Genomic DNA, 72,089 nt, shown 5'->3' on the forward strand with positions numbered 1-72,089 from the left:
CTACTAAAAATCAAATCAAAGCTATGAATTCTACAATTCTACCTTAACAGTTTTTATAATAATGCATACAATAAATTTTAAATTCTCAAAAAAACCACATGGTACATTATAAATACAGTTTTGCAACAACTAGTATATGTCTGAGTCAAGGAGAAAAGGTCAGATAGGTTGATGTTAGGGAAATGAACCCCAAGATAAGTATTTAAATGTTTTTGTCATACAATTGTTTCTTACATATTTATAAGATGATTTCTATGATGCTTTGTATGTCCCTCCCCCATGGTATAACCCCTGCTCTCATTGTATTTGATGTCGGTATAATTTGTGGAAGGGAAGGGAAAAAACAAATTGTTTAAATAGGGATACAGGTGGACCTATTGCAACAATGACATATACAAGTCGTTATGTCAAAAAACGAACTTTACAACTTTGGTGAGAGAGAGGGATCGTGTGGGGGGAGGTGGGTGGAATATGGAAAGGGATGGGAAGGGGAAACAAAGAAGAGGCAACAATGCTTGGTAAGAAATGTACTCGTTATCTTACCCATGTAATTGTAACTACTCTGTATGGTATTCTCACAATAAAAAAAGAAATAATAAAAAATACGTTAGAAACAATAGCAAGACAGAAAAATATATATTTGTGCCCCTATAAGTCCTCAAAAGTGAACTACAGTTACTAGTAAACGATGTGACCACGAGGTGGCAGTAAATTTCAGCTGATGCCCAATAGGCAGGGGGTTATTTCAGTGGATTCTAAAGGAGTAGGTTAAGGGTAAAAATAAAGTCTTCTTATTGGCTGTGTAGACAATTCAAGAAAGCACTATAATTGAAAGAGAGAAAAGGAAACAATTTGATGACAGAAGTGGTTGTCCTTACTATAGATTATAAGTCTTCAAGTGATTGTAATTGGGAAGAAATATGAAGAGATTGATTCATGGTATATGCTTGCTCTTGTGGCTGCAGCTGAACTGTAAGTTGATTTGGGAAACCAGAGTACATTAATACTTGATGTTTAGACATCCAGGAGATCACTTTATCTAGGCTGTCTGTACTTACTGTAGAAAAAGGCAGTCCTGAAGAGTACTGAGCTGACAACTGTCTCCTTTCTGTTTGTTTTTTTTTCTCCACATAGGGGTGAGTGAAGGAGAGAAGCTGGAGCAGGGTCCGTCTATCCTGAGCATGCAGGAGGGAGACAGCTGTGTCATCAACTGTACTTATTCAGACAGTGCTTCAGACTACTTTCTTTGGTACAAGCAAGAACCAGGACAGGGTCTTCAGCTCATTATAAACATTCTTTCAAATAGGGACAAAATTGAAAATGACAAATTCCTTGTGTTTTTGAAAAAGAAGAACAAACACTTCTCCCTGCACATCAAAGATGCACAGCCTGGGGACTCGGCAGTCTACTTCTGTGCAGCAAGAACACATTGCTCCTCAGGCACCTGCAGCCTGTCTTCAAACTTGCCACCAAGACTGGAGCTCCAGCCCATACTTTGCCACAGACCTTCTTGCACAGCATTTGCCAATTGTTTGCAAGTAGCAGCTAACACACAAACATTTAGGTCTAAGGAGACCCTGACAGGTGAAAACAAAAATAGAGTGATTGTTACTGAAGAGATTATTTTCCTATTTTATTTATTAGTAGAATACATACTATGAGGTAAAAAATGCATAGGGCTATATTTTGGGATGGGACACAGGGCTTCCTTCCTCTTCTTCTCAAGATATGCCAAATCCAGGTGTGTCGTCAGCTTCAGCAATCTTAAACCTGCACTTAATGACTTCTTAGAAAAGTAATAAATAATGGTTCTTATTTTTGGTCAGTTGTGGGACTTGAGCTTTGTGCTCAAGGCTAGTGCTCTACCACTTTGAGATGCAGCTTCACTTCAAATTTTCTAGTGGTTAACTGGAGATAAGTGGTCTCACAGACATTCCTGCTCAGGCTACATTCAAATCATGATCATCATATCTCTGCCTCCTAAGTAGCTAGGATTACAGACATAAGACATCAGTTCTGGGTATGATTTTGTGTGTGTGTGTGTGTGTGTGTGTGTGTGTGTGTGTGTGTGCGCGCGCGCGCACATGCCGAGTCATTTAGCAGGTCATAGGAACCTGACCGGACCTGCCAGGCTCAACTCCACCCAGGAGAAAGTCACCTGGCCCAGGCAGAGAAAACCCTGCCCCCAGAGAAGTGGCTTTCTTCACTGGGTAAACAGAGCCAGAGGCTGCCCCTCCCTACCTCAGCCTAGACAATCAATTGAAATTCAGTAAACATAAACCCTGAGAATGGCTCTAGGCTGGGCTCTGTGAGTGTCTCTGGAGAGAGCCCCTCAGGAAATAGCTACTGTTTGCTGAAAGGCCTCAACCCCACCCAGAACCTAGCCTCATAACAGCATTTCCAAACTAAAGGAAACAGTCATCTCCCTCTTTTGTGATACTCAAAGCAGATCTCCTGCCCATTGAACTAGCTTGGGTGGAGAATCTGGGTAAAGCAGAGCATTTTTCTGCCTGCTCAAAGAAACTAACTTAAGAAACTAATCAAGCCACAGGAAAACCAAACACCACAAGCAGACCAGAGAGTCCACCAGGAGACTGGTTACGAACACAAGGGGATACAGGATCTTCCCATCCCATCCTCCCCCCCAAAAAAATCAAAGAACTCTTTTTTGTACCTTTATTTTATTTTTAATTTTTTTTAAATGTTTTCTATTAATCTTTTTTTTCCTCTAATAATTTGTTTTTTAGGTGTATATGTGTGTGTGTACGTGCTTTTTTAAATCTGTATTGACCTTTTGGTCCTTTTTCTTTCCTTCTTTCTTCATTCTTTTTATTTTTTCTTACTTTTATGCGTGAATTATTGCTGATCCTCAGATATATACCTGTCCTCAATTATTAGACCTTATCCCCCATTGTCTACAAATTTAATCAAGACATTTACTACACAATTCACAACCTCTTAGGCTTAAATTCTTTAATAGCAGCATTATCTCTTTATACCTATATAATTTTTAAAGAATTTTTATTTCTTAGTTTTTCATGTCTCTTCTATCCCTCCCCTCCTCTAATCCTATCCTTTCTTTCTCTCAATATCATCTTTAAACATAGATAATTTTTAAGTTTCACTTTTTAAATTTAAATTTTTGTTTTTCCATTTTTTCTTGTTTTTTTTTTAATCTCTCTCCTACCATTCTATCCAATCCATTTCCCTCTCTGAGATTAGGACTTAGTTAAATTCACACTCCTTTTACTCTACACATCCCACTAATCCTATTTTTCCCACATTTCTCCCTAAACCTAATAATTTCTGCTTTGCCAAATTCTTTCTTGCTGTTCTTAGCCCATTAATCCATAGTTGTTTGATAGTGAGTAGATTGTATCTGTTGAACTAGATTGTATGTGCAGCCTTTTGACTTTGCAACTACAGGACTTTGGTTGATGCTTGCCTTAAAATAGTGTTCTAGCACAAAATAGGTTTTCCTTTCATACCAAATGGGCAAAACAAGCCAGAAAAACATAAGAAAAATGGCAAGTCCTGGTATCTCAACTCCCACTCCTGATAATCAGGTGACAGAACAGTTAATAAATAATCCAGAGGGGGGTTCCCAAAAAGCTCTACAAACACTATTGGTAAACATAGTGAATGAAAATATTGAAAACCTGCAAAGGACTCAGTGTGAGCATGAAAGGGAGAGACAGGAGGCAAACCAAAGATCAATACAGGAATCTCGTAAGTGTGAGAAAGCTGCTCAAAGATTGATACGGGAATTGCGTGAGCAGGTTGAGAACAGTCAAAGAGAACTACAGGAATTGCGTGAATGTGAGGAAGCTAATCAAGGAGTAATACAGGATTGCGAGAGCAAATGAGAATAGACAAAGATCACTAAAGGCATTCATGGAATCCATAAACGGACAGCTGAAAGAAGTCAGGGAGACGTTTGTTAGGAAATGGAAAGACTTGGAAAAAATTATATTAAGTGAAGTAAGCCAAGCCCAAAGAAACATAGGTCCCATGGTTTCCCTCATTTTCAATAGTTAGTATATGTATGAGTCAAGCAGAAAAGGTCAGATAAGGTGATGTTAGGAAAATGAACCCTAAGATATGTATTTAAATGTTTTTTTTCTTTCTTGCATTTGTTTCTAACGCATTTATATGATTATTTCTTTGTTGCTTTGTATGTCCCTCCCCCACACTATAACCAGTGCTTTCACTGTATTTGAAGTCGGTATAATTTGTGGAGGGGATGGTGAAAAACAAGTTGTTTAAATAAAGATACAGGTGGGCCTGTTGCAACAATGAGAAGTACAAGTTGTCATGTTAAAAACAAACTTTACAGCTTTGGTGGGGGGGTGGGGGGAGGATTGGGTGGGGGGAGGCTTGGAAGGGATGGGAAGGGGAAACAAAGGAGGAGGCTACAATGCTTGATAAGAAATGTTCTCATTATCTTGCCCATGTAATTGTAACCCCTCTGTACAGTTTTTTCACAATAAAAAAAAAATAAATAAATAAAAAAGTCAGGGAGACCACAAAGGGAATGCTGAATGGAGCCTGACAGAAGGCAAGGGAGTCCAAGGAAACCATAACAATCAAATAAGTGAATTGAGAATAAACACTGAACACCCAATTAAGGAAGTAAAGAAGTTCATACAAGATCTAAAACAAAGTTCCAACAAAGAATTAGAAGCCATCAAAGCCAACCAATTAGTAGGAAAAGAAATAAAAAACAAAGTAGAAAGTCTTGACAGTAGGTTAGACTATGCAGAAGATCGAATCTCGGGGATTGAAGACAGCCTAGATATTATAGAGAAAGAACATACAACTATCCAAGACAAATCCAAGAAATATGACAGATCTATTCAACATTTGGAAGACACCATCAGAAGGCCTAATCAGAAGATAATGGGTGTAGAGGAGCAGGTAGAGACGGAAGTTAATGTCTAGGAAATTTGTTTAACAGATTCCTAGCAGAGAACTTCCCAAACATACAAAAAGATAGGCCTATTCAGATACAAAAAGCTTTTAGAACCCAAAATAGACCAGACCAGAATAGGACATCCCACTGTCACATTATAATCTGCACAGGAACAATTCAAACTAAGGAAAGGATCCTTAACGCTGTCAAGGAGAAAAGATCAATCACCTATAAAGGAAAACCAATTAGAATCACCTCAGATTTCTCAGCAGAGACAATCAAAGCAAGAAGAGCCTGGAATGATGTATGCCATGCCCTAAAGACAAACAACTATCAACCAAGAATACTGTACCCAGCTAAACTATCCTTCATAACCAATATATCTCCACCAAACCAGCCCTACAAAAGATACTTAAAGATGTCCTACACATAGAAAACCAACAAGAGCACAATAAAGGCCAAGAAACCACACCCAAACTGAGAATCCAAGAACCAAAGGAAGAACCCAGTTGCCACAGCCCCAGGAAAATGGATAACATGGCAGGAACTCCCAAACACCTCTCAGTCATAACTCTCAACATAAACAAACTTAACTCTCCAATTAAGTGACATAGACTGTCTAGTTGGATTAAAAAGCACTATCTTATATCTACTGCCTTTAGGAGTCACACCTTGCCCATAAAAACAAACATATTTTGAAAGTCAAAGGCTGGAACAAAATCTACGAAGCAAATGGCCCCCATAAACAGGTGGGAGTTGCAATCCTAATATCAGATAAAATAGAATTCATATTAAAATTCGTGATAAGAGATAAAGAAGGTTGCTACATACTAATTAGGGGATCTCTCCTTCAGGAGTATATTACAATTCTGAATATCTGTTTGCCAAACAAGGGAGCACCCAAATTTATCCAAGAAACACTACTTTCCCTCAAATCTCACATAGATAAAAAAATCATTAATTGATGGGGGCTTTAACATACCACTATCCCAACTACATAGATCAACTCAGCAAAAACTCAACAGAAAAACCACAGATCTGAACAACTACATAGAACAATTAGATTTAAGAGACATCTACCAAATATTTTACCCAGCAGCATCAGAATACACATTTTTCTCAGCAGCACAAGGAGCATTTTCCAAAATAGACCACATTTTAGGTCACAAAGCAAACGTCCAAATTCAGAAACATTGAAGTTATACCTTGCATTCTCTCTGACCACAAGGGAATAAAATTAGAACTCAACACCAAAAGCTATCAAAGAAAGTCCTGTAACACATGGAAGTTGAACAACATACTGTTGAATCACCAGTGGGTCATGGAAGAGATTAGAAACAAAATTCAAATATTCAACAAAAATGAACACACAAATTACCAGTTCTTCTGGGACACAGCAAAGGCATTACTCAGAGGAAAGTTTATAGCTCTAAGTTCCTACATCAACAAATTAGAGAGATCTGAAACCAACAATTTAATGAGACATCTGAACCTCTTTGAAAAAGAGCATCAATATAAATGCCGAGACAGTAGATGGAAAGAAATAATTAAAAGTAAATCAGAATTAAACGATTTAGAATCCAAAAAAAAAAAAAAACATAGAAAAAAATCAACAAAACAAAGAGTTGGGTCTTCAAATAAATTAACAAAATAGAGAGACCCTTAACAAATATTATCAGAAAAAGAAGAGAACACACCCAAATAAATAAACTCAGAGATGAGAATGGAAACATCACCACAGAAACAACCAAGATTCAGAACATTGTAAGGGAATACTTCTCAAACATTTATGCTAATCAGTTTGAGAACTTGGCAGAAATGGACCTTTTCTTAGCAAGTATTGACATGCCAAAACTAAACCAAGATGAGTTAAACCATCTTAACAGGCTCATATCAAGCATTGAAATAGAAACAGCAATAAGAGACCACCCGTCTAAGAAAAGCCCAGGACCAGATGGTTTTACAGCAGATTTCTACAAGGCCTTCAAAGTACAGCTCACACCAATATTCCTCCAACTCAACAATGATATTGAAAGAGAAAGTTTACTACCAAACTCATTCTATGAAGCCATCATAACCCTCACCCCAAAACCAGGCAGGGACTTATCAAGGAAAGAGAACTATAGACCCATTTCTTTGATGAACATCAATGAAAAACTTCTCAACAAAATTTTGGCCAATCGACTTCAACAATTCATCCAAAAAATCATACACCACGATCAAACAGGATTCATTTCAGGGATGAAAAGCTGGTTCAATATACGCAAATCTATTAATATTATTCATCACATCAACAGGAGCAAGGATAAGAATCACGTGGTTATCTCAATAGATGCAGAAAAAGCACTTGAAAAGATCCAACACCCCTTTAGGATGAAGGTTCTGGAAAAATTAGGAATCCATGGAACATTCCTCAATACAATAAAGACTGTATATAACAACCCAACAGCCAGCATTATACTTTATGGTGAAAAACTAAAGCCGTTTCTTCTTAACTCAGGAATGAGAGAAGGATTTCCACTCTCTCCACTGCTCTTCAATCTAGTATTAGAATGCCTAGCTACAGCAATAAGACAAGATGCAAACATAAAAGAGATCCAAATAGGGAAAAATGAACTAAAACTCTCCCTCTTTGATGATGACATGATCTTGTATTTAAAGAATCCTACGGACTCCACTCCCAAATTACTCAAGCTGATTCAAAACTTTGGCAAATTATAAAATTAGCCCTCCAAAATCAATGGCTTTTCTGTATGCCAACAATGAGAAAAGCCTAGCTGAAATCAGGAAAGCAACTCCATTCATAATAGCCCCACAAAAAATAAAATACCTACAAGTTGTCATGTCGAAAATGAACTTTACAACTTTGGTGCGGGGGGGGGGGGGGTGGGGATTGTGTGAGGGGGTGGGGGGAAGGCTGGGAAGGAATGTGAAGTGTAAACAAAGGAGGAGGCTGCAATGCTTGATAAGAAATGTACTCATTATCTTGCCCATGTAATTGTAATCACTCTGTACAGTATGTTCACAAAAAAATAAAATAAAATAAATAAAATAAAATACCTAGGAATTAAGTAACCAAAAAAGTGAAGGACTCCTATGATGAAACCTTTAAAAACCTGAAGAAGGAAATAAAAACAGAACTTAGAAAGTGGCAAAACCTCCCATGCTCCTGGATTGGAAGCATCAACATCGTGAAAATGGCAATACTTCCCAAGGCTATCTACACATTCAGTGTGATACCTGTCAATATTCCTACCTCATTCTTCAAGGAAATAGAAGAGGCAATCCAAAAATTCATATGGAACAATAAAAGACCCAAAATAGCAAAAATGATCTGTAACAGAAAGATCATTCCTGGAGGAATATCAATACCAAATTTCAAACTCTACTACAAAGCCATAGTAATAAAAGCAGCTTGGTACTGGCACAATAACAGACCTCAGGACCAATGGAATAGAATTGAAAACCCAGAAATGAATCTACAGACCTATAGCCATCTAATCTTAGATAAGAGAGCTAAAAAAAAAAAAAAAATAGGATGGAAGGAAGAAAGCCTCTTCAGTAAATGGTGCTGGCAAAATTGTTTAATCACCTGTAGAAAACTAAAGCTACATCAACGCCAAATGGACCAACGACCTCGGAGTCAAAGCAAACACTCTGAAAACATTGCAGGACGGAATAGGAGAAATCCTAGGTCTCCTTGGCACAGGCCGAAATTTTCTTAATAGAGACCCAGAAACACAACAAATCAAAGAAAGATTGGACAAATGGGATTGCATCAAGTTGCAGAACTTCTGCATGGCAAAGGAGATAGCTAGCAAGATCAATATAAAGCCAACGGATTGGGGGAAGATCTTCACTAGCCATACAACACACAAGGGTCTCATATCTAAAATATACCTGGAACTCAAAAAATTAAATCCCCCTACAACAAATCCTCAAAGAAACTACTGCCCAATAAATAAGTGGGCTAAAGAGTTACAGAGAAACCTATCTGAAGGGGAAAGGATGGCCAATATACACATGAAGAAATGCTCAACCTCTCTAGCCATAAAAGAAATGCAAATCAAAATAACATTGAGATACCACCTCTCCCCAGTTAGAATGGCTATAATCAAGAACTCTAATAACAACAGATGCTGGAGGGGAAGTGGACAGAAGGGAACCTTACTGCACTGTTGGTGGGAGTGTAAACTTGTTCAACCACTTTGGAAAGTAGTATGGAGGTTCCTCAAAAGACTCCACGTAGAGCTCCCTTATGACCCAGCAATCCCGCTTTTGGGCATTTAACCAAATGATCACAAGCAGGACCAAACTAAATATACCAGCACATCTATGTTTCTTGCAGTATTATTTACCATAGCTAAGATATGGAACCAACCCAGATGCGCCTCAGTAGTTGAATGGATCAAGAAAATTGTGGTATATATACACAATGGAATTCTATGCCTCCATCAGAAAGAATGACATTGCCCCATTTGTTAGGAAATGGAAAGACTTGGAAAAAATTATATAAAGTTAAGTAAGCCAGGCCGAAAGAAATATAGGTCCCATGGTTTCCCTTATTTGCAATAACTAGTATATGTCTGTGACAAACAGAAACTGTCAGACAAGTTGATGTTAGGCGAAATGAACCCCAAGATAAGGATTCAAATGTTTTCTTTTTCTCTCTTGTGATTGTTTCTAACATATTTATGAGATGATTTCTTTGATGCTTTGCATGTATCTCCCCAGGGTATAAGCTCTGCTTTCACTGTATTTGATGTTGATATAATTTGTGGAGGGGAAGGGAAAAACAAACTGTTTAAATAGGGTTACAGGTGGACCCATTAAAACAATGAGATGTACAAGTCGTTATGTCGAAAAACGAACTTTACATCTTTGGGGGGGGTGGGGATAGCGGGAGGGGTGGTGGAGAGGGGAAGGGATGGGAAGAGGAAACAAAGGAGGAGGCAACAATGCTTGTTAAGAAGTGTACTCACTATTTTTCCCATGTAATTGTAATTCCTCTGTATGGTATTTTCACAATTAAAAAAAGGTTTACAATATAAAATAAATAAATAATAGTAGCACACATTCACACTATGGGTTTCTGCTGCCCATGTAAAGAGTAGTCTTGAACTCAAAGCACAGTGTTTGGCTCATACCTGTCAGGATTTCCTTGGAGGACAAATGCAAAGGACATGAGCCAGAATTCCACCAGGGCAGAGAAATGGCTACATAAAGTCGCTTATCTCAAATGATTTTACTAGAGTGGTTCCACAGCGTGTTTGAACACTCATGAGAAAGAATCTTCAAATGTGGGGTAAGTGAATTGACATTACTCAGTTTGGGGAGAAAAAGAGAGAAAGAAATGAATAGAGCCTGAGACCTTTGTGTCACTGTCAAACATGCAGTAGCAATTCTAGAAGAGGGGAGGAAGCAAGGTGAGGTAAAATAGAAGAAATAAAGAAACAGTGACCAAACTTGGTACAACATATGAATATACACGTCCATAAATCTCAATATGTACCAAGAAAACAAAGCCAAACAAATCTAGATTGTGTCATATTGTAAACTGTTGAAGATAGGAACAAAGTAAAATCTTGGAAGCAGTGAGAGAGAAACCACATGGAAGGGATTCTTTTTTCTTCTTCTTTCTTTTTTTTGTCAATCCTGGGACTTGAATTCTGGGCCTGGGCACTGTCTCTGGGCACTGTCTCCTTTTGCTCAAGGCTAGAGCTCTATCACTTGAGCCACAGCACCACTTCTGGTATTCTGATGGTGTATTGGAGATAAGAGTCTCATGGACTTTCCTGCCATGGCTGGCTTCACACCATGATCCTCAGATCTTATCATCCTGAGCAATACATGAGGATTACAGGTCTTACCCACCAGCTACAAAGGATTCTTTATTACCAACCATCATTCAATCATCAAAAATCATGGAAATCAGAATAGTGGAATGATTTTCTAAACTGCTAAAAAGAAAAGCAAAAAAACAAAAAACAAAACCATCACTGCCACCAAAAATAAAAATGTATTAAAAAAACACTCAGCCAGTGATTCTATACATTGGAACTAATTTTTTCACAAATAAAAGAGAAATTGAGACATTTGAAGACTTAAACAAGGCTTAGGATATTAATCATTGGAGATCTTCCCTACAAGAAATTCTATGAGGTTATAGGTGACATCAAATGAAGCTGAACACTAAGTTGGAGTCATAAAAAGTAGGAAAAACAGATCATTGTCACATAGATAATTAAAAATCTGGTATTTTACATTTATGACTTTATTTGTTTTATTATATCATTTAAAATGCCAACATATGAGGTATAGAAGTGAACAGAAAAGGAAAAAATGTATTTTCCACATGTACACAAACATATTCTTATTTAAGTAAAACAATTTACATAGTCCAATGGATTGAATTGAATTGTACCATATAGAGTAGCATTTACTTTGAAATAAATTGCCTTTGAATAGAACTTGCTCTTCAGTACTCTGTTATTTATCAGATACATCTATGAATTTATTACTGTGGATAATGTAGACCACTTGATACTTAACATCATTGGGATACAGCTGTGGTTTCCATAGCCATTCATCAAAAGGAGTTGCTTCTACTTTGACATCATCAGGCAGAAAGGTTCTGCAGGACAATTTGATGATAAATGACTTCAGTCATTTTGAGCACTTATATGCCTCTTGGGTTTGTCAAAACAGTAGATATATTAATTCATTCATTATTTTGTGTGTTTCCTACAAAGACAGTGCTTCAGCCTATGTTCTGTATTTAAGACTTTATGCTTCATCTTCAAACTTTTGTCAAGGCTCTTAATATGCTCTTTTTTTTCTGTTCTTTGGTTTTTGAAGCTACCAGGAAATAACTGTAATTTAATCAAGTACAACCAATCTTTAGAGAAAATGATTTCAATATTTTCTTTCTCCCCAATCTACTTCCTTTGCAGCATTCAGTGAGGAAAGAAAAGTTCTGAGGTTCTGATCAGCCCATCTTTGGAAGGGAGAAAAAAATAGAGAGAGTAAGATTTATAACTTTCTAAGGTTGACATCAACTCCTAGATTTTTATGGCTTTATTCAAGAAAGATGAAAGGATTAGAAAATTTAAACAAAATAATGGATATGTCTCCTTTTATTTAAAGTTTAGATATGGGGCCAATTATTTCTATTTAATCAATATAAGTGTGCTCATTTCCAAATGCTCTGTTGGAACTCTTATGTGCTGCCAGTAGGCATGACAATTAATACAGCTTCTATCAAAATCACTATAGCATTTCCTGAAAATATATACTGAAATAACTACAAAGCTTTCTGAATGGAGCTTCTTGAATATATATATATAGATATATATATCAGAAGATACTGCTTTAACACTCTCAGGTATATACCTAAAGGAATCAAAGTCAATATACAGTAGAGACACTAGCACAACTCATGCATAATGTGACACTGTTCACAATGGCTAAGCTGTGGAATCAGTTCAGCAAAGAACTAATAGATGAAGAAAATGTAGTATTTGAAGACAAAAATGAAACATATTCATGAAAGGATCATGTGTGGATCTAGAGATCATCATATTGAATGAAATAATCCAGATTCAGAAAGACAAATGTTTTCTCTAATATGTGTAAACTAGAGAAACGTAAGGCATTCTAAATAGAAGCTGAACTATTAGGAAGAAGGAGGTAAAGGGGAAGGAGGAAGGAATGTTGGAGTGATAATAACCAAAGTACATTATATCATGTATGAAAATCACAATAAACCCATTATTTTGCAAAACTAATATACACTGTAAAATGAAAATAAATATTTCCCAGGCTGTGAACAAGAAACATTCCATTAAGTAGATGTTGAACCAATCTGTGTTATAAAGTTTTCTTTTAAATTTCAGGAAATTTCATTGAAAATTAAAGATGAGGAATGACTTGAAGGTGCCTAGATTGATATGAAGAAGATCTCTACTATGTGAAATGCTGCTTGGTCCTGAAAACAACACCCAGATTTCCACAGTAAAAATATAATATTTTTAGTGCATGAAACAGGGTTTTGAGAATCACTGCTTTACTCCAAAAAAAAGTAATATAAAATGCACACATGAACATCACGTCCCCATATTTACTCTGAGCAAATTGCCAAAATCTCTAACTAGATATCTATTTTTACGTTTTAACATTTCATGTAAGAAGGGTTTGCATTTTGAGTATTTGTTTGAATATTTGATTTGCATTTTAAGTATTTGATCAGTAGCGACCACAAGAGGGCAGTGTGCATTCAGGGACCAAAAAGAAACCTTTCAAGTTCTCTTAAGTGAGAAAGGAAGGGAGGAGTTGGTTGGTGCAGGAGGCTTGGGGAAAAGATCCTCTTTTTCTACTTGAAGGACAGTTCCTGTTATGTTTTCTAAAGCACAATACTGAGATTTACTTTCTTGTGCAGTTTGTAATCTTCGCCCTCAGTGGGAAAGGATGAGATCGTTGAGTGTCTTATTAGTGATCCTGTGGCATCGCTTGAGCTGTGAGTTGGCATTTCTATGGGAACATGAACTTCAGTGATGGGAGTTGTTGTCTGTGTGTCTGTGTCAGGTATGTGAGGAAAAACCAGAAAGTTCTTAGTTTTTAGGCAAGGGAGGGTGGAAGGCCCATGGAAAAAAGTAATTTACATTCCATAAGAGAAAGCATCCACTTTGTATTGTATTGTTCCTTTATATGACATTTGTCTTTCTGCACAGGGGTAAACAGCCAACAGAAGGAGGTGGAGCAGCATCCTGAGTCCCTCAGTGTTCCAGAGGGAGCCACTGCCTCTCTCAACTGCACTTATAAGAATAGTGCTTATCAGTACTTCATGTGGTACAGACAGTATTCTGGGAAAGGCCCTAAGCTTCTGGCATCTACATATTCCAACGGTGATAAAGATGAAGGAAAATTCACAGTGCACCTCAACAAAGCCAGCCTCTATCTTTCCCTGCACATCAGAAACTCCCAGCTCAGTGACCCAGCAACCTATCTCTGTGCAATGAGTACACAATGCTCCCCCAACACCTGCAGCCTGCATCCAAACCTACAGGGGCCCCAGTAAGGCCTGAGCTGCAGTAGAACCCAGCGCACAGCAAATATGCTGGGATCTGGATGCGATGGGTGTGAAGAGCAATAGCAGGGAGGGTTTGAGTGAATATTTTTCCTCTAAGAGAATTTTAAAATATTAATTTTTAACTTATTGATATGGTTGAAATATTTTCCAGTTTTCTCTTAACATTCCAATTTAAAATTTTTCATTAAGGAATACCCAAAAGGTTCCATATAATGTCTAAATTTTTTTGAGAAATTTAAATATAATACCCAAACAACTGTCACATAAATAATGCTGCAAACATAAACATTGTCCCAGAAAGTGTCCTTCCTCTATCTTATTATTGAAGTATATTAATGTAGTCAGATCAATATTGATTAATATTAATGTTATTGTCTAATCTAGTTTTATATCACAGCTATCACATGCAGAATATCCCACTATATTATTCTGACATGTTAAATTAAATGATACAAAACATCTAGTCTTCTAATCTTGGCTCTTACCTTTATCAGAAGTAATTTGATGGAACAGAAGATGAACACAATACATAAATCCAATGAATAATTCAGTATAGGTTTGCTTTACTTTTTCCTTTCTTGCCAGGTTTCACATTCTTAGATTTTTCCGTCAAGGCTGGTGCTCTACCATTTGAGCCACACTTTTTTTTAAGAGTACAGGGGTTACAGTTACATGAATAAAGTAATGAGTATATTTCCTATCAAGCATTTTTGCCTCCTCCTTTGTTTTAACCCTACCATCCACTTATTCCCACCTCCCTAACTACTCGTGTCCCCTCCCCCTAACTGAAAAGGTAAAGTTCATTTTCAACAGAGTGTCTTGTTCATCTCATTGCTACAATGGGACATTGTGTATCCCTATTTAATCATTTTGTTTTTTCCCTCCCCAAATTAGAAAAGTATATATACAAGATGCAGGGTACCGGAATCAAATACAGTGAAAACAGGGGTTATACCATGGGGGAGGAACATACCAAAGAAACAAAAAAATCACATAGTACATTATAAGTATGTTAAAAATTATAGCAAGAAAGAAAAAAAACTATTGTGTCCCTGTCTCGGTGTTTATTTAGCTTAACATCATTTTATATGGTCCTATGTATATAGCTTTTGACCTTTTCTGTTTGTCCTAGACATACTACTTATTAGAAATAAGGGAAACCAAGGGAACTATGTTTCTTTGTGCTTGGCTTAATTCATTTATAGTTTTTTCCAAGTCTTTCCATTTCCTAATAAATGGGCAGTGTCATTATTTCTGATGGAAGCATACAATTCCACTGTATGTATGTATGTGTGTGTGTGTGTGTGTGTGTGTGTGTGTGTGTGTGTGTAATTTTCTTTATCCATTCATCTACTGAGGGGCATCTGGTTGGGTTGGTTCCAGATCTTAGCTATGGTAAATAATGCTGCAATAAACATAGTGGTTCTGGTAGTTTTAGTATACCCTTGTTTGTGATTGTTTGGGTAAATGCCCAAAAGTGGGATTGCTGGGTCATAAGGGAGCCCTGTGGAGTCTTTTGTGGAACCTCCACACTGCTTTCCAGAGTGGTTGAACAAGTTTACATTCCCACCAACAATTCAGTAGACTTCCTTTTTGGTCACTTCCCCTCCAGCATCTGTTGTTATTAAATTTTTTGATTTTAGCCATTCTGATTGGGGTGAGGTAGAATCTCAATGTTGTTTTGATTTGCATTTCTTTTACGGCTAGAGAAGTAGAGCATTTCTTCATGTGTGTATTGGCCATTCTTAATTCCTCTTCAGAGAAGTTTCTCTTTAAGTCTTTAGCCCACTTATTTTTTGGCAGTTGTTTCTTGGAAGATTTGTTGTTGGGGGATTTAGTTTTCTGAGTTCTAAGTATATTTTAGATATGAGACCCTTGTCCATTGTATGGTTAGTGAAGATCTTCTCCCAGTCCATGGGCTTTCTATTGATCTTGCTAGCTATGTCTTTTGCCATGCAGAATCTCTGCGGTTTCATCCAATCCCATTTGTCCAACCTTTTTTTGATTTGTTGTATTTCTGGGTCTCTATTAAGAAAATTTCGGCCTGTGCCAAGGAACCCTAGAGTTTCTCTTATTCCTTCCTATAATATTTTCAGGGTGTCTGCTTTGACTTTGAAGTCTTTGGTCCATTTGGACTTGATTCTGGTGCAGAGTGATATATGAGGATTTAGCTTTAGTTTTCTACAGGTGTTTAACCAATTTTGCCAGCACCATTTACTGAAGAGGCTGTCTTCCTTCCATTCTATTTGTTTAGCTCCCTTATTGAAGATTAGGTGGCTATATGTCTGTGTGTTCATTTCTGGGTCTTCAGTTCTATTTCATTGGTCCTCAGCTCTCCTCTTGTGCCAGTACCAAGCTGTTTGCATTACTATTTGAGCTATACTTTCAATTTTGGATTTATTGATAGTTATGAAAGCAAGAGTATCTTGGATTTGTCATCCCAAGATGGCTTCAAATCCTGATGTTCTGTTATCAGCCTTCTGAGTAGCTAGGATTGCAGGTGTGAGCTACCAGAACCTGGTTTGAGTATAGTTCTTAATAATATATGAAAAATCTAAAATTCATTAAGTTTTAACCTTTTTAAAAGTAAATTATTCCAGTGATTTCCTCATAAAATCCTTACAATTAATCTAAGATAAGATATCAGCCAAAATACAGGAGGAGGTAGGGAAAATTTCTTTGGGATTTCACTTTAAGTCACACTAATTCATGCATGACATGAGGTCACACCACATTTTTAGTCTTTCAAAACACAATAGCAAAGTAGTGAGAAAGTAGATCTTTGCTACAAAAATTCACAGAATCAAGCTTTACTTTCCTATTATCATATTCAAGACCAGGAAATAGTATAATTTCATCTGACAAGTTTACAAAATTCTATATGTACAATGCCTATGTGCATCAGATCATACAAAATAATATTTATCAAAATTAACCTAGGAAATGGAAATAAAGGGTTTTTTCTTTTTTGCTATTTTTGTTTTTCATTTTATCTTGTGTACTCATTCATTCATGTCTTTAGGAGGGGAACGAGGGCACAGAAATGGAAGGACAAATGGTGAACAAATGAAGAAAAACTGCATTTGTTAGTTTCAACTATATGTTGAAAATAAACTATATAATTTGTGGGTGGGGATGCAAAGAGAAAGTGGGAGAGCAAGAGAGGGGATATTTTCCAAAAAGAAATGTACTCTTTACCTGAGTTATGTAACTGTAAGCCCTCTTTACATCACCTTTATAATAACAATAAATTTCACATGTACAATTATATATTATACATCCATATTGTAGTGGGTATGTAATTCCAAATTGTTTGTGATTTGACTCACATGATAGGATAACAAAACCTGCTCCTTAAAAATAGCATCAAAAGGACTTCAGACAGAAAGGCTGTCCTTCTTTATTCATCATTTCCTACTTCATTGTGGAGATTTCAGAATAATCCCAGCTATGGGTTTATCTGGTACAAAAGGAAGGAGATGGAAATGAAGTTGCCAACCTATACCTGTTCTATTCTCTAAAAACCAGTCTCACTAAACATATTTTCATGTTCATGATGGTCAAGTTACAGGTTTACAGTAATCTCCTAATTTCATTTAATTGTGCTTAGAATTCTATAAAGTAGCCAGTGATATTCTTCCTTAGTAAAATCTTTCTTGTAAATAAATTGTTGTTTTGTAATTTGCATGTTCTGATTTTGTGACTAAAAAAGTTGGCTTTCTGATACTATTCATTGTCTCCAATGTATATCTGAATGATCTTTTCCCTTTCTTCCCTTCCCTCCTGAGGTGTCTGATCACATAGGCATCCCTGGAGGGAAGAGGGGGTGGGTGGGTGGCTAGATGTTCTGTCTGTGGTCAGCAACTGCAAAATCAGCAGAATACTGCAGTCAGTGGTTCTGAGAGATCCCAGCCAAAAACTTGAAGCCAATCTTTGTTCCCTGGAAGCTTTATACTCTTTAAGGACAGAGGGACTCAACCTATTTGTTATTTTTGTCTCAACTTGGTGGAGGCAAGAGAAGACATGTTCCTAAGAGAATTAGTTTCCTTTCTAGAGGTCAAGTGATCTCTTCAGCACAAGCACTCCATGAGTTGTATTTTCCTGTGTTTCATTCTAGGCTCCCAGCTTCTTCACACCAAACATATGTCTAACTCCAAAGCAGAGTAACAGAGTTAAGTCTGGCTAGTAGCCAAAGGTGCCCTTTGGCAAATGAAGATCAGAGACTTTTCCAATCTTCACTCTTTATGGAATGAATGTTTCTTTGTTTATGGCCCATTGCTTTTTATCTTGTAACCAAAATTCTGAGGAGCATATTCTGTATGAGAAGGTCAAAACCAGTGATGGCAAGTGGAAATTTTATGGACATGATATTGCTTTAAGACTCCATTAACTCTCCAATTAAGTGGCATAGATTGTCAACTTGGATCAAAAAGCAAGACCCTTCTATCTGCTGCCTTCAAGAAACACACCTTGCCTATAAAAACAAACATATTCTGAAAGTGAAAGGCTGCAATAAAATCTACCAAGCACATAGCACCCATAAACAGGCGGGACATGCAATCTTAATAGATAAAATAGTCTTCAAATTAGAATTTATGAGAAGAGATAAAGAATGTTAAGGCATTTCTCCCTGAGGAGGATGCAGCAATTCTAAATATCTATTCACCAAATAATGATGAGTAGTCTACAAACACTACTTTCCATAAAAATCTCACATACATTCAAAGACATTAATTTTGGGAGATTTTAACATACCACTATCCCCACTGAATAGGTCAACCCAGCAAAAACTCAACAGAGAAAACTCAGATCTAAACAACCACAGAGATCAGCAAGACTTAACAGACATCTACCGAATATTTCACCCAGCAGCATCAGAATACACATTCTTCTCAGCAGCACATGGAACATTCTCCAAAATAGACGGCATTTTAGGTCACAAAGCAAATTTGTCTAAATTCAGAAACATTGAAATTATGCCCTGCATTCTCTCAGTCTACAAAGGAATAAAATTAGAATTCAACACCAAAAGCCACCAAAGAAAAACCTATAACACATGGAGGCTAAACAACACACTCTTGAACCACCAGTGGGTCATAGAAGAGATTAGAAAGAAAACTCAAATGTTCATGATATTTAACAAAAATGAACACACAAATTACCAGCTCCTCTGGGACACAGCAAAGGCAGTACTCAGAGGCAAGTTTATAGCTCTGAGTTCCTGTATCAACAAATTGGAGAGATCTGAAACCAACCATTTAACAAGGCACCTGAAGCTCCTTGAAATAAAAGCAACAAGCCAAACCCCAATCCAGTAGAAGGAAACAATTAAATTTAAATCAGAATTAAATGAATTAGAATACAAAAAAAGTAGAAAAAATCAACAGAGTTGGTTCCTCAAAAAAATTAACAAAATTGACAGACCTTTAGCAAATGTTATCAAAAAAAGAAGAGAATACACCCAAATAAACTCAGAGATGAGAATGGAACTATCATCACAGAAAAAAAACAAGGTTCAGACATGATAAAGGAATACTTCTCAAAGTTTTATGCTAATAAGTTTGACAATCTGGAAGAAATAGTCGAATTTTAGCAAATAATGACATGCTCAAACTAACCGAAGATTGTTTAAACCAACTTAACAGACCCATATCAAGCATCAAAATAGAAACATCAATGAGACCTCCCACCCAAAAAAAAAAGCCTGGATGGATTTACAGCTGAATTCTGCAAGGCCTTCAAAGCAGAACTCACACCAATACTCCTCCAAATCCTCAATGAAATTGAAAGTAAAGTTCACTACCAAACTCTTTCTATGAAGCCATTATAACCCTCATCCCAAAACCAGGCAGGGACTCATAAAAGAAAGAGAACTACAGACGCATTTCATTGATGCACATCCATGCAAAACTTCTCAACAAAATTTCAACAACTCATCAAAAAAACAGAAACCATAACCCACGATCAAACAGGACTCATTTCAGGGATGCAAAGCTGGTTCAATATACACAAATCAATTAATATAACTCATCACATCAACAAGAGCAAGGGTAAGAACCACACGATTATCTCAATATATACAGAAAAAACATTTCGACAAGATCCAACACCTCTTTATGAAGAAAGCTCTGGAAAAACCAGGAATCCATAGCACATTCCTCAATATAATAAAGGATGTATATGACAAACCTACAGCCAGCATTATACTTAATGGCAAAAAGCTAAAGCCATTTCCTCTAAACTCAGGAGTGAGACAAGGAAGTCCACTCTCTCCACTTCTCTTCAATTGAGTATTAGAATGCCTACCTACAGCATTATGACAAAATGCAAACATAAAGGGGATCCAAATAGGGAAAGATGAAGTAAAACTCTCCCTCTTGGCAGATGACATGATCTTGTAGTTAAAGCAACCTGTGGACACCACTCCCAAATTACAAGAGCTCATCTAAAACTTTGGCAAAGTAGCACTGTATAAAATTAGCCCTCAAAAATCAATGACTTTTCTGCATGCCAACAATGAGAAGAGTGTGGCTGAAATCAAGAAAGCAATTCCTTTTGTCAGAGACCCACAAAAATAAAAGACCTAGGAGTTAACTAAAAAAGTGAAGGACCCCTGTGATGAAAACTTTAAAAACTTGAAAGGGGAAATTAAAGCAGAACTAAGGAAGTAGAAAAGCCTCCCAGGTTCCTGTATTGGGAGGATTAACACCTTGAAAATGGCAATACTGCCAAAGGCTATCTACAAATTCAATGCAATACCTGTCAATATCTCAACCCCATTCTTCAGGCAAATAGAAGAAGCAATCCAAAAATTTATATGGAACAATAAAAGACCCTGAATAGCAAAAAGAGTCCTTAGCAGAAAGAACAGTACTGGAGGAATATCAATACCAAATTTCAAACTCTACTACAAAGCCAAAGTAATCAAAACAGCATGGTACTGGCACAAGAACAGACCTGAGGAACAATGGAATAGAACTGAAGATCCAGAAATGAACCCACAGATCTATAGCCACATAATCTTCGATAAGGGAGCTAAACAAATAGAATGGAAACAAGACAGCCTCTTCAGTAAATGGTGCTGGCAAAATTGGTTAAACACCTGTAGTTGGGGACAGAAGGGATGGTAGGGGAAACACAAAGGAAGAGGTAACAATGCTTGATAGGAAATGTACTCATTACCTTACTCGTGTAGCTATAAACCCTCTGTACTCTATTTTTACAATAATATATATAAAGACTTCATTAATAAACGTGCACAAAAGCTTAAATTTCTATAAAGTATGGTCTATTAACCTTTTCCTGTATTCTTTCTATCATGCATAGAAATCTACTCTAATACTATACGTTAATAAATTGGGTCTCTCAATTTTTTTCCATCTAAAATATAACTATTATATCCGCTAAAAATTTACTTTGTAATGGTTATTAAGAATATACCCAGCCAGGCGCTTAGCATGCCTATAATCCTAGCTACTCAGGAGGCTGGAATCTGAGGATTGCAGTTCAAAGCCAGCCCAGGCAAATTCATGTGACTCTTATCTCCAGTTAACCACCAGAAAACTGGAAGTGGCACTGTAGCTCAAGAAGTAGAATGCTAGCTTCGAGCTGAAGATCTCAGGGACAGCACACAGGCCCAGAGTTTAAGACCCACGACCAAAAAAGAAAGATATATCCAAATTTATTGATTAATTTTCTAGTGATTTTTCATTCAAGATAGCACATTTTAGCAAATGTTCCATATTTGATACATTTTTAGCTAATTTTGCACACACAGGCTTTGGTGCTCTTAGACTTTTGTTCTAGTCCATTAAAGTCTATTTATAGACTTCCCTAATGACAATTTTTTTTCCTGTAGCATACATTCCTCTTTCTGTCCCGATGCTGATTGACCTGCAACCCGACCTTCTCTGCAGTGTCAATTTTGGCCTCTAGAGAGGGTTGCTGCGTAACTTGAACTAAGCTAGAAGCCAAGCAGCCAGCAAACCTTTCCAGGAAGAGCATCTTGCTGTACAGATGGAAGGAAGAGTTAAACTCAGAGATGACTCTGCTCTGTCAGATTCTCTGTAGCTGAACAGGTTCCAGAAAATTCTTCATCACCTCACATCTGGGACATGAAGCCTAACCTCATGGCAGCACTCCTGATCATGATGGCATTGAGTGAGTAGTCGCTTCTCATTCAAGCCTTTCTGTGGGTTTTGACATGGAATCATTTTGTCTTCTGCAGTTTCTCTGATCTAGAACTGATGTTTCAGGAGGAATTACAGCCTAGGCAGTGGCTCAGCCTGAGGACCACATCTCTGTCTTCGAAGGAGCCCCTGTGCAGGTGAAGTGCAACTATTCCTATTCTGGGAGTCCTGAGCTCTTCTGGTACATCCAACATCCAGGACAAGGCCTCCAGCTGCTCCTGAAACACATCTCTGGAGGCAGTGCCAAAGGTTTCACGGCCACTCTAAATAAGAGTGAGAAGTCCTTCCACCTGCAGAAGGCCATGACTCAGGAGGATGACTCAGCCATGTACTACTGTGCCCTGAGCCCACAGTACCTGCTCTGGCAAAGGAAGCAGAGCACAAACCCTCAGACTTACACAAACTACTTCCTGTCAGCTGTCTGTGGCCACTGTGGGGCTTGCATTTCCAGGGAGCCAAACTGAATTACCTCTTAAAATGAATGTCATCAGTGGTCCTTTAGCTTCAGATTGAGCTCAACTATTTGTCCACAAAGATTCTCATTAGCATTTCTTGTTAAATTAATTTTTTAAATAATTATAGTTTTAGAAGTACCCAGAAAAGCACTTTTGCAATAATAACTATATAGCAGAGCAGAATAATCATTATTTTCTAGGTGACCAGGCAGAGTTAAGAAGGGCCAACCACCTTTCTACCTGCTTTGTCCCTCCAGCCACCCACCTGTGTTCCTTACATCCCAGCAGTTTCTCCCAAGCTCCGTAGACTCCACTGTGAATGTTGACCTCTGCAACAAAGTCCTTTGCTCTCAGGCACTTCACAGATTCCTCCTGCAGTCAAGGGCCATCCTGAGGAATAAATGAAGTGATTTGAAGAAGGCAACTTTACAATGAACATTGATCATTACAACAGGGAATCAGCTACTGTCTTTACTACTTTTGTGTCACTATGATCAAAATACCTAAGAAAACAATTTAAAGAGGGGATAATTTATTTTTTGCACACAGTGTTATAGGTTTCAGTCCATCATGCGAGGGAGAGTTTCACAGAGCAGAGTTGCTTACATCATAGTAGCTAGGAAAGAAGGTGAGAGAGGAGAAGGGGGAGGGGAAAGAGAGAAAAGCAAAGAAAAAGCCTGAGCTACAGGATTGTGCCTTGTGCCACCTATTTTGGGACACCTTGTATTTCCCCATTCGTCACATCTCAAGTTGTGCTTTACTAATCTCTTGGCAAAGCAAAGCTGCTTATAAGTCCAAGTAACCACTTGTGTGGCTGTCAATGCACATGTCTGCCATGTCTCCAGGTGTGCCAAGTTCACCAAGAATTGCAGGGACCCAGCACTATACAGGAAAACCTTATCCTCCTGAAAGTGTCCTTCCAGCCTTGCCTACTGATAAAACTTCGTAGCATGCCAGGAGGCCAAGGAGAAATGTGTACAGGGTGGATTTGCAGCTGAGAGTCACTAAACTGATAACTGGTACGCCACATCCCTTGGGCACCAATCTTATTATGCACCTCTGTACACAAATAGCCATGACGTTTTCTTTCCTTCTTTTTTTTCAGATATCAGCAGCAGAAAATTTATTGTCCAAAGCAGTTTGAGGAACTTCAGGCACTAGCCATGGCTTTCCCCAGTAAAAACCAGAGTTCTCTTCAAATTCACTCTACCATAGCAGAAGTGAATTCTGTCACAGCTACTTTAACCTCTTGATTAATAATCTCAAAAATCGCCAAGGGTGTAATTGGCCTTCAACTGTTATACAAGAAAAAATAACAACCCAATATTAAAATAGGACAAGTTCAGAGGTACCCTTCCAACAGACAGGGATGATCAGAAGGACCATTTTTCTTCTACCTACAATGACCAGAATTGAATATAATTTTCTAATAACCATTGAGGGAGCCTAGGAGGGATTAATTGTGCTATAGGATGGGGATATAAAGTCCTCAGGTAGTTGATCAAGCCCCCTTGGGCTAGTCAGGAAAGATTGAAGGTCTCCAGGTTGTCTGGCAACAGAGGCCATACTTCATGTAGCGTGGGGAAAGGTAGAAAGATGGTTAGACACTTTTCAAGGCATTCCACTACCTTGGAAAAATGTGATGACTGAGTGTCTGGAGTTGAAGAGCTGGTCTACAATTAGGAATGAGAAGTACCCTCGTTTTTTCCATATGTGGGGAATTTAAGCTGGTGTGACCCCTCATATGTGATTTTGGTTATATTCATTTGTTTTAAAATGGCCCTAGAAAATTAATCCTTTTTTATTCTTCTTTTATCATCAAAGCAAATAGTAGTTGGCTCTAGAAACACTGCTTTGAACTGTAACTTCCAGCAGCTGGTCATCCCAAATCTTGAAAATCAGCTTCAGAGCCAGACTCTTCAAAACTCAGCCATTCCCTAGCCATCCTATTAGTACCAGAAACACAAGGGCAAAATTTCTATCCCCACCCAAAGAGAAGAAGGGCAGCTCTTAACCCTCACCTGCCAAACACTACTCTATGTGCAGAGCTTTGCACTTTCTGTCCTATTCTGTCTGCATATTATTTGCATCCAATTGCCTGAACTGTTGGAGATTCTGAGACAAACCCAGTTCTTTTCTACTTAATCCAATTAGAGTCCATGTCTCTTGCCCATCCATAGAAACTCTGAGTTACTCATAATTTTAGCATTAGGCAAAAAAAAAAAAAACTTTTTTATTTTCACAGAAGGAGATCACAGATTGTCACTGTTCACACAGTGAGACCTGGGAACACGGTGTCTGGTAGGCAGAAAGTAGACCACACCCTGCGGGTAGAGATAAAGTTTATTGGAAATATCACATGCTTATATACAGCATATAGGCATAGAAAGTCAATCTTCAGTCAGAGGGGCAGAAAGTTCATCATAAACAGTTTTACAGTAATGCAGACAATGAAAGTTAAACTTTGGTCAGTGAGCAGGAAGAGTTAAGCCTCAACAAATGTGAAGCAGTTCTATGGGATCAACGGTTATAAAGAGTAAGCAAAGTGCAGGTGGGTTTCTTTAGGCACACAAAGGGAATATGGAGGCATTGTTTATGAGATTACTCAGAGGAGCATGAAGAGCACATTCTGCATGCCTTCACCTGAGGCTTAGGCTTTTTTCTTTTTGCTTATGTGGTGCTGAGGAATCAAACCCAGGGCCTCATGCATGCAAGGCAAGCACTCTACCACTGAGCCACCTTCCCAGCCCCTGGATGTCTGGAGTTTTGCCCAGACTTGGAAGGAGTTTTCTCCTTCCCCAGGGGTTGTGCATGCCAACATATGCACCCTCACAGGACCTAAGTCCTCAGATGGAGTCGTGCAAGCCAATGCCTTTGACAACAGATATTTTCTTAAAGATTAGAGTTATTATACAGATCCTAACAGTATTTCTCAAAGCTGTTCTGTCTCCAGCACTGTTCCTTCATTGATCTCTAGCCTGACTTAAACTGTATACATTCTTACTCTGATCTGGAATCAGAGTTCATAATGGCAGGAAATGCAAACTTCTGCATCAGCTCTGCATTCTTCCTCTTTTCAGATCACATTCTCCTAGCGGAGTGCTGCGGCCATTACCACAGGGCAGGGCCTCCATCTCCTCAGAAGCTCTTGGGTTTCAAGCATCAGAGAGAGAGGGGGGGAGGGGAGAGAGAGAGAGAGAGAGTGTGAGAGAGAGAGAGAGAGTTGAATATAAAATAACACCAAATAAAGAAGCTTGACTCTGACTGGATGGCAAAAAAACTCTAGTACTCTGTGAAGCAGAAGAACTAGATACCTTCTCAGGAACAAGAGGAACCCACACTTGTGCTTGAGGAGCCAGACTCCATTTTAGGGTCCACAGCTGCATCTCCTGTGATCCTCAAAAGCAAGAAGGATGAAAAAATTACTTGAAGTGTTCTTGATAACTCTGTGGCTTCATGTGGCCAGTAAGTTGTGACTGCTAGTATGGGAACAGGGACATTGAATTTCAGAGGCCACATGGCTTAGAGTTGAATCTTCTTGTTGAATTTAGAATGTACTCTGGGAACAATTAACTGACTCCCTGGTCTCTGGCTTGTGTTTCTTTCTAGGGGTGAACAACCAACAAGAAGAGAAAACTCAGACCTTGAGTATCCAACAGGGTGAAAATGCCACCGTGAACTGCAGTTACAAATCTGACATAATCACCCTGCAGTTGTACAGACAGGATTCTGGCAGAGGACCCACCATGCTAATTTTAATAAGGTCAAATGAGAGAGAAAGAAGCAGTGGACAGCTAAGAATCACCCTGGACACCTCTGCCAGAAGCAGTTCCCTGTCCATCTTGACTTCCCAGACTGAAGACACTGCTGCTTACTTCTGTGCCACAGATGCACAGTGTTCAGTGTGCACCTGCAGCCTGACTCTAACCTCAACAGAGCTGCTACCTAGAGGTCCCAGCACTGGGAGAGCTGTGTTATGTCTATGGGGGATCGTCTATGAGATCAGGAAAGTGGAATCCTCTCCCACTGATGATTTCTTGGAAATACCTGACACTTTTTCAAGGGCTAGAATTTGGAGTGGTAAAATGAAATGTCAGGCTCAGATCTGGCCCTCCTGCCAGCTGATCTCGAGCTCATCTTCAATGCAGTGGCTTTCTAAGTCCTCACTTGTTGTGAAGGGCAAGGATCCCTAAGTACCAACTATTCTCTGTTTATGCTCTAGCTAATTAGGAAAGTGAAGTCCTGGGTACTTGGTGAGCATGAGCAAGGACTGCTCAAGACTGGGAGATGCCCTCTAACTATGTAGAGCCTCAGGGCCAAGGCAGGTCTGCGAGATGCTGAGGTCACTCTTACCTACCTGCAGTTCTGGGAAGTGAGATAGATCTCAGGACACACACAGCCATGTCTTCCACTTTACAATGAAGAGTGACAATGTTTGAGAGGCAGAGAGCTGAATCTTGGAATAATAGAGCCCAAGATCTGACTCTGATCCTGAATGTATGTTTTTAAAAGCCTCATATTTTTCATTAGGAAAATGGAAAAGTATAAGCAATTCATAATTTTCTCCTCTATGTATAAATGTTATCTTCTTAATTACTAGATCTTACTTAAAATTAACATATTGAATTGAAATCCCTTTATACTGACAGTAAAAAAATCCCTTTATAATGAAAGTTAAAAAATAAAGATAATAAAATAATTTTAAAATAAATTCATAAAAGTAAACTTCAGAAAAAATTAAATGCTCTGTTTTGAAAGCAGGTTCTTCAAAGTTCAAACTATCCATTTTTATCCTTTCATCTTGGTCCTATATGATGCATGTACACTGATTATAGTTTTGTTCACAATTTTGACACCACTGAAAGTATGTGTGGAGAAAGTTGGGGCCTTTGAATTTGTGCTCATGTTGGTGAGGAGTGAGCAGGCGGGTAAGGGTAGTGAGGTTCGGGGCAGAGTTCTGAACAATAGCCAAGCCCTGCCCCACCAGTCTTTCCTGTGTCAGAGGTGCCCAGAGCCCCAGGGAAGGTCTGGGATATTCAACTCCATGCTGACTTACTCCTCTATTTCAGCTCATTTGCTAGCATATAATTTCAATACCTGTTTTTTATTGTCATGATTTTCTGTCATCCTAATGTATTTTGATGATTAACTCTGACAGGCAAATGGTTAGCAAGCCCTTTCTCCTATTCTGTAGCTTTCCTCTTCATTAAAATTTTTCTACAGAAGCTGTTTTATATTTTCTTGTAAAATTAGTGTACAGATGGTTACAATTACATGAGTAAGGTAATGAGTACATTGCTACCTCCTCCTTTGTATTTCCCCTACCATCCCTTCCCTCCCCACCTCCTCAACTCCCCCCCCTCAAAGTTGTAAAGTTTGCTTTCAACATACTGTCTTGTACATCTCATTGTTACAATTAGTCAACCTGTATCCTTGTTTCAGCATTTTGTTATTTCCCTTCCCCTCCCCAAATTAGAAAAATGTATATATAAGATGCAGGACACCCACGTCAAATACAGAGAAAACGGGTTATAACGGGGGAAAGAACATACAAATTAAACCAGAAAAATCACATAGTACATTTTAGATGCATTAAAAACAATAGCAAGAAAGAAAAAACAAGTTGTGTCCCTATCTTGGTGTTCATTTCACTTAACATCATATTATATGGTCATATGTACATAGCCTCTGACCTTTTCTGCTTGTCCTAGACATATACTAGATATTGTAAATAAGGGCTTTCTTTGAGCTTTTCTTAATTCACTTAATATTTCCAAGTCTTTCCATTTCCCAACTAATGGGGTGATGTCATTCTTTCTGAAGAAAGCATAGAATTCCATTACAATACACACACACACACACACACACACACACACACACACACACACACACACATCACATCACATCACATCACATTTTTCTTTATCCATTCATCTACTAAGGGGCATCTGGGTTGGTTACATATCTTAGCTATGGTAAATAATGCTGCAATAAACACAGTTGTGCTGGTAGCTTTAGTATACCCTTGTTTGTGATTGTTTGGGTAAATGTCCTAAAGTGGGATTGCTGGGTCACAGCAAAGTGGTTGAATAAGTCTACACTACCACCAACAATTCAGTAGGGTTCCTTTTTTGGTCATTTCCCCTCCAGCATCTGTTGTTATTAGATTTCTTTTTTTATTGTGAAAATACTGTACAGAGGGGTTACAATTACATGGGCAAGAAAATGAGTACATTTCTTTTTTTTTCTCTCTTTTTTTTTTCTTTTTCTTTTCTTTTCTTTTCTTTTTTTTGTGAACATACTGTACAGAGGGGTTACAATTACATGGGCAGGATAATGCATACATTTCTTATCAAGCATTGCAGCCTCCTCCTTTGTTTACCCTTCACATCCCTTCCCAGCCTTCCCACCAAGCCCCCACCCAATCATTTCGTATCAAGCATTGTAGCCTCCTCCTTTGTTTCCCCTTCCCATACCTTCCCATCCTCCCCCTCCCCACCAAAGTTGTAAAGTTTCTTTTCGACATAACGACTTGTACATCTCATTGTTGCAATGGGTCCACCTGTATCCCAAGTTAAACGATTTGTTTTTTCCCTTCCCCTCCACAAATTATACTGACATCAAATATAGTGAAAGCAGGAGTTATATGTGGGGGAGGGACATACAAAGCAACAAAGAAATAATCTTATAAATGTATTAGAAACAATCACATGAAAGAAAAAACATTTGAATACATATCTTAGGGCTCATTTCCCTAACATGAACTTACCTGACCTTTTCTGCTTGACTCAGACATATTCTAGTTATGGCAAATAACGAAAACCATGGGACCTATGTTTCTTTGGGCTTGGCTTACTTCACTTAATATAATTTTTTCCAAGTCTTTCCATTTCCTAACAAATGGGCAATGTCATTCTTTCTGATGGAGGCATAGAATTCCATTGTGTATATATACCACATTTTCTTGAGGGGCATCTGGGTTGGTTCCATATCTTAGCTATGGTAAATAATGCTCCAATAAAAATAGTCGTGCTGGTAGCTTTAGTGTGGTCTTGTTTGTGAACATTTGGGTAAATGCCCAAAAGTGGGATTGCTGGGTCATAAGGGAGCTCTATGTGGAGTCTTTTGAGGAACCTCCATACTGCTTTCCAAAGTGGTTGAACAAGTTTACACTCCCACCAACAATGCAGTAAGTTTCCCTTCTGTCCACATCCCCTCCAGCATCTGTTGTTAGTAGAGTTCTTGGGTATAGCCATTCTAACTGGGGTGAGGTGGTATCTCAATGTTGTTTTGATTAGCATTTCTTTTATGGCTAGGGAGGTTGAGCATTTCTTCCTGTGTATATTGGCCATTCTTACTTCCTCTTCAGAGAAGTTTCTCTACGTTTTTAGCCCCTTTATTTATCAGGCATTTGTTTCTTTGAGGATTTGTTGATGGGGATTTAGTTTTTTGAGTTCTAAGTATATTTTAGATGTGAGACCCTTGTCCATTGTATGGCTAGTAAAGATCTTCTCCCAATTCGTGCGTTTTCTATTGATCTTGCTGGCTATGTCCTTTGCCATGCAGAAGCTCTGCAATTTCGTGAAATCCCATTTGTCCAAACTTTCTTTCATATATTGTGTTTTTGGGTCTCTATTAAGAAAATTACTGAAGAGGCTGTCTTTCTTCCATTCTATTTGTTTACCTCCCTTATTAAAGATTAGGTGGCTATAGGTCTGTGGGTTCATTTCTGGGTCTTCAGTTCTATTCCATTGGTCCTCAGGTCTGTTCTTGTGCCAGTACCATCCTGTTTTGATTATTTTGGCTTTATAGTAGAGTTTGAAATTTGGTATTGATATTCCTCCAGCACTGTTCTTTCTGCTAAGGATTGTTTTTGCTATTCAGGGTCTTTTATTGTTCCATATGAATTTTGGGGTGGCTTCTATTTCCTTGAAGAATGGGGTTAGGATATTGATAGATATTGCATTGAATTTGTAGATAGCCTTTGGCAGTATTGCCATTTTCACAGTGTTAATCCTCCCAATACAGGAACATGGGAGGCTTTTCCACTTAATTTCCTTTTTCAGGTTTTTAAAGTTTTCATCATAGAGGTCCTTCACTACTTTAGTTAACTCCTAGATCATTTATTTTTTGTGGAGCTATTACAAAAGGAGTTGCTTTCCTGATCTCAGCCATACTCTTTTCATTGTTGGCATACAGAAAAGCCATTAATTTTTGAGCATTAATTTTATACCCTGCTACTTTGCCAAAGTTTTGAATCAGCTTGAGTAATTTGGGAGTGGAGCCCATGGGATTCTTTAAATACAAGATCATGTCATCTGCAAAGAGGGAGAGTTTTACTTCATCTTTCCCTATTTGGATTCCCTTTATGTTTGCATTTTGTCTTATTGCTGTAGCTAGGCATTCTAATACTCAATTGAAGAGAAGCAGAGAGAATGGACATCCTTGTCTCATTCCTGAATTCAGAGGAAATGGCTTTAGTTTTTCACCATTAAGTATAACGCTGGCTGTAGGTTTGTCATACACAGCCTTTATTATATTGAAGAATGTTCTATGGCTCCCTAGTTTTTCCAGAGCCTTCATCATAAGAGAGTATTGGATCTTGTCAATGCCTTTTCTGCATCTATTGAGATAAGCATGTAGTTTCTATCCTTGCTCTTGCTGATGTGATTAATTATATTAATTCATATGTATATATTGAACCAGCTGTGCATCTCTGAAATGAATCCTATTTGATCGTGGTGTATAACTTTTTTGATGAGTTGTTGAAGTCGATTGGCCAAAATTTTGTTGAGAAGTTTTGCATCAATGTTCATCTATAGTTCTCTTTGATGAATCCCTACCTGGTTTGGGGATGAGGGTTATAATGGCTTCTTAGAAAGAGTTTGGTAGTGAACTTTCACTTTCAATTTCATTGAAGATTTGGAAGAGTATTGGTGTGAGTTCTGCTTTGAAGGCCTTGTAGAATTCAGCTGTAAATCCATCTGGCCCTGGGCTTTTCTTGGGTGAGAGGTCTCTTATTGATGTTTCTATTTTTATGCTTGACATGGGTATGTTAAATTGGTTTAAATCATCTTGGTTTAGTTTTGGCATGTCAATATTTGCTAGAAAATCATCCATTTCTTTCAGATTCTCAAACTTATTAGGACAAAGCTTTGAGAAGTATTCCCTTATAATGTTTTGCATCTTATTCCCCCCACCCCTACCCTGTGGTGATATTTCCGTTCTCATCTCTGTTTGTTTATTTGTGTGTGTTCTCTCTTTTTTATATAAGATTTGGTAAGGGTCTGTCAATCTTGTTAATTTTTTCAAAAAACCAACTCTTTGTTTTGTTGATTCTTTCTATGGATTCTAATTCATTTCATTTTGATTTTAATTATTTCATTTAATTTTAATTATTTGTTTCCATCTGTCGGATTGGGGTTTAGCTTGCTGCTCTTTTCAAAGGAGCTTCAGTTGTCCCATTAAATTACTGGTTTCAGATCTCTCCAACTTGTTGATATAGGACCTACTCAGAGCTATAAACTTGTCTCTGAGTACTGCTTTGCTGTGTCCCAGAGGAACTGGTAATTTGTGTGTTGATTTTTGTTAAATATCATGAACATTTGAATGTCCTTCCTAATCTCTTTCATGACCCACTGGTGGTTCAACAGTGTGTTGTTTAGCCTCCATATATTACAGGTATTTCTTTGGTGGCTTTTGGTGTTGAATTCTAATTTTATTCCCTGTGGCTAGTGAGAATGCAAGGCATAATTTTAATGTTTCTGAAATTGTGCAAAATTGCCTTGTGACCTAAAATGTGGTCTATTTTGGAGAATGTTCCATGTGCTGCTGAGCAGAATGTGTATTCTGATACTTTTGGATGCAATATTCGGTAGATCTCATTAAGTCTAGTTTATCTATGCAGTTGTTTAAACCTGCAGTTTCTCTGTTGAGTTTTTGCCAGCTTGATCTATCCAGTGGGGATGGTGGTATGTTAAAGTCCCCAACAATTAATATCTTTGGATCTATGTGAGATTCAAGGGAAACTAGTGTCTCTTGAATAAATTTGGGTGCGCCATTGTTTGGTGAATAGATATTTAGAATTGTAATATCCTCCTGAAGGAGAGATGCCCTAATTAGTATGTAATGATCTTCTTTATCTCTTCTCGCTAGTTTTAATTTGAAGTCTATTTTATCTGATATTAGGATTGCAACTCACACCTGTTTATGAGGGCCATTTGCTTGGTAGATTTTATTCCACCCTTTTACTTTCAGAATGTTTGTTTTTATGGGCAAGGTGTGTCTCTTGAAGGCAGCAGAGAGAAGGATCCTGCCTGTGATCCAACTAGACAGTCTATGTCACTTAGTTAAGTCCACTAATATTGAGAGTTAGGACTGACAGGTATTTTTTAGTTTCTGCCATGTTATTTGCCTTCTTGGGAGCTGTGCCAATGGGGTTCCTCCTCTAATTCTTGTATTCTCTACAGAAGCTTTTAACCTAAATGCAATTCTATTTTCAATTCTTATGTAAAACACATTTCTCATCATCTAGATGACTAAATTAGAGCAGAACATTTCCCCTTGATTTCAATGTTTTCAGCAAATTAATGACAAATGAAATAATATCCTTTTAAAAATCAAGTTTTTGTGGTTGCTTAAAAGGATACATTTTCTTAGAAGAACTGGCTATTATTTTGGCTATCTCCCACAAACAGAAGGAATTCTAAACACTGCACTACCACTGAAAGACCAGAAACTATTCACAATCACTGTCAGTATATAGCAACATATAATTCACTATTTTTGAGGGTAATAAATATACAATGAGTGCTTCACAAGGAAGAATCTTTATTGCCTCATTAGATACAAAATTGTACACTATATAAGTCTGCTTTCAATGAATTAAAAAAGTACAAAAATGCGTAATCACTTATCACAATATGAGAAATAGTATATCAAACAAACTCCAGTCATTCAACATCCATAGCCCTCTCCTAGTAAATGTTCTCTGAATATCTAATTTCATAAAATATCCCTTATTTATTTAGTTTTTGCCTTTTTAGTAAATTTTGGGAAGCCTACAAGTATAAAAAGCTCATGCATTTTCTTATTTTTGTCTGTGTTAAAAACATACTGATACCTGTATAAGACACTTATGTAACCTATTACACAGACCCTGAGCCTATGCCAGAAGCCACAATCACCCTTGGGCCTATGCAATAATTTCACATAGACTGTACTTGACAACATAATTTCACAAAGACTGTACTTGACAACATAATTTCACATCCACTAATTAGTTTATTCTCTCATTTATCAAGGTTGTGTGTGTGTGTGTGTGTGTTAATACTGGACCTTGAACTCAGGGATTGAGCATTGTTCCTTACCAGTTGAGCCATAGTTACACTTTCAGCTTTCTGGAGGTTACTTGGAAATAAGAGTGTCATGGACTAAACTGTATCACCTGACCTTGAATCACAAACCTTAGATCTCAGCCTCCTGAGTAACTAGTAGTAGAGGCATGAACTATTGGCACCTGGCTTTTCAGATATTTTAGCAATGATTATGAGATAAGGACCTGAATACTTGGGAAATGAACTAGGATATTAATTTCTCAGTCTCAGGAGCAGCAAGCATAGCTTGAAAATCAGGGCACACATAATTTTAATATGGCATGGAAAGAACGTGGACAGATGCACAAATGTATGTGCTGGGATAAGACGCAGCACTCAGATAAGAGACCAGTGAGTGCTCTTATCAGGAGGTGGGGTACACAGTGTTGAGTAGAGTGACTACAAGTTAAGGGGCAAGGGAGAGAATGGAGACTCTCTAAGCAGAGGGGTGGTGCACTGGTTCCAGAGCACCCACTCATATATACCAGGAAAAGATTTTGAGAAATGTTTAGTATTTCCTTTGGACCCCCAGATAGCCCTCTTCTTGCTCTGCATACAACTCAAGCTCCAGGGTAAAGTCGACATGAAAAGATGCAGAGCAGGCTGCAAACAGAAGAGGGCATGTTCCCTCCAAGTTGCTGTCTGAACAGCAAAACAAATTCACCTTAGTGATTGAGCACAGCTTTAGCTGTTTTCAGCCAGTGGCAGCATGACTTTGTCTCAATACATGAGCAGAATGTGTAAAAGACTCCAGTAACAAATCCAGCAACTGAAAGAACCATCCCAGCTTCTCTGTATCCTAAGCACAACCTTGTGAATCTGAACCAGCCACTCTGCTTCCTGGTCAGAGCTGGCAATCTTGTTGATTTCCATTACTGAAAATGTTAGAGATGTTTTGTCCTTGTGTATGTGTCGAACTGCAGACTACTCTGACACTGCCAGTTTGGCAAAGCCTTTACTGTTTCCAGGAGGGTCTCGTGAGTACTGTACTTGGAGACACAGACCAAAGGCAGGTTACCTTCTCTAGGCAGGCTGCACTAGCTCTAATTGCAGTCATTGAACCAGCTGTCTTTTCTTTGCAGATAATTCTGCTGTCAAATAAAAAAGCCTGAGCTGCTTCTGAGGAGTTCATCAAACCAGGACTGGCATCAGAATGGCCCAGGCCAGTCACGCTAAGAGAAACAGCACCTTCCACCTGAAGAACCAACCTCAGATTCAGCTGTGAACCACTGTTCTCACTGTTCTTAATGAGAAGGGGCTGAGCCTGGATCCAGAGGGGTGTGTTTGGGCCTGGGAGGGGCTGCTTCCTCTCTCCAGGATTCTGAGCTGGAGGCCTCCTCCAGTTGTAAGATTTGGAAAGGCCCTGGAGTTTCTGGATTGCTATCAGGAGAGGTGTTAGGGAAGAGAGGAGCCTGCTCTACTTCCCAGGCTTTGCTCTGTTTACAACCCAGGTGTCTCTTTTCTTCTCTAGGTGACAGTGACAATAACTGCCATATGACACACAGTTTGGTTGAGCCCAAACTGTTAATGTGCACAGGGAAAACATTCATGGTCTAGAATGTAACCTTAAATCTAGTTTGTGTCTTATACAGTCAGCGCCAGCACTGTTGAGTGCTGCAGATTTTAAGAAAGTAAGCATTTATTTGTTCTTCCTTTGAGTTCTCCTCCCTAGAAATGCCACTGCTTTAGAAATGCCACTGCCTGACTAAAATCTCTGAGGACAATAGGGAGGAGACATGTCCCAGGCCACTGCGGGGGCAGAGCAGCCCAGTCAGTGCCATCTGCAACTGCAGCGTATCTAGCTCACACGTACTGACTCTCACTCCCACTTCTCTCAGCCTGGCAGATCATTACTGTAATGCTAAAGAATAACTCAATTCACTGGGGACCTGAGGATCCCAGCTGTGAGAGACCTAAGTTCTGAACATATTAGAGCTGTGGAATCTGACATATTCTTCTTATTATAGTTAAGCCCATGACGCTCCTGCAGTATGTCAAATCCAGCAAAAGAATAACTCAGATGTGAGAGGAAATGGTCCTCAGACTCCAGTTTACTAGCCCCATTTGGTTAAAATCCTGCTGTTTTTCTCAACTGAGAAAGGTCAGTTCTCCCTGATCTCCCAGGGGTGCAGCTCACCTGGAAATCTCCCCACCTTGTGGAGGTCTGGGAGTCTCCATGCTTTCTTAGCTGTGTGTAATTCTGGGCTTTCCATATGCTAAGGCAGGTTTTGAAAGTGTGAAACTGCTTTAATGTTTGAAGTTTTACTCAGAAAAAAAGAAGAAAATTTTCTAAGCCTGGGATTTCATGAGACTCTGAAATAAAAGCTTGGTGTACTTCATGGTAACAGTGTCTAGGACTAGCCCCAGTTTTTACTGATAGTGGTTTCCTACACTGTACTTCCCCTAGCCACTGCAAGTTACTTTAGCATTTCTAAGAGTATCTTAATCACTTTCAATTTAAACTAATGGTTTTATAAAGATACAATTAATGTATAATTAAAATTCTTTTTTTTTTTTTTGGTCAGTCGTGGGGTTTGAACTCTGGGCCTGGTGCTGTCGCTCAGCTCTTCACTCGAGGTTAGTGCTCTACCACTTGAGCCACAGCCCTACTTCTGGGTTTTTTGGTGGTATATTGGAGATAAGAGTCTCACGAACTTTGCTTCCCAGGCTGGCTTTGAACCATGATCCTCATATCTCAGGTCCCAGTTGCTAGGATTACAGGCATGAGCCACCAGCATCCAGCTAAATTTTATTTTAAAAGATACTTTTAAAAGTAATTTTTAATCCTAGCTACTCAGGAGGCTGAGATTTGAGAATTGCAGTTTAAAGCCAAGTCCATGAGATCATTATCTACAATAAACTTTCAAAAAATTTTTAAAAAGCCAGAAGTGGAGCTATGGCTCAGGTGGTAGAGCACTAACCTTGAGCCAAAAAAGCTCAGGGACAGTGCCCAAGGCCATGAGTTCAAGTAAGCCCTAGAACCAGCACAAAATAAAAATACTTGGGGAAATGTCCCACTGTCATTCTTTCCTACTTCCAGAACATCAGGACTATATAACTAGTTTGTATGATACTGTAATGGTGTATGCTCCTCTTAGAGCTATGTCTACACCTATAAAGCAACAGCACCAAGAGTGAATCTTAATGTGACCTATGGGCCCCAGGTGACAATTTCATGTCCATGTGGGTCCACCAGTTATCACAAATACATCTCTGGTACAAGATGTTGATAATGAGGGAGGCTGTGCAAGTAGGGGCAGGGAGTTGGAGGAAAAACTGTATCTTCTGATTAATTGCTTACTTTTGAAGTGAACCTAAAATTGCTCTAAAATATAAATTCAATAGAAAAAATAGTGACATATTTGTTTGTTATCTGAAAATACTGATGTACGAGGTACAATAATTCAAAAATTTGATGAACTTTGTCTTTGTGATATATATATATATATATATATATATGATCTCTTGCAAACATACACATATGGGATGAAACAAGTTATTTTTAATTGAAGACTACAAACATTTACTGATTGTAGTACTAGAGACAAATGCCAACAGAGCTTGAATTCTACTGGTCTTGATTTTTATTTCCTAGCTTGGCCTACATAATGGTATTTTCATAAGGCTTCTATTTCCTTCGATAGTGCTCTGATTGCAAGTTCTCTCATTTGGTCTTTTCATTCTCCTAACATTCACTGTAGTTAGTGGGCATGGTTTGAAGGAGAAGGACGGCTTCCAGGAAAACATGGGTTGAGTTATAACTGAGGTACCTGGATCTAAGAACTATGTAAAAGTTTCTGAACTTCCAACATACACATGTCATGCTCAAGCACATACATGGTGTTTTCTTCTGTGCTGTTACCAAATATGGCACACAAATTACAGATTTTAGAGTTCAGGAGGCATGATCATTAACAATATTTTTCATATAACCTTTGCTGAACCCTATGAATGCTGAGGTAGTAACAAAGATTGAAAATAAATCTCTCTGTAAGATTCTGTGGTGATCATTCAATTTGGTATTATCTAGAGAATATGAGGCAGACTTAGTATCAAAAGGTCCCTGAAAGCCTGGTGCTATGGCTTATACCAGTAGAGATCAGGGGATTGTGGTGTGAAGCCAGCATGGACAAAACACTAATGAGTACCAACCTCAGTAAACAAATCTAGGTGTGGCAGTACAGTCTCACAGATTATGTGGGAAGCATAGAAGGACAATCATAATGTGAGGCTGGACTAGGCAAACAAAACATTAGACCCCCCCTCTAAACAATAACTAAAAGCAAAAAGAGCTGGAGGTAGAATTCAATTTCTAGCAGGTACAAATCACTGAATTCAAATCCCAGTACCATCAGTCCAAAAGAGTTGCATAATACAACTTCATCTCTTCATAGAGTCGTTAATAAATAGTAAGTCCTTCATTGTCCATGTGCCAAGAATGAACTAAGCATGATTTGTTCTTCCAGGACAGGAAGTTATGAGACACAACAGGTGCTCAGGACAGCATCTGCCCCTGTGTGGGAAGCCTGTGATGGAACACAGACACAGACAAACCTGCCCCATATCTGCTAGCTGTGTTTCCTGTTGGGTGATGTATCATAGAGCACATTATCTTTGTTGATCCTGTGAGCACAGGGCACAGATTAACATCTGGATTGGAGGCATAACATCATCTCAATCAGGGGAAGAGTTGCCACTATGCTGATCTCTAGCCTGCTGGGAGCAGCTGTCACTTCTATCTGTCTTGGTATGGATGTCCACAAACACTGGGCTAAAACTCTTCTCAGATATGAGAGTGATGGTCTTGGAGCTTTGTTCTCTGAGGCTCAACAGGAGGGATTCTGAGTCCTAAGCTCCTTCATCTCTCTAACACCTTGATTATAAAGAAAAGATCAGTCTGACTCTGTCCTCTTGCATTCAGGAACCATATGGCCCAGAAGGTAACCCAAGCTCAGCCTGCAATTTTGGTGGTGGAGAAAGAGGCTGTGACCCTAGACTGTTTGTAGGAGACTCAGGATAGTTTTTATTTCATCGTCTGGTACAAACAGCCCCCTAGCAGGGAACTGGTTTTGCTTATTCGTCAGAACTCTAATGATAAGCAAAATGCAATATAGGGTCATTATTTCCTGAACTTCCAGAAGCCATCCAGATTCATCAACCTCACCATCATAGCCACACAGCTGGAGGACTCAGCTGTGTATTTCTGCGCACTCAGAGAGGCCAGAGTGAGAGAGGAGCCTTCAGGTGCCTTCATAAACTTCAGCCAGAGCAAGAGACACAAGTGGGCAAGGGGCACAAGTGGGACTTACAGAAAAACTGTAGGACAATTCACATATAATGTCTAGACTCACCACCTATTAGACATGTGTGTCTCCTCTGTCCTTCATAATACATTGAGATAAAATATAAAGCCCATGAAAAATCATTTGCAAAATGCTCTTGAACAAAGCCTCTTATTTATACTTGTATCATTTTATTAGGATTACATGGGTAATTCTATTTATGAATTATGGTATTTTCAGATACATCCATATATTTATGCACTTATTACACAGGTGTTTTTATCTCCTTTTCATACAAAGACATTCCATTGATTTGTCTTAGAAAATGTAGAGTTCTTATTCAATTATGTAGAATAAATTATTTTAATTAAGATCTCTTTCCATAATCAAACAGTGTACAAACAGAAGCCATATGAAGTATTCCTCAACTTACCTGTTTTGTGATTTTTAAGAGCTGTCTAGACAAGTCTCTCTGATTTGAATACTGCCTCTGAGAAAAGTGTTTATAGAATGTCCAGCTGGGTTTGTCTCTTTTTCACCCTAAACTTCTGGTTCTGTCTCCTTTCAAAGTGAAAAGGGTTGTGGACCACGGTGAATGCTGTCTCAGCAACCAAGTCCAGACATTCTCCAAGGTCTACTTCCTGTTAAACTCTGCATTCATTCCTTGGCTGTTACAACAGATGCTCAGAAATGCAGATTTTTAATACTCTTTTGCCCCACAAATTTGTTAAAACCTCTTGAGTTATTTATCACCATTCAAAATTAGGAATTGCACTAAAAAAAAACAAACAAATTTCTAGCTTACATATAAAAATGGAACACTGGATACTTCGAAGAGAGGTCAAACCTGTATTTGAACATGTAATGGCATCTCTGTGTACTCGTGTTTTTCAAAGATAAAGCTTACTGATGTTCACAATATGAATTGATTTATATGTGACATGTTAAATTTTAGTTGTGAGATACAAAGCATCTCACTGGAAAAACAAATCAAAATTAACATAGACCTGTGCCTCCCTATGATTTCATATGCCTTGATGCATACCCCAGTTTGGGAAACCTAAGTGTAGTTTGTTTATTAATTCCAAGACACTATGACTTTATTCTTGCCTTTACAGGTGTCATGCTGGTGGGCTATGATGCATCGGTATGGAATGTCAGCAAATAGAACACTAAGCAAGTTTTAAATAGCTGGTGTGATCTTAAATAAGTTGCTTACTTTTCTCATCTTTTGTTTTCTTTTCTGTAAAGTGCTGAGATTTTAATTGGGCAGTTCCTAGTCACTAGCATCATAGGAGGACTTAATCCCTTTTGTAGTTCTTAATGCTCATTATCTAAGCATTTGTATCTGAGAAATTAGTGGCTACAGAAATTTATTCCAGTTCTTTTTCCATAATATTTTCAATCTAGTGTTGCTAAACTTCCATATTTTTTGAGAAATAACTTGCTATCCAAGCCAGAATATTAGGATAATTTTTATATGATACCCCTTCTCTCAAGTCAGTAATTCCCTTGATATAAGGAGATGTTGTCTTTAAACGATACTAACTTTAAATGTTTATTTATTTCTTTGAAACTAGTTATGGTAATTACAAAATTCAAATGAAGTCTACATGTTTCAAAAAATCATGAGGGAAAAAAGCACTTTTCTATATTAAATAAGGTAAATGACATGAAAGTAGTCAAAACTAGCAGAAATATAACCAGGCCACTTGATAGCTGATTGAGAAGATATGTCAGACATAAAACAAATCACATGTACCACAAGGTCACAATAACAAGGTGGGAAAGAGTTGATATTGCTAGATATTAAGTTGATATTGCTAGACCAACTGAAAAGACACTTGAAAAATTGACTTCTTACATTAAGTAAAAATGGCATACTTAAAGACAAAATGCTAAGCACAGTACAAGATTTTTTAGTAAACTTGAAGTTTATCAGACTTTGGGAGCAGATCCTAAAGTTCAGATGAACACATTTGAACAAACATACAGAAGAGGACATGACAATAAACAGTTTTACATAAAAATGCCATTAGAAAGTGAAAAATCAATTGCCAAAAAGTTGCAAAAATTGACAGAAGTAGAACTTTAATATGTAAGGGTTTTCATATGACAATTAAATTAACTTTCTAAAGAAAATTCAACTATTAACATAAGTGCTAGTATAAATTGTGTGCTTTACTATGTTCTGGCCATTATTCTGCATTATATCAACATATTTTTTCTTTTTTTTTATTGTGAGAATACGGTACAGAGGAGTTACAATTACATAGGCAAGATAACAAGTACATTTGTTATCAAGCATTGTTGCCTCCTCTTTGTTTCCCCTTCCCATCCCTTCCCATACTTCCCCCTCCCCTCACCCAAACCTCTCCCCACACCCCACCAAAGTTGTAAAGTTCATTTTTCCACACTACGACTGGTACATCTCATTGTTGCAATGGGTCCACCTGTATCCCTAGTTAAACAATTTGTTTTTTCCCTTCCCCTCCACAAATTATACCAACATCAAATACAGTGAAAGCATGGGTTATACCGTGGGGGAGGGACATATAAAGCAATGAAGAAATCATCTTATAAATATGTTAGAAACAATTGCATGAAAGGAAAAAAAAACAAAAAAATTTTGAATACTTATCTTGGGGTTCATTCCCCTAACATGACCTTTTCTGCTTGACTCAGACATATACTAGTTATTGCAAATGAGTGAAACCATGGGACCTCTGTTTCTTTGGGCCTTGCTTACCTCACTTAATAGAATTTTTTCCAAGCCTTTCCATTTCCTAACAAATGGGGCAATGTCATTCTTTCTGATAGAGGCACAGAATTCTGTTGTGTATATATACCACATTTTCTTGATCCATTCATCTACTGAGGGGCATCTGGGTTGGTTCCATATCTTAGCTATGGTAAATAAGGCTGCAATAAACATAGTCGTGCTGGTAGCTTTAGTGTGGTCTTGTTTGTGATCATTTGAGTGAATGCCTAAAAGTGGGATTGCTGCGTCCTAAGGGAGCTCTATGTGGAGTCTTTTGAGGAACCTCCATACTGCTTTCCAAAGTGGTTGAACAAGTTTACACTCCTACCAACAATGCAGTAAGGTTCCCTTCTGTCCACATCCCCTCAAGCATCTGTTGTTATTAGATTTCTTGATTATAGGCATTCTAACTGGGGTGAGGTGGTATCAACTTATATATAACATGAAAGCACACCATAGAGCTGGAGTCTGATCTTGCCTCTCAAACTAACATCTATACAGAAAGAACATACTTCAGTGACAGACATGCTGATCTATTTTAAAATAAACTGTTAAAATCCTGGTTTCCACTATTTTAGTGAAATTAAACTTATGGTACCCTGAGTTACCATATTTATGTATTAAGAAAAAATTTTACAAAATTGGTAATGTAATATGTTGACTAGGGTGTGGGGGAAAGGACATTGGCAGATTTGTTCCATGAGAAATGCACATGTCTTCTGTCATAGTTTTATATTTCTGAAATAATGCTAAATCTAAAGCAGATTACCTACAAATAGTCCAGTTAATGTGAAACTCTGTGACCATTCTGTGTGGATAAACAGCAAGGCACAGAATGGAATGCATATATTAAAATTTGATTGGTGTGTGTGTGTGTGTGTGTGTTTAATGAGAACAAGTGTTTCTAGGGTGAGAACTGTGGTTCAGAAGGTATATGAGAAGAGAGACTTGCTTTTTCTGTGTATTTATATAGTGTAATATACAAAATGCATGTATGATACCACCCCTGCACACAACCACACAGTGACTCTCACTATGATCCAGAAATGAAGAGCTCCTATGTTCATCTCTCCTAAGGTCTGTCAAATGTGTGTTCCCAGGTTTAGATCATCATGGTACAGTTGCTGTAGCCATGGGAGGAAAAACAATAGATAAAAAAAAAATCGATTTCCTAACTAATGTTCCCAAAGCCTCTAGACTCTAGATTACATCAGAAAGTTTCTACACATTCCTAAAACTATTTTTACCTCTTAACTCAATATTTCAAAGTTTCCTACCATTAGTGATGAACTCTTTAATAACCTGTGGTGGCAGCTTTAAAGCCCACTCAAATGTCAGTGCGAGGATTAAAAGTACAAATATGACAATATTTTTCCCATTGCTATTTTACACCTCTTATGCTCTATGCCCACCAATAATGAAGATTCCCCTTCCACCCCTGACCCCCCCACACCCTACACCCTCACCCTGTTTCTCAGTGATGAAATGAACACTGTGAGGTTCACTCTGAGGCCACCAGGGGTCAGTAGTTCCATTTTCCTTCTTCCTCAAATGCATTGGGTTTCAACAGCATGACTTACTAGAGGAGGTGCATTTGATTGGCTGAGCTGTCTATTGAGCTGTCTATCCTTAGGTCTTAAGACCTAAGAAGGCAGTGAAAATAGCAACCTTGAGAAGATCTGGAATCATTACAATTTGTCTCAAGGACTGAGAGATCACGATGGAGAACGTGTTACAGTGCATATTCCTGGTCTTGCTTCAATTTGGCTGTAAGTGAGAGGTTTAGAGATAAGAACCCCAGGGAGGGTTCATCCAACAAGAGGAGGAGAGGGAGATATTTAGTCCCAACCCCTCCCAGATCTCTTGAAATACTTCAAAATGCTGAACTAAATACATTCTGTCCCTTCTGATGTTCTCCTGAACAGGGCTGCATGGGAAAGATGAGGTGGAGCAGAGTCCTGAGAGCCTGAGCCTCCAGGAGGGAGGCAGTGGCAGCCTCAACTGCAGCTACACCACCAGCAATTTTGGAGGACTCCTGTGGTACAGGCAAGATGCTGGGAGAGGCCCCACATTCCTCTTCATCCTGTATTCAGCTGGGGATGCAAAGCAGAAAGACAGACTAAGAGCTACATTATCAAAAAAGGGAAGTGTTTTGCATATCACCACTGCTAACCCTGAAGACTCAGCCACTTACCTATGTGCTGTGTATGCACAGTGCTCCCCAGGCATCTGCTGGCTGCACCAAAACCCTGCAGCAGGACTCTGAAACACAGACAGAGCTATCTCTGCTGCTTTCCTCCTAAAAGGGGTATTTATTTAGTACCCAAAAATGTTATAATTTATTCCATCCAAGTCCTAGGTTGCTCTCTGTCCATGGTCATAGTCAGTCTGCTCTTCACAATGGACACATACTTTCTTCTCAGAAGGTGACAACTGGTGTGTGGAGGGTCAGGGTTTGTAAGGCTCATTTGTAAGGAAATGTACAAGTGCACACACTTCCCTTACAATACTGGGCCTACATGATCCTAAGGAAGTCTTATGCTATTATATAATGTCTTATAGAGGCCAACATGGACACCATCTCTAAATCATGACCAAGTAATGCAAAGGATCATCTATAGCCCTACCTTTTACTTCCTCAAGTGCAGTTCTCCAGCCCCACTTGAATCAGGCCTCTCTCAGCATCCTTCCAAGGGAATCTCACTGAAACACCAGTGAATCATTGTCAATCCCATCTGTGACTGTCAGTAGTCTTTACTCCTTCCCTATGAAAAACAAGTTCTATTTTTATTTTTAAATGCGTATGTATTTACAACATCAATGAGCAATGTTGTTTGGATCCAAGGCCTACACACACTGCAGTGGGCTCTCCCTAATGATGGAACTGCTTTTAATAGTCAGGTGAGGGTTCTGAAAGTTACATCAATAGTTTTCTTTGATTCTGTCATTTTAGAAAGAGGTACAACACACATAATAAAATTCACAAAACTTAAGCACAGCTCAGTGATATTTTACACTTGTTTCTATCTACTTAATTCTTTACTATCTTCTCATTGAAATTTTCTATTATTCTCTAATGTTTCCATGACTCCTTCCAATTCAACAGCCCTTTACTACTGAAGTACATAACTTGGAATCACACAGAGTCATCCTGGACTTGTTACATGCTACAGGGGATTGAATCCAGGGCCTTAGGCTTTGGGGGAACGTGTATATTGCTCTATACCTGGGATGCAATCCTCTTACATCTTTTTCTCTGTTCCTCTGCTGCTAGGAATGACAGGTCCACACCACTACATCCAGACATCATGCTTTCTCTGAAGCTGAAACAATAACCTTGCTACTATTTGAGTGAGATGAAGTCTCAAACTTTCATACCCTTGGTGACCTTGAACCACCATGTCTCAATGTTTGCCTATCAAGTAGTTGTATTGCATTTTTGAGCTGATGTGCCTGGATCTTTCTTGGTTTTTTAAAAATTGTTGTGTAGAGTTTCTCTGAATAAGTATTCAATCAGTTATTAATACATTCCCTCTTGAACTAGGCATTTGGGTATTAGATTATTTACTTCAGTGCCATCATGAGAGAAGCAACCATACACATTCATTATGTTTTGCTATAGATGTGAATTCTTTCTCTTAGGTAATTTCGTCAAAATTTTGGAGAAGTATTGGTGTGAGCTCTGCTTTGAAGGCCTTGTAGAATTCCGCTGTAAAACCATCTGGTCCTGGACTTTTCTTAGATGGGAGGTCTCTTAGCCTGATATGGGCCTGTTAAGATGGTTTAACTCATCTTGGTTTCGTTTTGGCATGTCAATTTTTGCTAGGAAAAGGTCCATTTCTTCCAAGTTCTCAAACTTATTAGCATAAAGTTTTGAGAAGTATTCCCTTATAATGTTCTGAACTTGGTTGTTTCTGTGGTGATGTTTCCATTCTCATCTCTGAGTTTATTTATTTGGGTGTGTTCTCTTCTTTTTCTGATAAGAGTTGCTAAGGATCTGTCAATTTTGTTAATTTTTTCGAAGAACCTACTCTTTGTTTTGTTGATTCTTTCTATAGTTTTTTTTGGATTCTAATTCATTTAATTCTGATTTAATTTTAATTATTTCTTCCCGTCTACTGGATTGGGGTTTATCTTGCTGCTCTTATTCAAGGAGGTTCAGATGTGTCATTAAAATGTTGGTTCAGATCTCTTTAATTTGTTGATGTAGGAAGTCAGAGCTATAAATTTGCCTCTGATTACTGCCTTTGATGTGTCCTAGAGGAGCTGCTAATTTGTGTATTCCTTTTTGTTGAATATCATGAACATTTGAATTTCCTTTCTAATCTCTTCAATGACCCACTCGTGATTCAGCAGTGTGTTGTTCAGCCTTCATGTGTTACAGGACTTTCTTTGGTGGCTTTTGGTGTTGAGTTCTAATTTGATTCCTTTGTGGTCTGAGAGAATGCAAGGTATAAGTTCAATGTTTTTGAATTTGGACAAGTTTGCTTTGTGGCATAAAATGTGGTCTATTTTAGAAAACATTCCTTGTGCTGCTGAGAAAAACGTGTATTCTGCTGCTGCTGGGTGAAATATTTGGTAGATGTCTGTGAAATCTAGTTGATCTAAGCAGTTGTTTAGATCTGCGGTTTCTCTGTTGAGTTTTTGCCGAGTTGGTCTATCTAGTGGGGAAAGTGGTGTATTAAAATCCCCAACAATTAATGCCTTTGGATCTATGTGGGATTTGAGGGAAAGTAGTGTTTCTTGGATAAATTTTGGTGCTCCATTGTTTGGTGAATAGATATTTAGAATTGTAATATCCTCCTGAAGGAGAGATCCCTAAATTCATATGTAGCGACCTTCTTTATCTCTTCTCACAAATTTTAATTTGAAGTCTATTTTATCTGATTTTAGGATTGCAACTCCCGCCTGTTTTGGGGGGCCATTTGCTTGGTAGATTTTGTTCCAGCCTTTCACATTGAAAATGTGTTTGTTTTTATGGGCAAGATGTGACTCCTGAGTGTGCCATGGTTCTTATTATGTGAAATAATAAATCTTCATTGAAATGAGTTCATCCTTCTATTAATTCCATCTAAAAGCAGGCAAAATTATGCATGAGTCCTAAGGGAAATAAAAGGCTCCTAGAATTAATACGAGAAGAAAAATAAAGGCTAAAGTGCATCAGGTGCACAGGGCCCTGAAAAATTTCCCAGGTCTGCAGAAACTCTGCGATTTAGGTTTAATTGTCTAAATCTAGCTGCTATCAAGTTCTTAGAGGCAGTGTTTCCCTGGAAGAGGAAGAAAAATGACAGGGAAATAAAATTGAACAACTGTAATTGGCTCTCTGTGTCCTTCTTCCACTCTGATTTTTATTTATAGGTTTGTATTTAATTATTAGTTGTCCTAGATTTATGTATCTGGGCCTGGTCACTGTTATTTTGCTTTTTTGCTCAAGGGTGTTGCTTTACAGTTGAGCCACAGCTCTACTTCTGGCTTTTTGCTGGTTAGTTGTAGATTAGAGCCTCATGGAATTTCAGGCCCCGGTGAGATTTTTAAACACCATCCTAAGATTTCATTCTCCTAACTGGGATTACACATCAGGCACCAAAAAATACCTGGCTCACTCAATTTTACTCTATTTAATGGGCTCTTGAATTCTTTGTATTCACATTATTATTATGATTATTATTATTACTATTGTTGTTGTTATTATTTGCTGGTCATAGGCTTGAAATCAAGGTGTGGATGTTGTCCAGAATCTTCCAGCTGAATCTCAGCTCAAGTTCTGGACTTTTCTCTATATCTTTTTGCTTCTTTCTTAGTTAATTTGAGAAAATTGTCTCATGGAAAAGCCTGGCACTACTCAGGAGGCTGAAATCTGAGGATTATGGTTTGAAGCCAGTCCTGGCAATAAAGTACAAGACACCCTTTTCTTTTTCTTTTTCTTGTTTTGTTATTGTAATAAAAAAGATGAGGTGCAGTGGAGTTACAGTTTCATTAGCAGGTGATGAGAATGTTTTAGAGCAATGGCTTCCCAAAGTACACTGCCTTCTGACTAGGGGCAGTCCACTGACAGTTAGAATGCCTTCTGTCTTCCTTCTATGACTGTATCAGCCTCGTAACTTATTGTTTCTAAAGATGTGATCCTGACTCCTTAGCAACAGGAGAAGGGATCATTCCTGGATTTGGATGAAAACCAAGCCAATTCCCCACTTGGTGTGCTGCCTCGCTCTGGGGGAGGGAGGGCGGACAGGATGATAGTGCACCCTTCTGTGAAGAAGGAAAATGCCTTGAACAATTCTGTATCCTTTTTCTATTCATTTCTAACAGATGAGGGCTGCAGGAATTGTTTAAGGACTTATCCAGAGACAAGTAGGGACTCTTCCAGGATTTCCATTGTGTTTGGGAAGGAAAGGCCCCAGCTTCCTCTCCAGAGAGATGCATCCTGCAGTGCAGTTGCAGCAGCACTGGCTTGCTCCAATGCCAGTGATTTCCCAGATCAGCAATGTATCTTGCCTTGGGAAATGTCACCTTGTGCAGGTGAAATAGCTCTCAGGACATCTGTCCTGATGATTATGGAAGCCCATGCCTAAGCCAGTGCAAGTGATGGTCACACAATACTCCTCATGTGGCTGGGAGTGTGGAGGTGGCACTGGTGTAGATGAGAGGTGTTGGGTGGCCCACATGGTGGGTGCCTTCTGCTCTGCCCACCATATGACTAAAGGCAGTGCTATATTCTTTCTGAATTTAACCAGGGTCGGGGAACCTGCAGATTTTCTGGGGTGCCAAAGCTCCCAGGGGGACACATTTGAGATGGACTAGGTAAAAGGGACTGAAGGAAACCTCCAGAAAAAAGGAAGCCCTTGGTTCTCTTAAAAAGTTTCTTTAATGGTTACTTTTCAATCAAAATGGGATATAAAAGGAAAAACAGTGATTCTAGATCTCAGTTTCCTGAATAGCTAGGATTCTAGGTGTGAGCCACCATATCTATTAAGTTTATTAGATTCTAGACACTGAGGACATATCAAAGAGAAAAAGAAAGGCTTTGTTTTTAAGATCTATGCCTTAGTGTGTGGGAGTGGGGGAGGGTAGAGAATGTATATACATACATATCTGTTTAAATATATGATGAAAAAATAGATTGAGGGATGTGCCAGGGAGGAGTGTTAGCAATTTGCAGTGAAGTATGAATTTAGAAAAGCCTCATATGGTAAAGTTACTTAGGAGAGATCAAGGCAAGACATCTAGGCCACAGAATCAGGTAGGGTCATGAACTCAAAGTGTGAGGGTGTCTGGCCTGTCTTAGAGGCAGTAGACCAGTGTGGCTGCATCACAGTCAGCGTGGGTAGTGGAGGAGATGCTTGCTGTAGGAGAGGCAGTGGGCAGCTTGTGCAGAACAATGAGTTACAAGTGTGGTGTCCACCCAACAGCAGTGATGTCATCGGGAAACTTAGAAATACACATTAGAAGGTCCAACCCAGGCCTGTTGAGTCAGGGGCTAGGGCCCAGTGGTTCCTGCTTCAAACAAGCCCTCTAGATGTGTTTGAGAACCACTAGCCAAGATGAGGCCACTTAGGTTATGGTGGAGACTTTGGCTTTTACTCTGAAAAAGAAGCTCTTAAAGGTTGGGAGTAAGAGTGACATGATTTGATTTAAGAAATATACAAAGTGTGTGCCAGTGTCTCATACCTGTATTCCTAGCTAGTCATGAGGTTGAGGTCTGACCATCCTGGTGCAAAGAGCCATCCTGGGCAAGAATACCTGTGAGACACTTATCTTGAAGTGGAGATGTGGCTCAAGGGGCAAAGTGCTGGTTTTGAGCAAACAAGTTCAACAAACTCAAAGCCCTGGTTCTTAAATTCAAGCCCAAATACCAGCACAAAACAAACAGGCCAGGCACACTGGTGGCTCACACCTGTAATCCTAGTGACTTGGGAGGCTATGGTCTGAGAGTGGTGGTTCCTAGCAGGAAAGCCCATGAGATCTTACTTCCAAATAACCACTGGAAAAAGTTGAAGGGGAGCTATGATTCAAATAGTAAAGTACCAGTCTTGAGCAACCAGTGACAATGGGCAGGGCCTTGAATTCAAACCGTAATACTGCCACTGACACACATATACACAGGCACATAAGCACACAGACAGACACACAAACACCAACAAAAGGGGGGGTGGTCACGCATGGGAAGGAAGCACAAGAGTCCATTGGGAGCCTCTCAATTCTCAGTGGCCCTCCAGTTCTCAGGAGACACCCAGATTTTCTTCCAGCATAATTATTTTTGTAAGATTTTTATTGTAAAAATATTGTACAGAGGGGTTAATTACATAAGCAAGGTAATGAGGACATATCCTATCAAGCATTGTTGCATCCTCCTTTGTTTTTCCCTACCATCCCTTCCCTCCCACCTCCACAACTACACCACCCCCCTCTGCCAAAGTTGTAAAGTTCATTTTCAACATAGTGTCTTGTACATATGATTGTTGTAATGGGTCCACCTGTATCCCTATTTCAGCATTTTGTTTTTTCTCTTCCCCTCCCTGAATTAGAGAATTGTATATACAAGATGCAGGGCACCAACATCAAATGCAGTGAAAACAGAGGTTATACAGTGGGGGAGGAACATACAAAGAAACAAAAAAAATCACATTATAAATATATTAGAAACAATAGCAAGAAAGAAAAAAAATATTTGTGTCCTTATCTTGGGGTTCATTCCACTCAACATCATCTTATCTGGTTATATGTACATAGCTTGTGACCTATTCTACTTGTCCTACACATATACTAGATTTTGCAAATAAGGGAAACTATGGGACCTATGTTTCTTTGGGCCTGGCTTACTTCACTTAATATAATTTTTTCCAAGTCTTTCCATTTCCTAACAAATGGAGCAATGTGATTCTTTCTGATGGAGGCATAGAATTCCATTGTGTATATATACCACATTTTCTTGATCCATTCATCTACTGAGGGGCATCTGGGTTGGTTCCGTAACTTAGCTATGGTAAATAATGCTGTAATAAACTTAGTTGTGCTAGTAGCCTTAGTGTTGTCTTGTTTGTGATCATTTGGGTAAATGCCCAAAAATGGGATTGCTGGGTCACAGGGGAGCTCTATGTGGAGTCTTTTGAGGAACCTCCATACTGCTTTCCAAAGTGGTTGAACAAGTTTACACTCCCACCAACAATGCAGTATGTTTCCCTTCTGTCCACATCCCCTCCAGCATCTGTTGTTATTAGAGTTCTTGATTTTTGCCATTCTAACTGGGGTGAGGTGGTATCTCAATGTTGTTTTGATTTGCATTTCTTTTATGGCTAGGGAGGTTGAGCATTTCTTCATGTGTCTATTGGCCATCCTTCTTTCCTCTTCAGAGAAGTTTCTCTTTAAGTCTTTAGCCCACTTTTTTATCAGGCAGTTGTTTCTTTGAGGATTTGTTATTAGGAGATTTAATTTCTGAGTTCCAAGTATATTTTTGATATGAGACCCTTATCGGTTGTATGACTAGTGAAGATCTTCTCCCAATCCATGGGCTTTCTTTTATTTATTTTTTTATTTTTTTATTTTTGGTCAGTCATGGGGCTTGAACTCTGGGCTTGGGCGCTGTCCCTGTGTGCTTCAGCTCAAGGGGAGTGCTCTACCACTTGAGCCACAGCGCCACTTCCAATCAGTGGGCTTTCTATTGATCTTGCTAGCTATATTCTTTGCCATGCAGAAGCTCTGAAGCTACATGCCATCCCATTTGTCCAACCTTTCTTAGATTTGTTGTGTTTCTGGGTCTTTATTAAGAAAATTTTGGCCTGTGCCAAGGAGCCATAGAATTTCTCCCATTCCTTCCTATAATGTTTTCAGGGTATCTGCTTAGACTCCAAAGTCTTTGATACATTTGGAGTTGATTCTAGTGCAGGGTAATATATAGGGATCTAGCTTTAGTTTTCTACAGGTGATTAACCATTTTTGCCAGGACCATTTACTGAAGAGGCTGTCTTCCATTCTAATTTTTAGCTCCCTTCTTGAAGATTAGGTGGCTATAGGTCTGTGGGTTCATTTCTGGGACTTCAGTTCTATTCCATTGGTCCTCAGATTTGTTCTTGTGCCAGTACCAAGCTGTTTTGATTACTGTGGCTTTGTAGTAGAGTTTGAAATTTGGTATTGATATTCCTCCAGCATTGTTGTTTCTGTTAAGGATCATTTTTTGCTATTTGGGGTCTTTTACTGTTGCATATGAATTTTTGGATTTCCTCTTCTATTTCCTTGAAGAATGAGCTAGGAAAATTGATAGGTATCACATTGAATCTGCAGATAGAATGGCTATAATCAAGAACTCTAATAACAACAGATGCTGGTGGGGATGTGGAGATAAGGGAACCCTACTGCATTGTTGGTGGGAGTGTAAACTTGTTCAACCACTTTGGAAAGTTGTATGGAGGGTCCTCAAAAGACTCCACATAGAGCTCCCCTATGACCCAGAAATCCCACTTTTAGGCATTTACCTGAATGATCACAAACAAGACTATACTAAAGCTGCCAGCACTACTATGTTTATTGCAGCATTATTTACCATAGCTAAGATATGGAACCAACCCAGATGCCCCTCAGTAGATGAATGGAACAAAAAAATGTGGTATATATGCACAATGGAATTCTGTGCCTCCATCAGAAAGAATGGCCTTGCTCCATTTGTTAGGAAATGGAAAGACTTGGAAAAAATTACATTAAGTGAAGTAATCCAGGCCCAAAGAAACATAGGTCCCATGGTTTCCCTTATTTTCAATAACTACTATATGTCTTAGACAAACAGAAATGGTCAGATAAGTTGATGTTAGGTGAAATGAACCCCAAGATAAGGACTCAAGTGGTTTTTCTTTCTTGCTGTTAATTCCAACAGATGATTTGTATGTACCTCCCCCATGGTATAATCCCTGTTTTCACTGTATTTGATGTTGTTATAATTTGTGGAGGAGAAGGAAATAAACAAATTGTTTAAACAGGGATACAGGTGGACTTATTGCTACAATGAGATGTACAAGACGTTATGTTGAAAAATGAATTTACAACTTTTGCACAGGTGGATGAAGGAGGGGTGTGGGTGGGGAGATGTGAATGGATGGTAAGGGGAAACAAAGGAGGAGGCAACAATGCTTAATAGGAAATGTACTCATGGGCTGGGAAGGTGGCTCAGTGGAAGAGCCCTTGCCTTGCATGCCTGAGACCCTGGGTTCGATTCCTCAGCACCATATAAGCAAAAAGAAAAAAGCCGGCAGTGGCGCTGTGGCTCAAGTGGTAGCGCACTAGCCTTGAGCTGAAGAGCTGAGGGACAGTGTCTAGGCCCAGAGTTCAGGGCCCACGACCGGACCAAAAAAAAAATTAAAAAAAAAAAAAAAGAAATGTACTCATTACCTTGCTCATGTAATTGTAACCCCTCTGTACGGTATTTTCACAATAAAAAATAATATACTATATCAACTAGTACATTGAGTAATTTAACTATATTATATCAAACACTTTTATGGAGAAAACTTTTGCTTTCTGTACTATAAATAAGCTGATATTACACTTGCATTCCTATATAGCAACTAGAAAACCAGACAAAATAGAAGAAAGAACTATTTTCAGACCCTGGACAAAAGAGAGAACAAGATTTTTATCCAGGAGAAAAAGCAAAACAAAGTCTACCATAAAACTGGGCTTTCTGCCTAAAGAAAAGTTCCAAACCCCAACACACAGAAGAGAACCTAAAGAGAACAGAACACTAGCAGGCAATATAAGTCAGGAATAAAATCTGGAGTCAGGGAAGGCTGAAGCAGCTACCAATTGAAAGTCAGAAAACTTGAGAGGATGAAGCTATATAAGTAAAATGTTCCAAGAACCTACAAATGTGCCCTTGTGTCTTCATCTGAATAATACCCTGTTCAAGCACTAGGTAATGCCACACAGCTGGGAGAGGAACTACATGAGTAGTTAGCAACACAATCCCCAGAGCTCAAGCTAGGCTGAAACATCTGTTTTCCAGACAACCAAAGTGAACAGACTTCATTGAACACCTAAGGACTAAGAGTGAATTCAGAAGAATCAAGACTCAGCAGTAAAGATAAACTAGCCCTTAAGAGTGAAGGCTACACTAGACTCACTCTAAATAAACCTAACAGGAAGAAGGAGGGGTGATATTGTTCCAAAAGAAATGTGCTCCTCTGTATGGTATTTTCACAATAAAAAATGTATAAAATAATAAAAAAGAAAAAAGAAAGAAGGAAAGAAATGTACTCTATACCTGACTTATGTAACTGTAAGCCCTATCTTTATAGTAACAGTTAAAAAATTAAGTATGAATCTGAGCTCTCTCTCTCTCTCTCTCTCTCTCTCTCTCTCTCTCTCTCTCTCTCTCTATTTATATATATATATATCTCATACCTCTTCCTAGCTACTCAGGGAGCCAAGATCTAAAGATCACAATGGAAGGTCAGACAGGCCAGAAAAGTTTGTGAGGCTCTTACACCATTTATTTAACTATCAAAAACAGGAGGCATGGGTCAATTACCAGCTTTGGGAGAAAGGGGGCAAGGTAGACTGTTAAGCCCTGAGTTCTAGCCCCAGTGCCAGAACACAGACATTAGAAAAGAGAGATAGACAGAGACAAAGACAGAGACAGAGAGACAGAGAGAGAGCACAAGCAAGGAGGCTAGCTAGCTGGATGCCAGTAACCCTATTTACTCAGTAGGCTGAGATCTGAAGATCACAATTTGAAGACAGGCCAGGCAAGATAGTCTAGCCCAATCAGATTTATCATTCCAATTAACCACCAAAAAATGTAGAAGTAATCTTCACCACAGAAGCAGAGCTGTGGCTCAAGTGGTAGAGTGTTAGAATTGACCAAAAAGTTTCAGGGACAGCACCCAGGCCCTGAGTTCAAACTGCAGGGCCAACACACACACACACACACACACACACACACACACACACACACACACACACACACACACACACACACACACACACACACGAAGTAGAAAAAACATCCTTAAAGAAACATAACAAAAAGAGGAGGGCAAAAAAGATAAATTAGATGAGGTCAGTGACTTGGACACCATGCCTTGTCAGGCTTATGAAAAGTGATAAAGAATTGTTTTTCTGTGTGTGTGTCTGTGTGTGTCTGTGTGTGTATATCAGTGTGTGTCAGCCCTGGGGTGAACTCAGGGCACATTCTCTGTCCCTGAGCTCTTGTGCTGAAGGCTAGCTGTCTTCCACTGGAGCCATAGCTCCATTTCCACCGTATGTGTGTATATGTGTGTGTGTGTGTGTGTGTGTGTGTGTATGTGTGTGTGTAATTTGAGGCAAATCTCACTGATATTCCTGCCCAATCTCCTTTCAAACCATGATCCCAAAATCTCAGCCTCCTGAGTAGCTAGGATTATAGGCAGTGTCCAGCTTAATATGGAATTTAATGGGAAATGATGGTAGGTTTCTAAGTAGAAGAGTGATATGCTTTGATCTGTGGTTTTGAAGATACTCCCTGCCCTCATCAGAAAGATGTATGTCATTATTTATTCTTGAGCAGTGTAAATGTGTGAAGTCTGGACTTGTGGAGCTAGAAAGGTACAAGGTTTTAAATATGAGGAAAATGGAAGTTTTCAAAAGTAAAGAGAATCGGCTTACCTAAAAATCCAAATATGTGTCTGGGTAGAATTTGTTGGAACAGAAAGAGAGCAGAGGAGAGAAAGAAGAAAAAAGAACAACAAAGAAGGGTAACAGGAGAGGATAGAAGAGAATCCATGTTTTCCACCTCTTTGGTAGTTTCAGAAAAGCCATCTTCCTAAACCTTCCCCAGAAATTTTTGTTTTGTTTTTGTTTTTGTCAGTTGAGGGAATTGAACCCAGGATGGTTATTTAGAGATATGTCTCAGATTTGTCTGTCTGGGCTGGCTTCAAATCTGAATACTTAGATCTCAGGTAGTTAGAATTGTAGGTTTGAGCCATTCAAGCACTGGCCCCTTAACCTTCTCTTTCAACTAGTGGCTGCTACCCCATATCTGTGGCTTGAACTCATGGCCTGGGCATTGCTCTTGAGCGTTTGTGTTCAAGCTAGGACTCTGCTACTTGAGCCACAGCTCCACTTCTAGGTTATTTTTCGTGTGTGTGTGTGTGTGTGTGTGTGTGCTTCATTGAAGGTAAGTCTCACAAGTGAAAAGCTATTTAAATAGAACAGTAAGGACTGGGAAGGTGGCTCAGTGATAGAGCGCTTGCCTTGCATGAATGAGGCCCTGGGTTCAATTTCCCAGCACCACATAAGCAAAAAGAAAAAAGCCGGAAATGGCACTGTGGCTCAAGTGGTAGAGTGCTAGCCTTGAGCTGAAGAGCTGAGGGACAGCACCGAGGCCCAGAGTTCAGGCCCCACGACTGAACCCCCTCCAAAATAAATAAATAAATACAGTAAAACAAATGTAGTTAAACCATTGAGTCAGAATAATAGCTCATAAGACCATAGAATTTAAGCAAATAAATAGAGTACAATGATAACCAGCATCTAAATTAGGAAACTACTACCACTGGAGCACATCAGACCTAATTAGTGATTTAGGTGCCACCAAAGACCTCATCAGACTTCTAAATCTATATCAACAAGCATTTTTGTCCATGCTTGCATTGCTCTGGTCCCTTCTCATTATGCCATCTGAATCTCCTGGAGAATTTTGGGTGCTCAACTGATATATGAGGATAAACAGATATATGAAGATAATCACCAGGGTGCCTTTGTACCTTAGGTTTCAATATTGCCACATAAAAATAGGACATTGGAAAAGTGTGTCAAATATTGAAATAATGCCTTCCTATCTTTTATCTGTTTTGTCTCAGAGTTACGGATGCTCATAAAATACATAAAATGAAATACCTTGCTGTGATGTCATATTTTTTCCTACTTTCCAAAAAAAGTACATTATCGTATTAACTATAACATATTATGTATAATATACATAATATTTTGTACTTCAATTAAATAAGCCTTGTTTTGTTCTTCTATATTTTAATACTATCCAATTATCAAATAGGAGACATTACTAAATATAAAATACCTGTTATTTCATATTATAACATTAATGGATCTTTCTCCCTGAGCACTGAGACTCATTTCTCTCAGTCTTATATGAATTAGCATCACTTTGCTAATTTCTAAGCAAAGCTCTGGTTAGTTTCAAGCAAGTTTTAATATAGAATTTCCAAGAATGATAATTTGTACTCATAAACTGACATATTGAATTGAAAACACTATGGAAAACTATTTATAGATTAAAAAAAAAAATATTACATTAAGCCAAAATCTTAATCAGAAAGCTTAAGCAGCCATAACGTTAACCCCTAGATGGCACTGTTTCTATGATTTCTGGGCTAATGCGTATTGGGTCTAGACTGTGGCTGGCCACTTTGCAAATCCTTCTGTTTGACCTTACAGAAAGGAGAAGCAGAACCAGAATGGAGAAATACCTGAAGACCTCATTGGTAGTTTTCTGGCTTTGTTTTTGTGGTAAGTTAATGAGCAGTGGTTGCCAGGTTGGATGAATATTTCTTAAGATCTAGATTAAAGGCATAGTACACTGTGGTGGAAGTAAGCAACATTACTTACTAGGAAGTAGCAACATTATTTACTAGGGATTCACTGTGGGCTGTAAAGAAAGTATGTCAATTAGAAAATATTAAGATGATCAGACAACTTATCTCTTGAATCTCATGTTGCTTTCTGAATAGGAGTGAGTGGCAGAACCCAGGTGGAGCAGAGTCCATGGCTCCAGAAAGTTCTGGAGGGAGAGAACTGCACTATTCAGTGCAATTATACTGTGAGCCCTTTTAACAACTTAAGGTGGTACAAACAGGACACAGAGAAAGGCCCTGTTTCCCTGATAAGAATGAATTATACAGAGAGTAAAAAGTCAAATGGAAGGTACGCAGCAACTTTGGATTCAGAGTCCAAGCACAGCTACCTGCACATCACAGCCTCCCAGCTCAGCGACACTGCTTCTTACATCTGTGTGGTGGGCACACCATGCTCCCCAGACACCTGCAACCAGTACCCAAACCTGCCCTTGGAGGCTGTCAAGGAGGCTTAGAGCTGGAGCAGGGGCATTGCATTTTATGCTGTTTATTGTTTTTATTACGGCTGAAAGTAATAGCAGCTTCTTTCATAGAGTTTGAGGGTGAACCTGGAAGTCTACCTAGTCTAAAATATCCTCAGTCAGCATGTAAAGTTAACCAGTGATTCTGACTGTTCCTGTAAGATTGTCATGCTTCATTATTGCTGCTGAAATAGACAGTTATTTAGGTAGGATGGGAGGGAAAAAAACTCAGTCTGAATTCCAACTACAAACAGAAAGTGGAAAGTTCAGGCAGCTGAATGCAATGTCTTGATGAATATTTCCTCTGACTATTTACTCGGGCTTTATCTCCTGGCTATTGAGATTCTCAGCAAGCACATTGTAGAAAGAGAGACATGTTCCACCAATTTAGTCCGTGTAAAGGTCTTGAACACTCTTCTGTCATATTCTGTAACTGTTCCAGAGGAGATCTTTATGCTCAGACAACTTGGCAGTGTGACACTGGTAGGTGCAACTTTCTAAAGGCAGCACAAGGCTGTCCTGAGCTCTTCAGCTACCAGTCTAAAAAAATCACTTGTGAGATAGGCAGCCAACACACAATTGTAATACTGGTTTGCACAAACTAGCTATAAGGTTCTTTTTAGGAATAATTACAACATTTAAATATGATTCAAAAATCAGGTGTTTAGGTGAAAGGTAGACACAGCCTAACAAAAAAATGAAACATGCATTAAAAATGATCATCTCTAAGTGGTGGGAATGTGATTTGTTAAGCTTATCATTTATTTCACAGATTCTATTTCAGTCCAAAGAAAGGTCACTTAAAAACAAAACCATTATCTTAAAAAAATTGAAGGACTGCATCTAACTGCAAGTCATAGAAATAGAAATAAACTTAAATGTGGCTACATATTCTAGGATATCATTTAATTCATTTTGACTGTACGCACAGATTGTTGTAAGGTAAATCTCAGTTGCAAATCCAGTTGTGAGAAAACAGAGAAGCCTCCTCTTGACACATTATATTGAGACTCTATTAGAAAGCTGGCATCTACAGGTTTTGATTTTTACTTTCCTCAGCAGATTTGCATAATTACTAATTCATTCAAAAATATAAATTTACATATGTATAAAAGTAGGCATACTAATGGATCTCCTCTGTAATAGTCTTCATTATAATGACGTGACCCAGCTGTCTGCAGGAGAGCCTTCATTCATGAGGATCCAGTAGAGAACACCTACCATTATCAACAGCATTTCTCAAGAGAGAAACACTTCTATCATTTCCTGCAACACCTTGAAAACAATTCTACCTTTGGCCTTAGTTTGTGGCTAGCAAATAGAAGGCAAAAAGCAAATATATCTGGGTGACGGTGGCTTATGCACATAATACTTGTTACTAAGGAAGATGAAGTCTGAGGATTTCCGTTCAAACAGCTCAAGCAGGAAAGTCTGTCTTTATTTTCAATAAAGCACAAAAAAGCTGGAAGTGAAGCTGTGCCTGCAGAGATAGAGTACTAGCCTTGAGCAAAAAAAGGTCAGGTACAATGCCCAAGCCCTGAGTTCAAGCCCCAAGACCAGCATGTGCACGGGCACGCACACACACACACACACACACACACACACACACACACACACACACACAAGCACACACACACAAAATAAATAATAAATAAATAAATACATAAATAAATAAATAAGTTGGAAAAGTCTTGGACATCCCAGCCTCCTAACATGCAGATTCATTCTGCTTCTTCTGTGCATTGTGTTTCAGTGTTCCTCAAACACACCCAAGGCTAAGTCTCATCTCTGCCATTCTTATCCTGTCCTTTTGGGTAAAAGTGACAAGTCTTTTGTATTTATGAAGAAAATTTCCTTTATAATCACACATTAAAATCCTACAAGATAACACATCATCTTGATAGGTGAAGAACTTAAATTTAAGTTGAATTAAATTTCCTTTTGCAACTAATTAATTTCATAGTGCATATAGCTCTACTCCTGGACTTGTTGCTGACAACAACTGCTCTTCCTCTCTATGGGGAGACCTCTGAGTCCAGTATACAAGTTTCACCAGTATACCCTGGCAAAAGCTTACAAGTATCTGGTATATATGAACATGCTTGTTTCTCTTATGTATATATAATATATGAATATATATTCATATGACTATAATAAATATCATATATAATATGAATGCATATTCATATATATTATGTATTATTTTTGAATATATATTCATACAAGCCAAAACATGTTAAGAGCAAAATTTTCAATGATTGTATTTTTATTTGTATAGATATGTATTTTTAAATAATCACATTTTTAATGTTTCTAATTACCTATTGTTATGAAAATGGAGGTGGTAAGAAGGAAACAGGCTGGACTCAATCTTCCACAGGTGAGGACTGTTTATTGAGATAGAGCAGCATGGGACACAGCCTTCCCAAGAGCTTGGAGACAGTGTGTAAGAGCTGGGACAAAAGCTGGGTTTTTATAAGGTAAGGAGGCAGAGGTTAATGAAAGAGTCACTAAGTCAAGGGAGATGGGGGGGCGGGGCTTTTTGGTTTGGCCCTAATGGAATGTTTACAGCCAGGCTAAGATAATTTGTCCTGCTAGAGTTAGGCAGTATGCACTTATCTTTGGTGGGTTGCCTGGTATCTGTATGTACCTGGGAAAACAAAGTGGGAGTCCATCCTTCACCTATTATTATAGACTGAGATTTCATGAACATACTTAAGTCATACTTAAACAATAAACTGAGATAGCTTTTATAAAAATTGCAAAGCACTGTTTTTTGCTAAATTACCTTCTCACTGGCCCTTTATCCATCCAGACATCTACTGTCCATGTCTTTTCTCCTCATAGTGAGTATTGGAACCTGTACAAAAATCTCAGGTTCTCTCTGAGCCACTGAGCTAGAGTTGTGTGTTACCAAGTCCCCCAAAAAACCAATTATAGTTGGAAAACCACCAATATGATTTATCTAAATGGCTTTATAAAGTGTAAATTGAGAGCTCCCTGTGCTTTCCTCAAGAGTTTCAATGGCTTTCTATTGCTCCAAAACTGAAAGGCAGATTTCAGACAGTGATATATAAGATTCTATATTTTAAACATGGTGTGATCCTCAGTCTTAATTCATTATCTCTCCTTCATGGGTTCTCTTGTTTTATGGGAATTCATTTGTGAGAAACAGAGAAGCCACAATTTGAGATTGGGAGTCTTTATTCAAAAGCCAGTGACTCCTGGTAGACTCCAATCTCAATGACCTGCAGCCCAGAATTGAGGTAGCACACAGCTTTGTTTGTTTGTTTTGTCGGTCATGGGGCCTGCACTCTGGGCCTGGGCACTGTCCCTCAGCTCTTCAGCTCAAGGCTTGTGCACTACCACTTGAGCCATAGTGCCACTTTCAGGCTTTTTTCTGCTGATGTAGTGCTGAGGAATGGAACCCAGGGCCTCATGCATGCAAGGGAATCATTCTACCACTGAGCCAGCTCCCCCACTCCATACACAAAGCTTTTAAAGACAAAAACCACATGTTGTAGTGGAGACCAAAAGTGTTAAACAAAGCATGTCTCAAGGACATGCAAAACTTCCCCTATGGCTGAACAGCATGCTATTTGCATATCCTCTCCAGCAGAGTTCTAATAACTTTCCTGGAGGTAAGCATCTGCAATTCAAAGAATGGCTTGTCTCATCTCTAGGCTCTTGAAACTGGGTAAAAAGTCCCCATCACCAACCTAGGCTCCCGGAAGACTATGAGGACAAGGCATATTACTTAGATCCAGTATCCTAATTTCACTCTGGGCAGCAACATCCATGGACTTCTTTTAGGTCTGACTATCCCACATTGAGTCTTACTCTCTCATCTATCGGAAATGTTCTTCCTCAGTCTTGGCAAGTCTGACTCATTTTTTTTTTGAGATTTTTAAAAAATTAATTAATTTACTTTTATTGTGAGAATACCATACAGAGGAGTTACAATTGCATGGGCAAGATAATGAGTACACTTTTATCAAGCATTGTTGCCTCCTCTTTGTTTCCCCTTCCCCTCTCTTCCCATACTCCCCTCCATGCCAAAGTTGTGAAGTTCATTTTTCTTTTTCTTCTTTTTTTTTTTGCTTATAGAAGTTTTTTTATTTGTGAAAATACTGTACAGAGGGGTTACAATTACATGGGCAAGATAATGAGTACATTTCTTATCAAGCATTGTAGCCTCCTCCTTTGTTTCTCCTTCCCATCTCTTCCCATCCTACCCCCGCCTGGCCACCCAGTCCTCTTTCCCCTCTCCCCCCCACCCAATTCTCCTTCCCCCCTCCCCCACCAAAGTTGTAAAGTTCATTTTCAACATAATGACTTGTACATCTCATTGATGCAATGGGTCCACCTGTATCCCTAGTTAAACGATTTGTTTTTGCCCTTCCCCTCCACAAATTATACCAACATCAAATACAGTGAAAGCAAGGGTTATATCATGGGGAAGGGATATACAAAGCAACTTAGAAATCATCTTATAAATATGTTAGAAACAATTGCATGAAAGAAAAAAAAACACTTGAGAACTTATCTAGGGGTTCATTCTCCTAACATCAACTTATCTGACCTTTTCTGCTTGACTCAGACATATAAGAGTTATTTCAAATAAGGGAAATTACCCTTTAGGTCTCAGCTGAAGTATCTCTTCTTTGGAGAAATCCTTTCAATTGTGGTGATCCTTCTGCCTAAAGCAGCTGTGATGGTCCTCCCACAATTTTCCTTCCTTTAACTATACCCAGCATGCAGAATATTCCTCCATGGTAAGAGTCTTTATAGCATACATATAGGTATGTTAAGTATTCATTGCCCGATTCCTTCAATTAAGGCTTAATTATTTTTTATGAGTAGTTTTTCTTTTTTTTTTTCTTTTATTTTATTTGTGAACATACTGTACAGAGGGGTTACAATTACATGAGCAGGATAATGCGTACATTTCTTCCCAAGCATTGCAGCCTCCTCCTCCTTTGTTTACCCTTCACATCCCTTCCCAGTCTCCCCCCTCTCCCCCCAAGTCCCAAACCTTCCCGGCCCCCCCTCCCCCCGCACCGACGTTGTAAAGCTCGTTTTGGACATGACAACTTGTACTTCTCATTGTTGCAACAGGTCCACCTGTATCCTTAAACGACTTGTTTTTCCCCATCTCCTCCAAAAGTTATACTGACATCAAATATAGTGAAAGCAGGGCTTATACTGTGGGGGAGGGAGATACAAAGCAACAAAGAAATAATCTTATAAATGCGTTAGAAACACATGCATGAAAGAAAAAAAACGTTAAAATACATATCTAAGGGTTCATTTTCCTAACATCACATTATCTGACCTTTTCCGCTTGACTCATACATATACTAGATATTGCAATTAAGGGAAACCATGGGGCCTATGTTTCTTTGGGCCTGGCTTACTTCACTTAATATAATTTTTTACAAGTCTTTCCATTTCCTAACAAATGGGGCAGTGTCATTCTTTCTGATGGAGGCATAGAATTCCATTGTGTATATATACCACATTTTCTTGATCCATTCATCTACTGAGGGGCATCTGGGTTGGTTCCAGATCTTAGCTATGGTAAATAATGCTGCAATAAACATAGTTGTGCTGGTAGCTTTAGTGTGGTCTTGTTTGTAAACATTTGGGTAAATGCCCAAAAGTGGGATTGCTGGGTCATAGGGGAGCTCTATGTGGAGTCTTTTGAGGAACCTCCATACTGCTTTCCAAAGTGGTTGAACAAGTTTACATTCCCACCAACAATGAAGTAAGGTTCCCTTCTGTCCACATCCCATCCAGCATCTGTTTTTGTTGGAGTTCTTGATTTTTGCCATTCTAACTGGAGTGAGGTGGTATCTCAATGTTGTTTTGATCTGCATTTCTTTTATGGCTAGGGATGTTGAGCATTTCTTCATGTGTCTATTGGCCATCCTTCTTTCTTCTTCAGAGAAGTTTCTCTTTAAGTCTTTTGCCCACTTGTTTATTGGGCAGTTGTTTCTTTGAGGATTTGTTGTTGGGGGATTTAATTTTTTGAGTTGCAAGTATATTTTAGATATGAGACCCTTGTCCATTGTATGGCTAGTAAAGATTTTCTCCCAATCCGTGGGCTTTCTATTGATCTTGCTAGCTATGTCCTTTGCCATGCAGAAGCTCTGCAAATTTATGCAATCCCATTCACCCAACCTTTCTTTGATTTGTTGTGTTTCCGGGTCTCTATTCAGAAAATTTTGGCCTGAGCCATCGAGACCTAGGGTTTCTCCTATTCCATCCTGTAATGTTTTCAGAGTGTCTGCTTTGACTTCGAGGTCTTTGATCCATTTGGAGTTGATTCTGGTGCAGGGTGATATATAAGGATCTAGCTTTAGTTTTCTACAAGTAGTTAACCAATTTTGCCAGCACCATTTACTGAAGAGGCTGTCTTCCTTCCATTCTATTGTTTTAGCTCCCTTATCGAAGATTAGATGGCTATAGGTCTGTAGGTTCATTTCTGGGTTTTCAATTCTATTCCATTGTTCCTGAGGTCTGTTCTTATGCCAATGCCAAGCTGTTTTGATTACTATGGCTTTATAGTAGAGTTTGAAATTTGGTATTGATATTCCTCCAGCAGTGTTCTTTCCGTTGAGGAGCATTTTTGCTATTTGGGGTCTTTTATTGTTTCATATGAATTTTTGGATTGCCTCTTCTATTTCCTTGAAGAATGAGCTTGGAATTTTGATAAGTATCGCGTTGAATTTGTAGATAGCCATGGGAAGTATTGCCATTTTCACGATGCTAATCTTTCCAATCTAGGAGCATGGGAGGTTTTGCCATTTTTAAATTTCTGTGTTGATTTCCTCTTTCAAGATTTTAAAGTTTTCATCATAGAGGTCCTTCACTTCTTTGGTTAATTCCTAGGTATTTTATTTTTTGTGGGGCTATTACAAATGGAGTTGCTTTCCTATTTCAGCCACACTTTTCTCATTGTTGGCATACAGAAAAGCCATTGATTTTGGGGGGTTAATTTTATACCCTGCTACTTTGCCAAAGTTTTGAATCAGCTTGAGTAATTTGGGAGTGGAGTCTATGGGATTCTTTAAATACAAGATCATGTCATCTGCAAAGAGGGAGAGTTTTATTTCTTCTTTCCCTATTTGGATCCCCTTTATGACTGCATCTTGTCTTATTGCTGTAGCTAGGCATTCTAATACTAGATTGAAGAGAAGTGGAGAGAGTGGACATCCTTGTCTTGTTCCTGAGTTAAGAGGAAATGGCTTTAGTTTTTCACCATTAGGTATAATGCTGGATTCAGGTTTGTCATATACAGCCTGTATTGTATTGAGGAATGTTCCATGGATTCCTAATTTTTCCAGAACCTTCATCATAAAGGGGTGTTGGATCTTGTCGAATGCTTTTTCTGAATCTATTGAGATAACTATGTGGTTCTTATTCTTGCTCCTGTTGATGTGATGAATAATATTAATTGACTTGCGTATATTGAACCAGCTTTGCATCCCTGAAATGAATCCTGTTTGATCATAGTGTATGATTTTTTGGATGAATTGTTGAAGTCGGTTGGCCAATATTTTGTTGAGAATTTTTGCATCAATGTTCATCAAAGAAATGGGTCTATATTTCTCTTTCTTTGATGAGTCCCTGCCTGGTTTTGGGATGAGGGTTATGATGGCTTCATAGAATGTGTTCGGTAGTGAACTTTCTCTTTCAATTTCATTGAAGAGTTGGAGGAGTATTGGTGTGAGCTCTGCTTTGAAGGCCTTGTAGAATTCCACTGTAAAACCATCTTGCCCTGGACTTTTCTTAGCTGGAATATCTCTTATTGCTGTTTCTATTTCACCTCTTGATATGGGCCTGTTAAGCTCATTTTGGTTTAGTTTTGGCATGCCAATATTTGCTGGGAAAAGGTCCATTTCTGTCAAGTTCTCAAACTTATTAGCATAAAGTTTTGAGAAGTATTCCCTTATAATGTTTTGAATCTTGGTTGTTTCCGTGGTGATGTTTCCATTCTCGTCTCTGAGTTTATTTCTTTGGGTGTGTTCTCTTCTTTCTCTGATAAGATTTGCTAAGGGTCTGTCAATTTTGTTAAGTTTTTCGAAGAACCAACTCTTTGTTTTGTTGATTTTTCTATAGTTTTTTGGATTCTGATTCATTTAATTCTGAATTGATTTTAATTATTTCTTTCTGTCTACGGGATTGGGGTTTATCTTGCTGCTCTTTTTCAAGGAGGTTTAGATGTGTCATTAAATTGTTGGTTTCAGATCTCTCCAATTTGTTGATGTAGGAGCTCAGTGCTGTAATCTTGCCTCTGAGTACTGCTTTTGCTGTGTCCCAGAGGAGCTGGTAATTTGTGTGTTCATTTTTGTTAAATAGCATGAACATTTTGAATTTCCTTTCTAATCTCTTCCATGACCCACTCGTGATTCAGCAGTGTGTTGTTCAGCCTCCATGTGATACCAGACTTTCTTTGGTGGCTTTTGGTGTTGAGTTCTAATTTGATTCCCTTGTGGTCAGAGAGAATGCAAGGTATAACTTCAATGTTTCTGAATCTGGACAAGTTTGCTTTGTGGCCTAAAATGTGGTCTATTTTAGAAAATGTTCCATGTGCTGCTGAGAAAAACGTGTATTCTGGTGCTACTGGGTGAAATGTTTGCTAGATATCTGTTAAATCTAGTTGATCTATGCAGCTGTTTAGATCTGCAGTTTTTCTGTTGAGTTTTTGCAGAGTTGATCTATCTAGTGGAGAGAGTAGTGTGTTAAAATCCCCAACAATTGGGGCTGGGAAGTTGGCTCAGTGGTAGAGCGCTTGCCTTGCATGCCAGAGGCCCTGGGTTCGATTCCTCAGCACCACATAAGCAAAAATAAAAAAAAAAAATCCCCAACAATTAATGTCTTTGGAGTTATATGGGATTTGAGGGAAAGTAGTGTTTCTTGGATAAATTTGGGTGCTCCATTGTTTGGCGAGTAGATATTTAGAATTGTAATATCCTCCTGAAGGAGAGATCCCTTAATTAGTATGTAGCAACCTTCTTTATCTCTTCTCACAAATTTTAATTTGAAGTCTATTTTATCTGATATTAGGATTGCAACTCCTGCCTGTTTATGGAGGCCGTTTGCTTGGTAGATTTTGCTCCAGCCTTTCACGTTGAAAATGTAGAGTACACAATTTTTAAAATGGTCAATTTCAGGATTCCTTACAGGAGGATCTACACCTTTGTTACTTTTGTTGTGATGATTCACCTGTTACCTAAGTGTGAACAGTAGCTTTTCTGGCAGTGACCAGTCACCCTAGAGCCTGAGCATGTCTCTCACCTCAGTGTCCCTCGTGACAAAGCAATTTCCCTCACCCGTCACATCAGTCACTATTTTAGTGTCATTAGTCAGGTATTTTGAACAATGTTTATGATAGCGGCTTGAATATTTGTGGCAATGGACTCATGATACTAGTAAGAGTAAGTTCCTGAATTCAGGTACACCAATCACAGCTTGAGAAACAACACACAAAATTCTTATAGGATGTTATAAGAAGGGGGACAGATGCACACACATGTGTGTTTGGAGAAGAGGTGACACTGAGAGAAGAGGTCTCCAAGTTCTCTTATCAGGAGGTGGGTGCCTACTGGTAACTGGGAGTTATCCAAGCACAAGTCACCTCAGAGAATGGAGAATCTAAGCAGAGAGATTATCCCCTGGTTCCAGACCATCTATTCTTTTTTTTCTAACTCTGGCATTCATATTTTATTATGTGCAGTTCAAATGCCCTTTAACTTAACAGTTATCATCTGTGAGGTAAGCCTAAAATACAATATCAAGAGCAATTTTTCAACTGACAACTGATTTGTATTACTTAGTTCTTTTTAAAATAATTTTTATTGTAAAAATACCATTCAGAGGGGTTACAATTACATGAGCAAGGTGATACTACATTTCTTATCAAGCATTGTTGCCTCCTCCTTTGTTTTTTCCCCTACCACCCCTGCCCTCCCTTCTCCACGACTACATTCTGTGCCCTCCCACCCGCCAAAGTTGGAAAGTTTGCTTTTCAAGATAGCATTTTGTCTGGGATGAGCTGAAAAGGTCAGATAACATGATGTTAGGTGAAATGATCCCCAAGGTAAGGACACAAGTGGGTTTTTTTTTCTTGCTTGCTATTGTTTCTAACATATTTATAAGGTAATTGTTTTGTCACTTTGTATGTCCCTCTCCCACAGTATAACCCCTGTTTTCACTATATTGGATGTTGGTATAATTTGGGGAGGGGAAGAAAAAAACAAATTGTTTAAATAGGGATATAGGTGGTCCTATTGCAACAATGAGATGTACAGACCATCTATTCTTGAATATATCAGGAAATTTTTTTCAGAATGTGCTGTGTTATGCTCACAGTAAACTATAGTATGCCTCAAATAATTTGATGTGATTGGACAGTTATTACAGGGCTGTATTCAATTCAGGAGGCCATACAACCTGACAGGTGAAGAAGATGAAAGAGGGAAGACCTATTGTTTGGGACTAATGTACCTCTTAGAAGTCTGGTAATATGTAATGTTTGGTGTTTTCTTGACCACAAACATTCTTTTCTTCAGGTGTTCATGGCTCTGCAGATGCAGAACAGCCCAGTAAGTACAGGCTGATTCCACTGTGTGTTTTGTGCACACTGAGATACCCCTCCCACTGGCCTTGCACTTACCTATCAGAAGGTCTGAAATTTAGACATATTACACTGTGGAGAGCCCAACATATTTTTCTTATCATTGCATTTCTGTTCACATCTCTTTCCGACATTGGTAGAGTTTCACACACAATTGTTTTGGCCTCATAGATTTGAAACTTTGGTCTTGGTCTTCCCTTTTCAGTCCATATCTCATCCAGCACTACAAATATGTAACTTGGAGCTAGCCCAGTGGCTGATAGAAAATGACATCAAAATAAATTAACTACTGTGTGCTGGATTCTAGACAGCTAAAGAGTAAAGGCAATATAAAAAAAGAAATAGTCATTTAGATAAAGAAACTGTTGACATTGATACAGTTTAATGAGGCATGTCAAACACATTCTGGCATCTTACCATGTGCCCACAATTCCAGTGAAGCAGAAATAGAAATATGCTCATGCATGGTGAGTACATGGTGAGGAAAAGGTCCAAATGTTTGTTCCACTCATCTAATTCCCATTTGTGGTTTTGAACTCTATAGCCTATAGAGTTCCCTGCTTGCATGAAATGGATGTGTATTGTAATATTACATGGAGGTGACTCAGCACTACTTTCTATATAGTCTTGTTGTTAATCTGTCCAATTTCTCTACTGTTTATGGAAAGCAAAGTACTATATTCCAAACTATTGTTGAAATGTCTGTTTCTCCCTACAATTCTCAGTTTTTGCTTGGTTTTGTAGGTCCGTTGTTACAAACTTATACATTTATAAGCATTATATTTTTATAATTGATTAGCTTTTTATCATTAAAAATAGCCCTTCTTATTTTTCATTGTTCATTTAAACTCTATTTCATCAAATATTACTGTAGCATTTCCATCTCTCTGGCTCTACCATCAGCATACAACTTTCATCATTTACCTTATTTCTGACAGCTTCATTTGGATCAGGAATGTCCTAGTATTGGTAAATTTGAATTATGTGAAGACAAAAAATTTCCTATCTCAAAAAGCTTTCTGAACATTTCTAATTTTCATCATACAAGTCCTTCACTTCTTTGGCTAAGTTAATTCCTAGGTATTTTATTTTTTTGTGGGACTATTATACATGGAGTTGCTTTCCTGATTTCAGCCACGCTCTTTTCATTATTAGCATACAAAAAAGCCATTGATTTTTGAGGGTTAATTTTATACCCTGCAATTTTGCCAAAATTTTGAATCAGCTCAAGTAATTTGGGAATGGAGTCTGTGGGATTCTTTAAATACAAGATCATGGCATCTGCAAAGAGGAAGAGTTTTACTTCATCTTTCCCTATTTGGATCCCCTTTATGTTTGCATCTTTTCTTATTGCTGTAGCTAGACATTCTAATACTAGATTGAAGAGAAGTGGAGAGGGTGGATATCCTTGTCTCGTCCCTGAATTAAGAGGAAATGGCTTTAGATTTTCAGCATTGAGTATAATGCTAGCTATATATAGCCTTTATTGTATTGAGGAATTTTCCTTGGATTCCTGGTTTTTCCAGAGCCTTCATCATAAAGCGGTGTTGGATCTTGTCAAATGCTTTTTCTGCATCTGTTGAGATAATCATGTGGTTCTTATCCTTGCTCTTGTTGATGTCATGAATTTTATTAATTGATTTGCATATATTGAACCACTTTTGCAACCTTGAAATGAATCCTGTTTGATCGTGGTGTATAATTTTTTTGATGAGTTGTTGAAATAGATTGGCCAAAATTTTGTTGAGAAGTTTTGCATCAATGTTCATCAAAGAAATGGGTCTATAGTTCTCTTTCTTTGATGAGTCCCTGCCTGGTTTTGGGATGAGGGTTATGATGGCTTCACAGAAAGAGTTCAGTAGTGAATTTTCTCTTTCAATTTCATTGAAGAGCTGGAGGAGTATTGGTGTGAGCTCTTCTTTGAAGGCTTTGCAGAATTCCACTGTAAAACCATCTGGTCCTGGGTTTCTTAGATGGGAGGTCTCTTATTGCTGTTTCTATTTCAATGCTTGGTATGGGCCTGTTAAGATGGTTTAACTCATCTTGATTTAGTTTCAGCATGTTGGTATATTCTAGGTAATCATCCATTTATTCCAGATTCTCAAACTTATTTGCCTAAAGCTTGCAGAAGTATTCCCTTATAATGTTCTGAATCTTGGTTGTTTCTATGGTGATGTTTCCATTCTCATCTCTGAGTTTATTTATTTGGGTCTGTTCCCTTCTTTTTCTGATAAGATTTCTTAAGTGTCTGTCAATTTTGTTAATTTTTTTGAAGGACCAATTCTTTGTTATGTTGATTTTTTCTATTTTTTATTCTAATTGGTTTAATTCTGATTTAATTTTAATTATTTCTTTCCCTCTACTGGATTGGGGTTTATCTTGCTGCTCTTTTTCAAGGAGGTTCAGATGTCTCATTAAATTGTTGGTTTCAGATCTCTCCAATTTGTCGATGTAGGAAGTCAGAGCTATAAATTTGTCTCTGAGTACTGCCTTTGATGTGTCCCAGAGCAGCTGGTAATTTGTGTGTCCATTTTTGTTGAATAGCATGAACATTTGAAATTCTTTCTAATCTCTTCCATGACCCACTGGTGATTCAACGAACAGTGTGTTAGTCAGCCTCCATGTGTTACAAGACTTCTTTGGTGGCTTTTGGTTTTAAGTTCTAATTTTATTATCTTGTAGTCTGAGAGAATGCAAGGCACAACTTCAATGTTTCTGAATTTAGACAAGTTAGCTTTTTGCCCTAAATGTGATCTATTTTGAAAACTGTTCCCTGTGCTGCTGAGAAAAATGTGTATTCTGATGCTGCTGGGTAAAATATTCTGTCGATGTCTGTTAAATCTAGTTGATCTATGAAGTTGTTTAGATCTGCATATTCTCTGTTGAGTTTTTGCTGAGTTGATCTATGTAGTGGAGATAGTGGTGTGTTAAAGTCCCCAACAATTAATGTCTTTGGATCTATGTGAGGAGATTTGAGGGAAAGTATTGTTTCTTGGATAAATTTGAGTGCTTCGTTGTTTGGTGAATAGATATTTAGAATTGTAATATCCTCCTGAAGGAGAGATCCCTTAATTAGTAAAAAAGTGACCTTCTTTATCTCTTTTCACTAATTTTAATTTGAAGTCTATTTTATCTGAGATTAGGATTGCAACTCCTGTCTGTTTATGGGGCCATTTGCTTTTTAGATTTTTGTTCATGGTTTTCACTTTCAAAATATGTTTTTTTTTGTTTTTATGGGCAAGGTTTGACTCCTGATGGCTGTAGATAGAAGGATCTTGCTTTTGAATCCAACTAGACAGTCTATGTT

At 38.5% G+C, this 72,089-nt stretch overlaps 1 pseudogene and 5 gene segments (V, D, J or C); all 6 read left to right on the forward strand.

The window, feature by feature from the left end:
* Nucleotides 1-875: 875 nt before the first annotated feature.
* On the forward strand, nt 876-12,827 carry LOC122125417. The segment is given in 3 exon segments: nt 876-972; nt 1,135-1,584; nt 12,808-12,827. Coding segments are annotated over 3 exon segments (522 nt in total).
* A 492-nt stretch (nt 12,828-13,319) lies between these two features.
* LOC122125418 lies at nt 13,320-13,988 on the forward strand. The segment is given in 2 exon segments: nt 13,320-13,427; nt 13,642-13,988. Coding segments are annotated over 2 exon segments (396 nt in total).
* An 8,126-nt stretch (nt 13,989-22,114) lies between these two features.
* On the forward strand, nt 22,115-22,653 carry LOC122125419 (annotated as a pseudogene).
* Nucleotides 22,654-25,945: 3,292 nt separating this feature from the next.
* On the forward strand, nt 25,946-26,837 carry LOC122125420. The segment is given in 2 exon segments: nt 25,946-26,109; nt 26,254-26,837. Coding segments are annotated over 2 exon segments (636 nt in total).
* Nucleotides 26,838-43,738: 16,901 nt separating this feature from the next.
* Nucleotides 43,739-44,328, forward strand: LOC122125421. The segment is given in 2 exon segments: nt 43,739-43,831; nt 43,988-44,328. Coding segments are annotated over 2 exon segments (390 nt in total).
* Nucleotides 44,329-49,620: 5,292 nt separating this feature from the next.
* On the forward strand, nt 49,621-58,134 carry LOC122125422. The segment is given in 2 exon segments: nt 49,621-49,672; nt 57,776-58,134. Coding segments are annotated over 2 exon segments (411 nt in total).
* The last annotated feature ends 13,955 nt before the right edge of the window (nt 58,135-72,089 follow it).

Source organism: Dipodomys spectabilis, unplaced genomic scaffold (assembly GCF_019054845.1).
Source record: "Dipodomys spectabilis isolate Male_0828 unplaced genomic scaffold, ASM1905484v1 ptg000265l, whole genome shotgun sequence".
NCBI classification, from domain to species: domain Eukaryota; kingdom Metazoa; phylum Chordata; class Mammalia; order Rodentia; family Heteromyidae; genus Dipodomys; species Dipodomys spectabilis.